Source organism: Chiloscyllium punctatum, chromosome 20 (assembly GCF_047496795.1).
Source record: "Chiloscyllium punctatum isolate Juve2018m chromosome 20, sChiPun1.3, whole genome shotgun sequence".
NCBI classification, from domain to species: Eukaryota; Metazoa; Chordata; class Chondrichthyes; order Orectolobiformes; family Hemiscylliidae; genus Chiloscyllium; species Chiloscyllium punctatum.
The window spans coordinates 89,090,723-89,159,220 of record NC_092758.1 but is presented as its reverse complement, the minus strand read 5'-3'; the positions used below and the strand labels follow the sequence as shown (position 1 = coordinate 89,159,220).

The 68,498-nt window shown below is 45.1% G+C and overlaps 1 protein-coding gene across 1 annotated transcript; it reads right to left on the bottom strand.

The window, feature by feature from the left end:
* Positions 1-22,008: 22,008 nt before the first annotated feature.
* Positions 22,009-36,353, bottom strand: LOC140491834 (cytochrome P450 26B1-like). The gene is made up of 6 exons (XM_072590228.1): positions 36,298-36,353; positions 32,454-32,678; positions 29,363-29,638; positions 28,510-28,659; positions 27,010-27,282; positions 22,009-22,383 (listed from the first exon to the last, which is right to left on the bottom strand). The coding sequence occupies exons 1-6, from the start codon at positions 36,340-36,342 to the stop codon at positions 22,009-22,011; spliced, it is 1,344 nt and encodes a 447-aa protein (XP_072446329.1). The 5' UTR covers positions 36,343-36,353.
* Between the last annotated feature and the right edge of the window lie 32,145 nt (positions 36,354-68,498).

The following is a 68,498-nucleotide window of genomic DNA, read 5'->3' as shown; positions in this document are numbered from 1 at the left end:
GCTGGTACAATTGCAACATTTAAAAGGCATCAGGATGGGTATATGAATAGGAAGGGTTCAGAAGAATATGGGCCAAGTGCTGGTAAATGGGATGAGATTAGGTTGGGATATCTGATCGGCATGGACGAGTTGGACCGTAGGGTCTGTTTCTGTGCTGTGCATCTCTATGACTCGGTGACGGTCTGAGAGATTGGATAAGATCAACACTTTTTTGACTCCAAAATTTTGTGTCAATTTGACGTTGGGTTCAAATGTAACCGTGTTGTCTCATTTCATCCTGAGTGTTTGGTGGAGGAACGAATGTGACCCACAGTCTTATAAATAGTATCAGGTGGGAACATAGAGAAACTTCTAAATTGCGCACTCTGTGATTTTTAGTGGGCAAATATTGGGAGGAATGCACTGTGTTTCTCTGGCTCCAGTATTCCACTTATCACAACACGTAATTAAATGAAAAATGTTTTTAACTTTTTATCAATGTGGCAATTATATACAGAGTCATAGAGACATAGAGCATGGAATCAGACCATTCAATCCAATCAGCAGAAAGTGAGGACTGCAGATGCTGGAGATCAGAGTCAGAACGTGTGGTGCTGGAAAAGCCCAGCAGGTCAGGCAGCGAACGAGAAGCAGGAAAATCGACGTGATGAAGATCTTATGCCTGAAATGTTGACTGTCTTGTTCCTTGGATGCTGCCTGACCTGCTGTGCTTTTCCAGCGCCACACTTTTCAACCATTCGTCCAATCACTCCATGTTGACCATAATCCCAAACTAAACTAGTCCCACCTGCCTGCTTCTGACCCCTATCCCTCCAAACCTTTCCTTGTCATGTACTTATCCAAATGTCTCTTAAATGTTGTAACTGTTCCCACACCCTCCACATCCTCAGGACATTCATTCCACACATAAGCCACCCTCCGTGTAAAAATGTTGCCCCTCATGCCTTTTTAAAATTTCTCTCCTCTGACCTTAAATATGTGCCCCCTGAACTTGAAATCCCCCATCCTAGGGAAAAGGCAACTACCATTAACTCTATCTATACCCCTCATTATTTTATAAACTTCTACCAGATCACCTCTCAACCTCCTGTGCTCCAGTAAAAGAAGTCCCAGCCTATTCAACCTTTCTTGATAACTCAAACCCTCCATACCCTGCACCATCCTGATAAATTTCTTCTGAACCCTCTCCAGCTTAATGATTTCCTTCCTATAATAGGGAGACCAGTACTGAACACAGTATTCCAGAAGAGGCCTCACCAATGTCCTGTACAAACTCAACAGGACTTCCCAACTCCTATACTCAAAGGACTGAGCAATAAAGGCAAGATTGCTAAACGCCTTTTTAACCACCCTGTGTATATGCTTTAAACAATTATGTACCTGCACCCCTAGGTATATATGTAATTTAGTGGTTTCAGAATACAGATCTACCAATCCAGTTGCTCTAACAAAATTTAAAAAGTTGATCTTATTTAAAATGGGATTTTTTAATAAAAGCTTATTCAGTCACAGCTTGGAAACATAAAGATAGATTAAAGAATTATTAATTGTTACTTCTTGAACAGAAAAGGGATGAGAAGTGAAAAGTTCCACCTGGCTTTCATACATTAAGATAGATCACCAGGCACAGACTGTTGTCACTAGACACATGTAGTTTTCTCTGGAATACCTTCAGATGCAGTTTATTCAGGGGATGTTAAAAGGAAGTCTTTCTAGACCTGTCCTGGGAGAATTTGGAGCTTCTATTTGCAGCCCTCATTCCAGATTCTCAGAAAACTTTGCAAGATAGGTGGAAGAGTAATTCTCTCAGTAATTAACTGAACGTTAAACCATTTCAAATATCCACAACGCCTGACAATTCCTGGATGGATACATAATTGGGAAGGGTTTTGAGGGATATGGGTCAAACACTGGCAAGTGAGGTTAGATTAATTTAGGATACCTGGTTCGTGTGGATGAGTGTGGACTGAAGGGTCTGTTTCCTGTGCTGTACAGCTCAATGACTCTATATTTACTTGGGCACAGTACAACTCGGACACAGTCCCTGAAGTTGGGAGATTTTGAATCTCCTGTTCATATTTTTTCACATCAGCATTGCCTTCATCGGCTTTGCTTGTCACTGGTTCCATTTGCAGCAATAGTGCAGAGTTAACAAAAAAAAATCTATGCGTCATCCAATAAACAAATTCATATGACTTCCAATAAAGAAGTCCAACCAGTTAATGCAAATCATTGAACCCCTATTACACATCTTCTCAATAAAGTACAAAGTGTTCTTTTTTGACCCTTTTTTCAAAAAGACCAACTCAGTACTTCCTCAGTTTTTTAAATGGGTCACTTATGACAATGCTTTAAACGTGACTCCTCTGAAATATTTATAATTAATTAAGGCTGTGCTGTATATTTCTGAGAAAGTCCCACTGTGAAGAAATTGCTTCCTTTTTGTAAGTTTTGTCGAGCAGCAAATTAAATATTTCCAAAATCTGGATTCCCGTTTCAGCCAAGGGAGAATAGTGGAAATGTGAGGAGCTGCAAGTTGAGAGGGTCTTTTCTCCTACTCTTTAATGCAACGTGTTATTCGGACTATAACCTAGATCTGTCACCAACCCTGTAATACTGGTAAATTCATTAGTAAATTTAACAGAACAAAATCACATTTTCACAAGATGATGACAGATGTGGAAGGACATAGTCACGTCTCATCTCATCCATCCAGAGAGTCCTGGAGTCATACAGCTGGAAACAGATCCTTTGGCCCAACTTAACCATACTGACCAAGTTTCCCAAATTAAACTAAACCCACTAGGCTACGTTTGGCCCATCTCCCTCTAAACCTTCCCTATTCATGTGCCTGTCCAGATATCCTCCAAATGTTTTAACTGTACCACTTCCACTGGCAGCTCACTCCATATACAAACCACCCTTGGCTGTGAAAAAGTTGCACCTCGGGTCTCTTTCAAATCTTTCTCCTCTCACCTTAAAAATATGCCGCTAGTTTTGAACTCCCCCACTCTAGGGAAAAGACCTTTGCTAGTCACAATCACCTGATGAAGGAGCGTCGCTCTGAAAGCTAGTGTGCTTCCAATTAAACCTGCTGGACCATAACCTGGTGTTGTGTGATTTTTAACTTTGCTAGTCACATTATCTATGCCCCTTAACCTCCTACGGTCCAGTGAAAAAGGTCACAGACAGTTCAGCCTCTCCTTTTAACTGGTGTCCTGGTAAATCTTTTCTGAACCATTTTCAATTTAATAATACCCTTTCTGCAGCAGGGTGACCAGAGTTGTACACAGCACTCAAAAAGCTGTCTCACCAATGTCCTGTGTAACTGCAGCATGACGTCCCAACTCCTACACTCAATGATCTGAGCAACGAAGGCAAGTGTGCTGAATGCTTTCTCAACCACCCTGTCTTTATGTGATGCAACTTTCAGAGGATAATGTACTCGTGTTCTGAGAGACTCTTGCAATCCTCACACCCAGCTACTTCATAAATTATTACAAGACCTTTGCCTCCATGATTCTATCTGGAAGTTTATTCTATGTGCTAATTTCCCAATTTCCCTCCTAATATTACCTTCACTAGTTTCAAGCAGCATTTCTTCATTCCACTCCCACAGTTTAATTTAATGTATTGTTCTTGGTTAATATTTTCTCCACCTAAATTGCTATCGGATAAACTCATAAGACCACCTTTCAATTGCACTGTTTGGAAAACCATTGATTCACGTCTTTCCGTATTCGTTATTTTCTTGATTCTAGGGATCGTCCATCAACCTATTCCCTGCACACATGGCTGCAGTGGTCAAAGTGCTTCAAGTTCTCCGGTTTCCTCCCACAGTCCTAAGTTGTGCAGGTTAGGGTGGATCGGCTATGCTAAATTACCCATAGTGTGCAGGCTAGGTGGATTGGCTATGGGAAATATAGAGTTACAGGGATAGGGTAGGGGACTGGGTCTAGGTGGAATGCTTTTCAGAGGGTCGGCATTGACTCCGTGGGCTGAATGGCCTGCTTCCCCACTATAGGGATTCTGTGCTGATTTGAGAACTAATATTGCTCCTTTAGGAGTGTCCCAGTCAATTTGAGAAAATGGCAATAAAGCTTCTTTGTCAGCACCCTTGATTATTTGAGGGTCATCAATCTATGACTTAGATTCATAGAGATGTACAGCACAGAAACAGACCTTTCGGTCCAACCCGTCCATGCTGATGAGATATCCCAACCCAATCTAGTCCCACCTGCCAGCACCCGGCCCGTATCCCTCCAAACCCTTCCTATTCATATACCCATCCAGATGCCTTTTAAATGCTGTAATTGTACCAGCCTCCGCCACTTCCTTTGGCAGCTCATTCCAAACATGCACCACCCTCTGTGTGAAAAAGTTGCCCCTTAGGTCTCTTTTATATCTTTCCCCTCTCACCCTAAACCGATGCCCTCTAGTTCTGGACTCCCTGACCCCAGGGAAACGACATTGTCGATTTACCCTATCCATACCCCTCATGAGTTTATAACATTTGTTCTTAGTATAGAATTGAATAGCCTTTATTGTCATGTGCTCCTGAGCGAGGACAGTGAAAAGTTTGTAATGACTCCTTTTGGTGCCATCTTAGGTAAAGGTATCTAAGTACAGATATTTTCAGGGTTTGTTACAGAATTTAAATAGCAAAAGAAAAGATTAGTTTGGGAATACAGAGCTCAAAGGCCCAGAATGAGAACAAAAGTACCTTTGAAGTAATTGGGCTACGGTCCTTACTCACTCGGGTTATAGTCCGTGCCCACCAGACCTCAGAACATGAGGCCTCATTGCCTCCACATGCTGCCCCCTGTCCCAGACTCACCTCCTGGACACAATCCTCCCAGCCAGCCCACACTCACTCTACTCCCCCCTCCAGGCTCCTGTTCCCCGCTCCGGGCTCCGGGCTCCTGTTCCCCACTCCGGGCTCCTGCTCCCCGTTCCAGGCTCCTGCTCCCTGCTCCGGGCTCCTGCTCCCTTGCTCCGGGCTCCTGTTCCCTTGCTCCGGGCTCCTGCTCCCTTGCTCCGGGCTCCTGCTCCCCGGTCCGGGCTCCTGTTCCCCACTCCGGGCTCCTGCTCCCCGCTCCGGGCTCCTGTTCCCCACTCCAGGCTCCTGCTCCCCGCTCCGGGCTCCTGCTCCCTTGCTCCGGGCTCCTGCTCCCTGCTCCAGGCTCCTGCTCCCTGCTCCGGGCTCCTGTTCCCCGCTCCGGGCTTCTGCTCCCCATTCCAGGCTCCTGCTCCCTGCTCCGGGCTCCTGCTCCCTTGCTCCGGGCTCCTGCTCCCTTGCTCCGCCTCCTGTTTCCTGCTCCCTGCTCCGGGCTCCTGTTCCCCACTCCGGGCTCCTGCTCCCCGCTCCGGGCTCCTGTTCCCCACTCCGGGCTCCTGCTCCCCGCTCCGGGCTCCTGCTCCCCGCTCCGGGCTCCTGCTCCCTGCTCCAGGCTCCTGATTCCCGCTCCGGGCTCCTGCTCCCTGCTCCGGGCTCTTGTTTCCCGTTCCGGGCTCCTGTTCCCCACTCCGGGCTCCTGTTCCCCACTCCGGGCTCCTGTTCCCCGCTCCGGGCTCCTGCTCTCTTGCTCCGGGCTCCTGCTCCCTGCTCCGGGCTCCTGTTCCCCGCTCCGGGCTCCTGTTCCACACTCCGGGCTCCTGCTCCCTGCTCCGGGCTCCTGTTCCCCACTCCGGGCTCCTGTTCCCCACTCCGGGCTCCTGCTCCCTTGCTCCGGGCTCCTGCTCCCTGCTCCGGGCTCCGGCTCCCTGCTCCGGGCTCCTGTTCCCCACTCCGGGCTCCTGTTCCCCACTCCGGGCTCCTGCTCCCTTGCTCCGTGCTCCTGCTCCCTGCTCCGGGCTCCTGTTCTCCACTCCGGGCTCCTGTTCCCCGCTCCGGGCTCCTGCTCCCTGCTCCGGGCTCCTGCTCCCCGCTTCGGGCTCCTGTTCCCCACTCCGGGCTCCTGCTTCCTTGCTCCGTGCTCCTGCTCCCCGCTCCGGGCTCCTGTTCCCCACTCCGGGCTCCTGTTCCCCACTCCGGGCTCCTGCTCCCTGCTCCGGGCTCCTGCTCCCTGCTCCGGGGTGCGTACTCCCTGCTCCAGGATCCTGCTGTCTGCTCTGGGCTCCCACTCCCTGCTCCACCTCCCCGCTCCGGGCTCCTGCTCCCCACTCCCTGCTCCAGGTTTATGTTCCCATCTCCAGGCTCCTGCTCCCTGCTCCAGGCTCCTGCTCCCTGCTCCCTGCTCCAGGCTCCTGCTCCCTGCTCCAGGCTCCTGCTCCCTGCTCCGGTCTCCAGGCCCTGTGCTCAAGCAGCAGTTCACTTCCGGGACTTGGCCCACACTCTCTGTGCTCCCTGCTGCAGCCACAACTCGCTCAGATGTTACTTAGACATTCAGTGAGGGCACCGACCACCAGGTTCCTCAGTTTGAAGGGGAATTGGTTCTTACGTTGTTGTTTTTTTTAAGCTACATGATGATCAATTGACAATCCAACGGTCCAACAAAAGCACTTAACTTTTGTTTAAGTGTAAAGCTGACTTCATATTGTAGTTCAATTAGCCCCAGGCATTCGTTGACATAGTTGTTATGGTTACTGGTCTAGGCATGTAAGGGCCTGCACAAATTCACTCTCTCAGGTGAATTGAACTGAATTGAATTGATTGTCACGTGTACTGAGGTACAGTGAAAAGCTTTGTCTTGTGAGCAATACAGACAGATCACAGAGTTAAGTAGCATTGATAAGTAATTATAGGTAAACAACGGCAAAAACAAAAACACAGGTACAGGCGAATGTTAAGAGTTTGTGAGTCCATTCAGTATTCTAACAACAGTGGGGTAAAAACTGTTTCGAATCCAGCTGGTGCATGTGTTCAGGTTTCTGTACCTTCTCCCCGATGGTAGAGGTTGTAGAAAAACATTGCCAGGGTGGGATGGATCTTTGAGAATGTTGGCGGCCTTTCCTTGACAGCGGGCCTGGTAGATGGATTCTATAGATGGGAGGTTGGCCTTTATGATTGTCTGGGCCGAGTTCACCACTCTCTGTAACCGACTCCGATCTTGAATGGTACAGTTGCCATACCAGGTAGTGATACATCCAGACAGAATGCTCTCGATGGTGCACCTATAAATGTTGGCGAGGGTATTCGCCGTCATGCCCAATTTCCTCAGCTGTGTGAGGAAGAAGAGACGCTGTTGGGCCTATGTATCCCAGTGCGTCCACATGAAGAGTCCAAGAAAGCTTGTTGGGGATGACTACTCCCAGGAGTTTGACACTCTCCACTCATCCCACCTCTGTGCTGTTAATGTGTGTGTGTGGGGTGGGGTGGGGTGGGGGGGGGCATGAGTAACATCCTGCTGAAAGTCAATAATGAGTTCCTTGGTTTTGCCAGCATTGGGAGCTAGGTTGTTCTCAGTGCACCATTTTTCCAGGTCTTCCACCTCCCATCTGTAGTCTGTTTCATTGCCATCTGAGATTGGACCAACTATGGTGGTGTCATCAGTGAACTTGTAAATGGCATTAGTCTGGTATTTGGTGATGCAGTCATGAGTATACAGCGGGTACAGTAGGGGGCTGAGTATGCATCCCTGGGGGGCTCTAGCGTTGAATGTTAGTGAGGATGAAATATTGTCCCTAATCTTTCCTGATTGTGAACTGAGGGTCAGGGAATTCAGGATCCAGTTGCAGAGAGTGGGGCTTAGTCTGAGATCATTAAGTTGAGTAATCAGTCTTGAGACAATAATAGTATTGAAGGCTGAACTGTAGTCAATGAGTAGGATTCTTACGTAGTTGTTCTTGGTGTCAAGATGTTCTAGGAGGAGTGAAGGGCAAGTGATATGGCATCTGACATGGATCTGTTGGTCCGATAGGCAAATTGGAGTGGTCAAGAGTAGTGGGGAGGCTGGAGTTGATTAATACCATGAACAGCCTTTCAAAGCACTTCATGACCGCTGGGCGGTAGTCACTGAGACATGGTGCATGAGCTTCTTAGGCACAGGGATGATGTTGGCCCTCGTGAAACAGGCAGAGACAGTAGCCTGCTGCAGGGAGAGGTTGAAGATGTCCGAGAAGACTTCTGCCAGTTGATCTGCGTATGCTCTGAGTGCACGGCCTGAGTGTACTCTGTCTGGTCCCATCACTTTCCTTGGATTCACATGAAGGAAAACTGACCTGACCTCTGATGCAGTGACTGTTGGGATAGGTTTGTCAGGACCTGTCGGAATAGGTGTTACCTCTCCGCTGAGATCCTGCTCAAAGCAACCATAGAAGGCTTTGAGATGATCTGGGAGGGATGTATCATCATTTGCTATCTTGCACTGTCGCTTTTTAGAACCTGTGATGTCATCCAGTCCTTGCCATAGTCGCCGGGTGTCTGTCTGGGTCTCTATCGGTATTGGTCCTTGGCTGTCTTAATGGCTCTGCGAAGGTCATACTTATAGTTGAGTGGGTCTCCTGATCTGAAGGCCTCACACCTGGTTCGGTATGTCCTGATTCATCTAGCGTTTCCTGTTGGGGAACAACCTGGTTGAATTCTACGGTATGCAGTCCTCCACACACGTGCTGATATCGGTGGATAGGAAGGACCTCATGGTGTATGAGGAACAGCCAATGTCCATTCCACAATTAGTACTAATGATGAGACCGTCTGGGGGTTGTTATCATATTGCTATTGGTGAGAAATTACTGTGACCATAAGACCATAAGAGGGAGGAACAGGAGTAGGCCTGCGAGATTGTTCTGCTATTCAGTCTGATCTAACATTCCTCACTATCACTTTCCTGCATTTCCCTGTAACCCTTGATTCTCCTAATGATCAAGAATCTATCTATCCCTGTGGTATGGAGTTTCAAAAGCTCACAACCCTCTGAGAAAGAAAAATCTTCCTTATCTCAGTTTTACATTGGTGTCCCTCTATACTGAGCCTGTCACCTCAGATCCATGACTCTCCCATGAGTGGGGAGCATTATCTCAGTATTTACCCTGTTAATTTACCCTCCATGATTTGTTGATTTTCATGGAGGGCTTCTCTCCATGAGGTATCTCAATATCGCTCACCCCCATCTTCCAAAAACCACCTCATTAATGGCTCACCGTGTCCATAAGGCCCCTCCCTCTAGTCTGGCTCTAGTCCCGTTCTCCCACTCACCATGTCCCAGCCAACTCACCCCTGCTGAGATATCTGGGAGGGGACCAAATTCCGCCTCATCCGGATCCTGACATGGCAGCCTAGGGAAAGCCCCCACCCTGGTTGGTGGGGATGGGACGGGGAGATTGTGCTGGTTGGAGCGGTGTTGCCCTTTCCCCTCAGAACCAGCAACGATGCCATGACAGCTAGCCTTGTGAGCCTGGCCAGTGGTTGCCAGCTGGGTCAGTGCACTCCCAGCTATCCGGACGCCTGCACACTCAATGACCATTGTCACTCTGCCAAGGTGACAACCACCATCTTCTCTCTGGGATCTCACACTCACTCCATCACTGCTGCTGCTTCATCCAGCTCCCACTCATGGTCTTCTCTCACCCACTCTCACCCAGCCCAACCCTTGACATTGCTAACCCTGCTTGCCCTCCATGCTGCCTGCTCACCCCTCGCCTGAACCAGCAGGAGGTGCTCTGCCTCCCATTTCTATCTCCTGCAATACCCACATCTCTCTCTCTCTCTCTCTCTCTCTCCGTCTCTCTCTCTCTCTCTCATTCCAGGACGATAATAGGATAATAGGGTATGGGAGGGTTGGTGTGGACTTGTTGGGCTGAAGGGCCTGTTTCCACAATGTAGGGATTCTATATTCTATGAACAGAGTCTACACTCGAGTGAAGGGTTGCCTGACATTCAGCTCCACTCAACTTATGTGGAGATGGTTTGGACACTGACTAACTGTGTCCCAGCCTCTGGACTGGGAGCTCGCAGCCTGCCCTGCTCTAATCGTGCTGCAACCCTCTGAGCAAAGGTGGTCTCTGTGGAGTTGACTGAGGCCCGCTGACAATGCAGACAAACTGTGCTAAACGGCCAGACAATGCTGCAGCACCATGAGCCTCAATATCTCTGGCTGAGGGGCAAGGAGCAAAAAGGGGTGAGGAGAGGCAGGAATACTGGGAGTATCCAGGCAGGCTCAGAGCGAGTGAGTGCTGGACGAGTGAGTAAACATCCATGTGCATTCCCTGAGCTGAAGTTGTGACCCTGAGCACATGGTGTCAGTGTTACAATGAGAGTTCCTGACTCTTGATTGATTATTGTCACATGTACCAGGATACAATGAAAAGTCTTGTTTTGCATGCTCCACAGGCAGATCGTACCTTACAGAGTGCATCAGGGTAGCAGAATAGAGTGCAGGATACAGTGTTACAGCCACAGAGAAGGTGCAGAGAGAGAGAGAGAGAGATACAGATTTGAGAGGTCCATTCAAAAGTCTGATAACAGTGGGGAAGAAACTATTCTTAAATCTGTTGGTAAGTGTTTTCAGACTTTTATATCTTGTGCTGGATGGAAGAGGGTGGAGGAGAGTTTACTGGGGTGGGAGGGGACTTTGATAATGTTGGTTGTTTTCCCAAGACAATGGGAAGTGTAGATGGAAGATTGGTTCATGATGGACTGCGCTGTGTTCACAGTTCACTGTAATTTCGTGCAGTGCAGCATTATAGAGTAGAAATATTCTGTCAGTGGATTGGCGATGTACCATGGGGGTTCTTACAGGTAGAGGTAGACCCATTCCTCTACCCTATTACCCTACATTTCCCCCTCACTCATGCACATAACCTACGCATCCATGAACACTATGGGTAATTTAGCACGGCCAATCTGTCCTAACCTGCACATCTTTGGATTGGGGGAGGAAACCAGATCTCCTAGAGAAAAGCTACTTAGTTAGAACGTGCAAGAGGAAAACCTGCAAACTCTGCACAGATAGTCACGCAAGGCCAGAACCAAACCTGGGACCCTGGCACTGTGAGGCAGCAGTGCTAACCACTGAGTCACTGTGTCACCCTGGTGACTGGCATCGAACATGGAGGTTTATGAGCTGGGATTTGCTGATCATAAGGTCATTAATAATCAACAATTTCCCTTAATAAGCAACTCACTGCAATTGAATAAGAATCTTAGTCGTCACATCCAGAACAATGCAAAAAGGTGAGCCCAATATTGAGAAAGGATTCTACTAGATTTTCTGCCATTGCGCATGTAATCAGGCCCCGCTCAGATTCAGCCCATACCTATCCGGCTCAGATTCAACTCATATCTACTCCCCTCAGATTCAGCCAATACCTACCCCCCTCAGATTCAGCCCATACCTACCCCCCTCAGATTCAGCCCATATCTACCCCCCTCAGATTCAGCCCATACCTACCCCCTTGGATTCAGCCCATATCTACCCCCACTCAGATTTAGCCCATATCTACCCCCACTCAGATTTAGCCCATATCTACCCCCCTCAGATTCAGCCCATACCTATCCCGCTCAGATTCAGCCCATACCTACCCCGTTCAGATTCAGCCTATACCCCCCCCCTCAGATTCAGCGCATACCTACCCCCCTCAGATTCAGCCCATACCTACCCCCTCGGATTCAGCCCATATCTACCCCCACTCAGATTCAGCGCATATCTACCCCCCTCTGATTCAGCCCATACCCACCCCTGCTGAGATTCAGCCCATACCGACCCTGTCAGATTCAGCCCACACCTACTCCCCTCAGATTCAGCCCATACCTACCCTGCTCAGATTCAGCCCATACCTACCCTGCTCAGATTCAGCCCATATCTACCCCCCTCAGATTCAGCCCATATCTACCCCCCTCAGATTCAGCCCATACCTACCCTGCTTAGATTAAGCCCGTACCTACCCCCCTCAGATTCAGCCCGAACCCATCCCGTTCAGATTCAGCCCATACCTACCCCCGTTCAGATTCAGCCCATACCTACCCCCGCTCAGATTCAGCCTATACGCCCCCCACTCAGATTCAGCCCATACCTACCCTCTCAGCTTCTGCCCATACCTATCCCCTCAGATTCAGCCCGTACCTACCGTGCCACTATGGAATGAAATACAATCTGAGTGGCTAAAACTTCGAATAAACTTCCAAGTAGAGGCATGGAGCTAGAAATCTTGGAATAATTTATGAGGTAGTTGGATATTGTAATGTAAGGGAAAGTTAGAACTTCTCAGGTACGTGAATAAGGATGTGACAAATGCCGTTGTATGTTTGCCATCATTAAGAATAGAATGGAATGCCTACAGTGTGGAAAGAGGCTATTCAGTCCATCAAGTCTGAACTAACTCCCTGAACATCACACCTAGGCCTAACTTATCCCTGTATTTACCACGGCTAACCCACCTAGCCTGCACATCCCTTAAAACTATGGGCAATTTCCCATGGCCAATCCACCTGAACCTGCACATCTTTGGACTGTGGGAGGAAACTGGAGCACCTGGAGGAAACTCACACATGGGGAGAATGTGCAAACTCTGCACAGACAGTTGCCCGAATCAAACCCAGGTCCCTGGTGCTGTGAAGCAGCAGTGCTAACCACTGAGCCACCATAACTTAAAACAAGGAACTAGTTATTTCAGTAGTATTTTCTCACAAATATTGCACACATATGGAAACACCTAAAAATATATCACAGTGTCCGCAATTTAGAATTAAGTTACCGACCTTCACATCCTATACTATTTATAAGACATTGCAGGAAGTGAATTAAAACTGTTAGAGAGGAACTCAGGACAAGATTTATTTTAATTTTTAGAGATAAAGGAATTGTTGACATTATATAGCACCTGTTACCACCGCAGGCCATTACAAGGTCCTTTGGAATAGATGAGGTTCTTTTGAAGCATTGTTGTTGTAATGTAGGAAACGCACCTGTCCCTGGCTTCATGGTAAGGAGCTCAAAAACAATGATGTGATCATGACTGGATTATCCGTGACTGGGGGTGTTCCACAGAGATTGTACTGGGCCCTGTGCTGTTGGCGATATATATAAGTGATTTGGATAAAAATGTACATGGGCAGGTTAGTAAACCTGCAGACGAAATAAAGGTCGGTGGAGTTTGGATCATGTAGAAGGTTGTCAAAGAATACAGTGGGATATAGGTCAGTTGCAAACATAGGGGCGGAGAAATGGCAGATAGGGTTTAATCCGGGTAAGTGTGGGGGTGCTGCACTTTGTGAGATCAAATGTTAAGGAAATGTAGACAGTTAATGGCAGGACCCTGAACAGCATTGATGTACAGAGAGATTTGGGGTTCACGTCTATAGCTCCCTGAAGGTTGCCCTGCAAGTAGATAGGGTGGTAAAGAAGGTGTATGACTCGCTGCCTTTATTGGTCAGAGCGTTAAGTGCAAGACTAGAGGCAGACCAGAACTGCCATTGTGTGATGGCTCAGTGGTTAGTCCTGCTGTCTCACACTGCAAAGGACCTGGATTCAATTCCAGCATTGGGTGGATTTGGAGTTTGCATATTCTGCCCGTGTCTGTGCTCCAGTTTTCTCCCACAGTTCAAAGATGCGCAGGGAGTGTGAATTGGCCAAGGAAAATGCAGAGATAGAATCATGGAATCCCTACAGTGTGAAAACAGGCTCTTCGGCCCAACAAGTCCACACCAAGCTGTCTAAAGAGAAACCCATTCCCTGTTATTGGCCCCTGACTAATGCATCTAATATACACATCCCTGAATACTATGAGCAATTTAGCATGGCCAATTCACCCCACAGACATGGGGAGAATGTACAAACTCCACACAGACAGTTACCTGAGGTTGGAATCAAACCCAGATCCTGGTGCTGTAAGGCAGCAGTGCTAACCACTGAGCCACTGTGTCACCCCAAAGTGGGGTCAGGGTACGATGCTCTTTGGAAGGTTGCTGCAGGTTGAATGTTTTTTTTCTACACTGCAGGAACACGATGGGATAGGCCCCTGGTCTGATGGTGTCTCTCTCTTTCTCTACAGATGGTGGTGAGTTTTTGCAGCATTTTCATCATCAGCAGTGTTTTGTCTTTGAATTTGATGAGTAAAAGTTAAATATTGGCCAGGAACTTCACTCTCCTATATATAGTGACATTGGTCTTTTCACCCAATTGGAGGGAACAATCAGGGCTTCTGTTCCAGACTTGGCACTTGTGCAGTGCTTTCTGAATACTGCATTGATATATCGCCTGGCTTAGGTGTCTCAGAACTGATGGTGATGTATGAGGTGAAGAAACTGGGGCGGAGGGACGGGGTGGTGGGGGGAGGGGGTGGGTGGAGGGAGGTGGCAATAAATTGGGGAACCCTTTTATGGATGTTGGTGATTAGGACCTGACAGAACAAAACCTATCTCAGTTAAAGCCAGAGGAGCAGGACAAAGTAATAAAGGAAATTCAATACATATTGGATAACCGATCGATTGAATAATTGGAACTCTCCTGTAGTATTGGTTACAAAACCAGATGGTTCAATTAGGTTATGTCTAGGCTACAGGAAAGTGAATGTGGCCACATAAACAGACTCATACCTATTCCTGGTCTAAAAAACTGTGTTGATAGCGTTGGTTATGGTGTTATTGTTGTCCAATATTGATTTCTTAAAAGGATACACCCAATGAATTGTACCAGTGTCAGGTTATACCATGTGATTTAAGAACATTACAGCTACATTTCAATGTTTCGTGAATAGAGGTAATGCTGAGTTATTGAATTGTGTAGCTTTCTTGGTTGACATTGTAGTATACAATATTGCATGGAGGGACCGTTTGATACAGTTAGAAAGCTTATTTTCACAATTATAATTAGCTGGATTGGTGTTAAATCGAGCAAAAGTGTGTCTATGAAAGTCAAAGTGATGTGTTTGGCACACGCTATAGGTCAACAATAGGTGTCACCCAGAATAGCAAACGTTTTAGCCATTTTCCACTCTGTAGGGTTTTTGCCAGTGCTGTCGTTTTACTGGAACAGCTTGGTTAATGGCTTGGCTAGTTCAGAGCACCAACCTTCAGTACTGTTGCTGGAATGTTGTCAGGGTCCATAGCCTTTGTAGTATCCAGTGCCTTCAGTTGTCTCTTGCTATCATGTGGAGTGAATCGAATTGGCTGAAGACTGGTATCTGGGATTATGGGGACCACTGGAAGAGGCCGAGATGGTTCAGCTCATTTGGCACTTCTGGTTGATCCGGTTTATCTCCGGATGCTCCGGTTTCCTCCCACAGTCCAAAGATGTGCAGGTCAGGTGAATTAGGTAAAAACAATGACTGCAGATGCTGGAAACCAGATTCTGGATTAGTGGTGGTGGAAGAGCACAGCAGTTCAGGCAGCTTCCAAGTAGCTTTGAAATTGACGTTTCGGGCAAAAATGCCTTCATCAGGAATAAAGGCAGTGAGCCTGAAGTGTGGAGAGATAAGCTAGAGGAGGGTGGGGGTGGGGAGAAAGTAGCATAGAGTACAGTGGGGGAGGGGATGAAGGTGATAGGCCAGGGATGAGAGGGTGGACTGGATAGGTGGAAAAGGAGATAGGCAGGTAGGACATGTCAGGGGGACAGTTACTGAGCTGGAAGTTTAGAACTAGGGTGAGGTGGGGGAAGGGGAAATGAGGAAACTGTTGAAGTCCACATTGATGCCCTGGGGTTGAAGTGTTCCGAGGCGGAAGATGAGGCGTTCTTCCTCCAGGCGTCTGGTGGTGAGGGAGCGGCGGTGAAGGAGGCCCAGAACCTCCATGTCCTCGGCAGAGTGGGAGGGGGAGTTGAAATGTTGGGCCACGGGGCGGTGTGGTTGATTGGTGCGGGTGTCCCGGAGATGTTCCCTAAAGCGCTCTGCTAGGAGGTGCCCAGTCTCCCCAATGTAGAGGAGACCACATCGGGAGCAATGGATACAATAAATGATATTAGTGGATGGCTCCTTTAGGGCCTTGGAGGGAGGAGGTGTGGGCGCAGGTTTTACTGTTCCTGCGGTGGCAGGGGAAAGTGCCAGGATTGGAGGGTGGGTTGTTTGGGGGCGTGGACCTGACCAGGTAGTCGCGGAGGGAACGGTCTTTGCGGAAGGCGGAAAGGGGTGGGGAGGGAAATATATCCCTGGTAGTGGGGTCTGTTTGGAGGTGGCGGAAATGTCGGCGGATGATTTGGTTTATGCGAAGGTTGGTAGGGTGGAAGGTGAGCACCAGGGGCGTTCTGTCCTTGTTACGGTTGGAGGGGTGGGGTCTGAGGGCGGAGGTGCGGGATGTAGACGAGATGCGTTGGAGGGCATCTTTAACCACGTGGGAAGGGAAATTGCCGTCTCTAAAGAAGGAGGCCATCTGGTGTGTTCTGTGGTGGAACTGGTCTTCCTGGGAGCAGATCCGGCGGAGGCGGAGGAATTGGGAATACGGGATGGCATTTTTGCTAGAGGTAGGGTGGGAAGAGGTGTAATCCAGGTAGCTGTGGGAGTCGGTGGGTTTGTAAAAAATGTCAGTGTCAAGTCGGTCGTCATTAATGAAGATGGAGAGGTCCAGGAAGGGGAGGGAGGTGTCAGAGATGGTCCAGGTAAATTTAAGGTCAGGGTGGAATGTGTTGGTGAAGTTGATGAATTGCTCAACCACCTCGCAGGAGCACGAGGTGGCACCAATGCAGTCAATCAATGTAGTGGAGGAAGAGGTGGGGAGTGGTGCCGGTGTAATTACTGAAGATCAACTGCTCTACGTAGCCAACAAAGAGACAGGCATAGCTGGAGCCCAAATGTGTGCCCATGGCTACCCCTTTGGTCTGGAGGAAGTGGGAGGATTCAAAGGAGAAATTGTTAAGGGTGAGGACCAGTTCAGCCAAACGAATGAGAGTGTCAGTGGAAGGGTACTGTTGGGGATGTCTGGAGAGGAAAAAACGGAGGGCTTGGAGGCCCTGGTCATGGCGGATGGAGGTGTAGAGGGATTGGCTATCCATGGTGAAGATAAGGCGTTGGGGGCCGGGGAAACGGAAGTCTTGGAGGAGGTGGAGGGCGTGGGTGGTGTCTCGAACGTATGTGGGGAGTTCCCGGACTAGGGGGGATAGGACAGTGTCAAGGTAGGTAGAGATGAGTTCAGTGGGGCAGGAGCATGCTGAGACAATGGGTCGGCCAGGGTGGTCAGGCTTGTGGATCTTGGGAAGGAGGTAGAACCGGGCAGTGCGGGGTTCCAGGACTATGAGGTTGGAAGCTGTGGGTGGGAGATCTCCTGAGGTGATGAGGTTCTGTATGGTCTGGGAGATGATGGTTTGGTGATTGGGGGTGGGGCCATGGTCGAGGGGGCAGTAGGAAGAGGTTGCCATTGTTTGGCTTCAGCGGTGTCGAGGTTAGTGCGCCAGACTACCACTGCGCCCCCTTTATCCGCTGGCTTGATGGTGAGGTTGGGATTGGAGCAGAGGGATTGGAGGTGAATTGGCCATGCTAAATTGCCCGTAGTGTTAGGTAAGGGGTAAATGTAGGGGTAGGGGTATGGGTGGGTTGTGGGTCAGCGTGGACTTGTTGGGCCGAAGGGCCTGTTTCCACACTCTAAGTAATCTAATCTAAGAACAACAAGCAAACCTGCCAAGCACGCCTTAGACAATCGTTCTCATTATTATAGAGGATCTCCTTTCTTTTTACCAGGGTGCCTGATGCTGTATTTAGTCAAATGCTATGTTGATATTAAGGGCATTCACTCTCACCTTATCTTCAGCTATTGTGTGCATTGGACCAATGCTATAATAAGTTTTGGAACTTAGTGAACCTGATGGATCCCAACTCCAATAGGTGCTGCTTGATAGCATTGGTGGTGACCTGGGCTATTTTCCACACTGTAAGCGAGTAATCCAGTCGACTAGATACACCAGAATAACTTAGTTTGGGATGTGACTTGTTCTGGAGTCTCCATCTTTAGGGCTACAAATGTACAAGCATCAATAAAAACTCCACAGGTTTTACAGCATCAGTGAAGAGAGAAACAGAGTTAATGTTTCAAATCCAGTGTGACTCTTCCGAACTGAGAGGAGTTGGAAAATGATAGTTTTTACTCTGTAGACAGAAGGAGAGGAGGAGCAAGTGGAACAGATTGTGATGGCGTCCTGATCATAAGATAAAGGCAGTGCTAATGGCGGTAAGGAGAGATAGTGATGTAAAATAGGTGTAAATGATGGGTGTGAAAAGGAGGAAATGGAGTTTCTCTGTGAGAGCAAAGCCAACAGGGCAGAGATGGGGGATATAAGAAAAATGGAGGACAAAGGTTGTATGGTGGATTCGTGGAATTCAATATTGAGTCCGAGAAGCTGTAAAGTGCTTAACTGTTGCTTCCCCAGCTCGTGTTGTGATTCATTGAAGCACTTCACAGGCCAAGGACAGAAATGTTCTCATGATGGCAAGTGGGTTCATTGAAATGGCAAGCAACTGAGAGCTCGGGGTCATTTCAATGGAGGGAACAGAAGTGACACCAACATTAGGACTGGGCACGTCACAATCTGTCCCTCCCTCTGCCCCTCTGTGATCAGCATAAAAATGAGCATTTTGTGAGCTCCTGTTGGGTCTGAAGAGTTGTAAACTCAAATCCTTAACTTTGTGGGGTGTAGGTTTGCTCACTGAGCTGTAGGTTTAAGACCATAAGACCATAAGACATAGGAGTGGAAGTAAGGCCATTCGGCCCATCGAGTCCACTCCGTCATTCAATCATGGCTGATGCGCTTTTCAGCTCCACTTGCCAGCACTCTCCCCGTAGCCCTTAATTCCTCTAGACAACAAGAACCTATCAATCTCGGCCTTGAAGACATTTAGCATCCCGGCTTCCACTGCACTCCGTGGCAATGAATTCCACAGGCCCACCATTCTCTGGCTGAAGAAATGTCTCCGCATTTCCGTTCTGAAATGACCCCCTCTAATTCTAAGGCTGTGTCCACGGGACCTAGTCTCCTCGCCTAACAGAAACAATTTTCTAGCATCCACCTTTTCAAAGCCATGTATTATTTTGTACGTCTCTATTAGATCTCCCCTTAATCTTCTAAACTCCAACGAATACAATCCCAGTATCCTCAGCCGTTCCTCATATGCTAGACCTGTCATTCCAGGGATCATCCATGAGAATCTCCGCTGGACACGTTCCAGTGCCAGTATGTCCTTCCTGAGGTGTGGGGACAAAAACTGGACACAGTACTCCAAATGGGGCCTAACCAGAGCTTTATAAAGTCTTAGTAGTAGTTTGATATCCAGATGTTTCATTACCTGGCTTGGTAACATCATCAGTGGTGACCTCCAAGTGAAGTGAAGCTGTTGTCTCCTGCTTTCTATTTATATGTTTGTCTGACATGCAAAGACATGCCAGAGAATTCCTAGAGGCCTGGCACTCCAATCACAACGCCATAAACAAACACATAGATCTAGATACCATCTATCAACCCCTCAGAAAACAAACAGGAAATGACATCACCACAAGCCCCAGGAACTCCATCCAGGACAAACATATAAATAGAAAGCAGGAGACAACAGCTTCGCTTCACTTGGAGGTCGCCAATGATGATGTTACCGAGTTAGGTAATGAAACATCTGGATATCAAACCTACAGCTCAGCGAGCAAACCTACACCCTAAACCTCAACATGAGCTACAAACCTTCACAAACCTTAATGTTGTTTTCTCTCCACAGACACTGCCAGACCTGCTGAGTTTCTCTAGTAATTTCTGTTCGTTAGATTTCCAGCATCTGTAGTGTGATGCTTTTATTTGACAGTCTGTGTAGCAATATGTTAAGTGAATGGAGGTTATAAGAGTATGTTGGATATGGGTAGAGGACATAGAATGTAAAGGGGAGCTTGGGAGTCGTACAAGTGAATAGATGGGTTAGAGAGAATATACAAGGGCCAAGGAACCTATAAACTGGATGTACTGAGTGATAGAAGTGTGTCTGAGTAGATGAGGCATGTGATGTAATATAATAATCACTTAAATATGGAACCATTGTGTGGAAGTTCTGGGTGTATGGCCTACATGAGGGTATTTGGGTTCCAAGATGCAAAAGGCTTATGTGGATATGTGATTGACTGCTGCAAGGTGCATGGAGGACATACAAGAGTTTATGAAGTGAAAGGAATGACTGTGGGATGTGTTGAAAGTACAGAGATTGTGTAAGGATTGACTGAGTGCATAGACGGAAAATAATATAGATAAAATCAGGCTATACTCACCTGTATAAACCAGGAAACATAATAATGACAGTGCTTTTCTATTGATTAATTTAGAAACAATCTCCTTCCTGTATAGAAAAGAGAGATTTGCAGCATCAGGACCACTTTTTCACATAATTGTCTTGACTGAACTGCACTGCTATCCCTTGTAAGGGTCTCCTTGCTTTGCACTCTGCTAATTAATATGGATGAGGAAGACTATTGATCTTTAATTCCAGCAGATGACGCTAAACCAGGCAGTGATATAGTTCATCCATGTGAATTTCAGTAACATAGAACTGGTGAAGAATTGAGCAACAGTGGTGGAAATAGACATTTCTCTTGTTTATTTTGCCTTTCTCTACGAAGATGTGGTGGCTCAGTGGTGAGTACTGCTGACTCACAGCACCATGGACCTGGGTTTGATTCCAGCCTCAGGTGACTGTCTGTGTGGAGTTTACATATTCTCTCCAGGTGCTTTGGTTGTCTCCCACAGTCCAAAGAAGTGCAGGTTAGGTGAACTGGCCATGCTAAATTTCCCATGTGGCGATTAGGTGCATTAGTTAGGGGAATGGGTCTCAGTTGGTTACATTCTGGAGGGTCGGTGTGGACTTGTTGGGCCAAAGGGCCTGTTTCTACACTGTAAGGATTCTATTCTACGTTGTTCAGTTACTTTCAATTTGACATTGTTAAGTGTTCTATACTCAAGCAATGAGACGAGAATCATGCATGTAAAAATCCTTTAATCTTCTTAAATAAATTAGCATCACGAAAACATAAATGTAGAAAATCTATTCAAGATGGGCCAACAGGCAACATGTGTCTGCTACAGGCAGCATGGGTACCCAGTGTAATCTAATATCAATACCTATCAATTCACTTTGCTCTGCAGTGCCAAAGGAAATACCTATCTCCAGTTCTGTAGGTTTCTTGTATGTAACACACCTACCGTTCGTGTGATAGATGGAGACACACAGTATAATGTCAAATGGAATGCGAGGTTTCAAGAACTTTTAATTCTTCCTGTACCCTGGCTAACTTCACAGATTGAGACACGGAGTACATTGCTGTCAGTGGGGGTATTAACCAACTCGCAGAAAAGGATGAACAAAACCGATTCTGTAGAATGAAGGCGGTGCAATGGCTCAGAGGTTAGTACTGCTGCCTCACAGCACCAGGGACCTGGGTTCAACTCCCACCTCAGGTCACTGTCTGTGTAGAGTTTGCACATTCACCCCGGGTCTGGGTGCTCTGGTTTCTTCCCACTGTCCAAAGATGTACATGTCAGCTAGATTGGTCATGATATAGTATCCAGGGACATGTGGGTTAGCCATGGGAAATGCAGGGTTAGTGTTGGAATGGAGTGGTTTTCAGAGGGTTAGTGTGGACTCAATGTGTCAAATGGCCTACTTTTGCACTGTGGGGATTCTATGACCTAATCTAGCCACGTGGGGCTCAGAACTCTACATAATTTTGCACAAAGTTCACATTATCAATTTCTGAGACTGGCTGATGTCTGAAATTCAAAGGTCACTTTGTTCAATGGGGTACTATATGGAATGTGTAAACACAAGTACATGAGAAAGGGCTGGGCACCTATACTCTGCATTTACCTTGGCATCTTTCTGACCTGGGAGTGCTCCATATTGACCCTGGATCTATAGGAAAAGCTTTTCTCCCCACAGGAAAAGATTCATGTCTTTATCATATAAATTCCATGGCCATGGTGTGATTTGCTGCAGTGAGCTAACATGAATGATATATTATCCAAAATGTGCTCTGAATAAATCACTCAACATCTGTGAATCTGACTGAAATTTAAATGCTGCCAACAAATTGAACTATTAACTCAAAAGTAGCTGTCACGTTATTGGATATAAATGATAAATAACTATAAGATAAATATATTGCAGCTTCGATTGTGAGGTGACCTATTCCAAATGAACCTCGGCAGCTGGAGTGTTGTTAGAGAACTGAGCTGAAAACTGCACTTTCAGCCCATCGCTCGGGTGAGCCACTGGCACCATCAGCATCTTGGGGAGTGTTCGAGTGGCCAGCTGCCAGTGGCTGCCAGTGGCTAACTCAATGGCAAAGACTTTGAGGATGAGTTTGGCAAGCTCTTTCCCAAGACAACGCCGAACACCTCCACCAAACGGCAAATAGTGAAAGCGCGCCTCCTTGCCCTTTGTTAGATCATTAGCAAATCTGTCCGGATCGAATATGTCGGGCTGTTGAAATATAGGGGCGGTGTTATGTGTGTCTTGAATGCTGTACATGACACTCCATCCTTTGGGAATCTGCCAGCCCTAATGGATAGAACACATTGATATAGTTATATAGCAGAGCAATTCTTTATATCTCTCTCTCTCACACCCACAAAATTGTCATCATTGCCTCCTTTGTTCATTGAATCCTTTTGTGAGAAATCCATTGACATATTTTGAAAAGGACACCATGTGATTGTGCATTACATAATAACTCTGAAACCAGTGGTGACTGCAGACTCCAATCCCTGATGATGGATATGGGTCTGAGTACTGGATAAAAGGTCCAATCTCTCCATGTTTCATACGCTGGGATAAGAGGTTCAGAAGAGATTTATCAGGATGTTGCCGGGTGTGGAAGGTTTGAGTTGTAAAGAAAGACTGGACAGGCTGGGATGTTTTTTGACTGGAGCGTGGAAGGTTGAGAGGTGACCTTATGGAAGTTTATAAACTCATGAGAGGCATAGATATGCAACAGGAGTAGAAACACTAACTTTAAGGACATTTAAATGGTCATTGGATAAACATATGGATGATAATGGAATCGTGTAGATTAGATGGGCTTCAGATTGGTTCCATAGGTTGGTGCAACATCGAGGGCTGAAGGGCCTGTACTATGTTCTACATGTGACTTCGGCCCCACAAAAATAGGGTTGACTCTTAACTGCCCTCTGGCCAAATAGGGATGGGTAATAAGTTAGGCCGAGCCATAGACACCCTCATCCCATGAATGACTTCATAAAAAGTCACACTATGATGAAAAATTATGAAGGAGGATATTGGAGACACTGGGTGGAGTTAATAGAATGATATCATTTTGGTTTACTAGGACGGCACAGTGGCTCAGTGGTTAGCACTCCTGCCTCACAGCACCAGGATCCCAGGTTCGATTCCAGCCTTGGGTAACTGTCTGTGTGGAGTTTGCACATTCTCCCCAGGTCAGTGTGGGTTTCCTCCAGGTGCTCCGGTTTTCTCCCACAGTCCAAAGATGTGTAGGTCACATGAATCGGCCATGGTAAATTGCCAGTAGTGTTTGGTGCAGCAGTCAGAGGGAATGGGTCTGGGTGGGTTACTCTTGGGAGGGTCGGAGTGGACTGGTTGGGCCGAAGGGCTGTTTCCACACTGTAGGGAATCTAAACTGCCATGTACTTCATGACGTTACTGAGGCAACCAAACAAAGATGGTGAATGAAGGAAAAGTCAACCTGGCCACGTTTTCTCAGACTGCCTCAAACATGGATAGCCTCTCATGTACTGCCTCTGAGAGGGTGATGGCACAGGGATAACTCTGGATGTCTATTTCCAGTGGGGTTTCACAGGGCTCCGTTCTGGGTCCCTGACTGCTTGTGGGGTACATTAATGATTTGGAATGAAATGTAGGAGGTATGATCAAGAAGTTCACGGATGACACAAAAATTGCTGTGGAGCAAACAGTGAGGAAGATAGCGATAGTCTGCAGGAGGACATCAACAAAATAGGCAAGGAACGAGGTAGATTGAACACAAATTAAAGCTCCAGTTTTTCTAAATAACCAAATTGTGCCTAAACCCCAGCTTCAGTCACCTGTGTAACACAATAACAACAACTTGCATTTGATAGTGCCTTTAACATCCAGGGGTATTGCTGAAAATTAACACACTTTGGTGAACCTTTCCATCTTGCACTCATCAGAACAATTCACAAGAAATCCCATAGGAAGCAACATTTCTATGCAGGGAAAGAGATCACTGATTGGATGGCAAGTGGACTTTGATTGGTAGAGAAGGTACCGTGTGAGATGTACCCTTCCCTCCCCAGGCTGGTTTGGTGAGGTGGGGACAATGTATCAGTGCTGTGACTGTAATTTTCAAATCCTCACTGGCCACTAGTGAGATGCCAGAGGACCAGAGGATTGCTAACACTGTCCCATCGCTACAAAATTGAGGATGGGATATACTAGGAAGTTACAGGCCAGTCAGTGCAAGCCTCTGTGGTGCTGGCTCAGCTAGATATTCCACATTGTCATGAACTTTTTTTATTTGAAATATATTCTATTCAAAAAAAATATTTATGTACTCACATATTCACTAGAGCAGTTTGATTCTGTACAGTCTTTATATTTGGAAAATATACACAAGGCATCTCTTTCTTAGACAAGACTATTTATATGCATTGGAGGCACTGGGAGAGTCCAATAACTGAACAGACCCCCATACACCTTCAGCAGGAAGCCCTCAGACGTTGGTCTTTCCCCCTTGTGCCTTGGCGGTTGCTACTCCAAGCTTTAGTGTGCCCCACAGTTTGTAATTCTGGACCTTGGAATGTGCCAGTCTGCAACACTCAGTCAGGGCCAACTCCTTGTTCTGGAAGACCTACAGGTTTCGGGCAGATCAAAGAGCGTCTCTCATTGAGCTGATGGTCCTTCAGGTGCAGTTGATGTTTGTCGCGGCATATGTCCGGGGGAATGGACTGTGGAGCACAGAGTCCCATGTCACGTGCTGCTCAGGACGAACCTCAACACAACCCACTGCATCTCTCTCTCCAGACTTCCTTTACAAAGGCACATTCCAGAAGGAGATGTGTAACGGTCTCAATGCCCCCACACACAGCTGCTTTGAGGGCAGCCTGCAGTGGCGCAGCCTGACGGGGTGTACATGAAGGATCTTACAGACAGTGCCTTTCACACCACCAGCCAAGCGATGCCTTGGTGCTTGTTGGAAAGTTCTGGTGATGAGGCGTTCTGCCAAGTGACTTTGACAGTCTGCTCAGGGAACAACACAACAGGATCTGCCCTCTCCTTTTCCCGAAGGGTCTCAAGGACACTGCGTGCTGACCACTTCCTGATGGACTAGTGGTCAAAGGTGTATGCTTTCACAAATTTCTCCAGGAGGGACAGCTGATACAGAACAGTTCAACCACTTGGTGCATTCCACAGTAGCGAGGCCAGGCCAATCCTTCATAATGCTGGGGTCAGTATGTAGTGACACTTAGTGGTTGTGTCAATGCACAGCTTGATGTAGCCACACACAAAGATGGCGATCAGAATGAGAGCAGAATTAAGTACACTCTTCCTCCCTTTATCTAGAGCTTTATACAGAGAGCACCTTTTTCGGTTACGGCCCATCTTCGAACTGGAAGATGGTTTGGGTGATTGCAGCAGTGCAGACTCAGGGCATAGGCCAGACCTTTGCCACATATTGCCAGGAATGAATGCATATGAACTCTAAAGTAACTATGTGGTTACGTTATTGTACAGGCCTAATCGATCAGATCACATTTGCATATCCCTGGTTTTGTTTGATTGGTTCTTGAGTCTGAATTAGTTACTCCAATATTGGAAATCTGTATGTTTCAATTACATGAAACAATTAATCTAATATTCCATTTCTAGAAAATTGTTGTTATTAAATTTACCTGGTTATGACTTGTTAATTTATTCAAAACATAGCTAAATGCAGCTTATAAATACAGATTTGAATAGGATTTAATATTGTTATGGGCCAGACCAGACAGCGTCAAAATATTTTAAGAAGGTAGCCTAGATCCCACCTTTTTCTTATTTTAAAGGCAAAGGCACTGTGTCCCAGATAGAATCTGACTGGTTAATCCACTCGACATTGAATGAAACACAATTTCTTCAAACACTACAGTTAAAATACAACAAATGAAAGAAGTTAGAGTAACACCTCTATTGGAAAACTTAACAGAATAATGGATACAGTAACTATTACTAATTAACTGTTCTTATACAATAACATCCATGAACTCAGCTCTTGGCAAAAAGGCAAATTCAGAAAAACAGATTTTCTCATTTGCAATGCCTACAGTACAAAGAGAAACCCCAGCTTCTAACCAAGAGAGATGCAATCAATAGCTTTTACTTCTTCAAGACTCCAGCTGCTTCTATTGAATTGAAAAGCTAAAATAAACTCAAAATCCTGGTCTGCGAGAGCAAGCCACACCCAGCCAGGCTGCCTCTATTGTTCCAACTGTAAAACAACCCCCAATGCCACAGGCAGCTCAGTACCTTTTGTGCAACCTCTTTAAAAAAGGACAAAATACACCTCTTATAGACACAGCATCATCATAATGTATCACTCCCAACTTTCTTCCAAGGCCTTTTGCACACCCTCTTTCTATACATGGTCTATCTTTGATATTGATCAAAATGTAAGTCTTGAAGAGAGTGAGTCCAATTGAATTTGTAATTTTACTAAATTTTGAAAATGACCAGCAAACATGAATGGTGACATCTATTGGTAATAAACAGTGTTGCAACTGTACATATTACAAGCTGTTTAAGATCTGTAACCTACAGACCTTAGCTATACTTAGGGCCAATGGTGCAATATTGTATGTCAGTAGCATTAGACAGAATCAATCTCCAAACTTTGGTGGAGCCAGAAATATAGTACATATCAACCACTGGGGAAGTAATTGCGAAAGTAAGTCTCTGTTCATCACATGTCCAATTCCTGTCAATGTCCTGGTGAGTACCAGATTAAAAAAACACTTCGAGAAATTATGCTTTCCTTTAGCAGTTAAATCTGCGTGACCAAAGCACAAAAAATGGAACACTCTAAGCCATTTCACAGGGGAATTATCAGATAAAAATCGGCATAATTTCCCCAACAGATGACACTTGTAATTAAACAAGAAATGTAGTGGAATTTAAAACAAATCAACTTACTCCCAGCTCAAAGGTCTGCAGTGCCACCCGATATCCCCCTGACACAGGGGGCTGTAGCCTCAGCACTTCCTTGATGACATTGTCCAGGTACCGTAGATGACAGAAGTCACTAAGACGCAGTGGTGTTGCACTTCCAGACTGGAATCCTTTGATCTGCAGATCCGTCCTCAACTTGGTAAGGACCTCTGGATTCTTCAGTAGCTGCAGGACAAGGGAGGTACACGCACTGGCTGTTGTAGCACACGCCGCAAACATTAGTTCCACCATTGCCTCCTGTAAGGAAATAATCCACTCTGTCTGTCAGCGCAAAGAGGGCAGCTCGAGAAACTGTGAGGCATCAGCAGACTAGCCTGGTAAATAAAGCAAAACTGCGGATTCTGAAGACCTGAAAACGAGAACAGCAACTGCTGGAGAATTCAGCAGGTATCTGTGGAGAGAGAAAGCACAGTTAACTGAGTCCGGCGACCCTTTTTCAGATTTCTAAGTCATACTGGACTCAAAACATGTGTCTTTCTCTCTCCATAGATACCTGCTGAGTTTCTCCTGCAATTGGTGTTTTTTTCTTATCACTCGGCTGCTACTATTAAAACAGTTAGTTCAGGAAGACTTGTATAAATTCCCATTCCCTTTACAGTATGGGGAACAAACCAGAGCTCCAGACAGGATTAAATTAACTCTTAAGTGCTTCTCATATTCACAGATAATTTAAACAGAGGTAAATCTGAATTGGACAGTTCTGAAGAGGAGTCACTGGACCCAAAACCAAAACGTTAACTCTAGGGTTTGAGCTATAGGGAGAGGTTAAATAGGCTGGGGCTGTTTTCCCTGGAGCGTCAGAGGCTGAGGGGGGACCTTATAGAGGTTGATAAAATTATGAAGGGCATGGATAGGGTAAACAGCCAAGATCTTTTCCCCAGGATGGGGGAGTCCAAAGTTAGAAGGCATATGTTTAAGGTGAGAGGAGAAAGATTTAATAGAGACCACCTTCATGGTGGTGTGTGTATGGAAGGAGCTGCCTGACGAAGTGGTAGAGGCTGGTACAATTGCAGCATTTAAAAGGTGTCTGGATGGGTATATGAATAGGAAGGGTTTAGAGGGAGATGGGCCAAATGCTGGCAAATGGGGACTAGATTAATTTAGGATATTTGGTTGGACCAAAGGGTCTGTTTCCATGCTGCACAACTCTGTGATGCTATGATTCTCCACAGATGCTGCCAGACCTGCTGAGTATCTCCAGCATGTTTTATTTTTATTTCACACATGAAGTGTTGTTGTTTTGAATTTCAGTTACGTTTAAAAGTGTGACAGAGCTGAAAGGGCCAGGTGGAGGTTAGGTGGGAATGCTATATTTCCGCTTGATCTGGGAATTCTTAACTCTGACCTGGCTCTGTTTCTGCGCTCTGAAACGCTGACCTTGATGATCTCTATTTCTCCACAACCCCTCACAAAACAAAAATGACCAGAACCTGATCTTTGGATTGTACGTTCACTGATCTTTACCTTCAGTTCCTGCATGCTCATACCCATCCCATGGTCTTTGCTGCTCTGTATCAGAATGCCAAGTGCTGTTGAATATTCAGCATCAGACTGGAGCATATCTTCAATGACCTTCCCAAAATATTCATGCAACCTGTCCCGAGCTTGTATACCCTGGAGGAAGAGAAGGATTCATCAATTTATATATTTTATTGACTCTTTGCCTCCTGTATTCTGTGGTTAGGTGGCCATTGATGATCTTAGTTACTGACTCCTGAAGCTAACATTGGAATGTTTTATCAGTTAGAGGGTTTATTATCATTTTTAACTTGTTCAATTAACTATCTACAGGATGTAGACATTGATGGCTGGGCCAACATTTATTGTTCACCTCTTGAGGAGGTGGTGGTGAGCTCCGTTTTTGAACCTCTGTAATCTGTGTGGGGTAAGTACACCTAAGGAGTCAATAAGAAGGGAGATAAAAATCACACAACACCAGGTTATAGTCCAACAGGTTTACTTGGAAGCACTGGCTTTCAGAGTGCTGCTCCTTCATCAGGCATTTGTGGAGAATAAGATTGTAAGACACAGAATTTATAGCAAAAGTGTACAGTGTGATGTAACTGGAATTATATATTGAAAAAGACCTGGATTATTTGTTAAATTTCTCATCTTTTAGAATGACCTTGTTGGTTTCAGTTCTTTCATATGTAAATCTCAAAACTTTTTTTAAAAACTTAAACATTCTCAAGTGAGAAAAGTTTTGACTGAGATTATTAACATGACAGGAAGAACATTATGAATTTGCACAGTATTTAAGACGTCCCTCAGCAACACCGCCCGACTCATGGGAGAGTGCAGTTAGAATAAAGTGTACCTTTCTGTAACCAGACCCCGGGATATCCAGGGGCAAGGAGAACATGTTTTTCGTGAGTTGCTCGAAGGTGGTGAGTAGATCAATCATCTTCTCCTCACCCGGTGAGGATCCCAGCAGAACAGACACAGCTATCCTGAAGGTGAGCTTCCTGCTTTCTGCATAAACACTGATAGGTCCTTCCCTGGCACACCACTCTCTCACTGTCTCCATCACCACCTGCCTGATTCGTGGCACGTAACTCTCTAAAGCAGAATGGCTGAAAAGCTGTGCATAGACCTGCCAACAAAAAAGAAACGATGTTGAAGGGGCATGGCTTGTTAAATAACTTCACAAAGGCCGGTATCCTGTCACCAAGTCCCCCTTTGTTTACACGTGCACAGTACATGACACTGATCCAATTCCCTCAGAGCCAGCTCTCAGAGTGAGCAGAACCCCTTACGCTACTGTTTCTATCTGTCAGCTGGGGCTCCCTGGTTGGACCAGGTTAACAGCCCCAGTCAGGGAACTCAGATTCTATGAGATCCACCTGGCTGACCTCATGACAGTTTGGATTGAGGAATATTCAGCAGATTAGGAGCTAGCAATTCATAGAAAATCTGTTGTATAAATCACTGATATTGTATAAACCACTAGATTACATGGTATTTAAGTAAACTACTGTCTTATGACCATACAAAAAAATTCAAGGATATGGGAAGGTGTATCTTATAGATCAGGTTTTCAAACAATAATTATCATTGAACAATACTCTCACTTTTATAATTACTTATCCAGAGTCTGAAATCCCACTATTCCTATGAATAGCCGCTACTAGACAGGAGGTGAAAACTACATGCAAACCTGTGGTAAATGCACCATTCTCATACACTGCAAAATATGTTTTATAATGGTCCCATCTAAATGAACATAGTGGGAGTTAACTCACCTTGGATAATATCTGCAGTCAGAGCTGAAAATGTGTTGCTGGAAAAGCGCAGCAGGTCAGGCAGCATCCAAGGAACAGGAGAATATCACAAACCCCAGTTCTAACTATTTGTCATCAACCCATTTGGACATATAATATCACACCCTCTGGGGCTATGTGGGATTTGAACATAGCTCTTTTAGGCTTGGAGAAAGGAACGCATCCACAATATCATAAGAGTCCCCTGACACCATTGCTGTTCAAACAAGTCAGTCATGCTAACTAACAGCACAAATGAAGCATCATTGTTTAATTCTCCAGGTGGTGAGTATTAGAGTAGACTGTATAGTCTTACTGCTACATTGACAATAAAGACAGGCAAATTCCTTCAGTTCCAGCCACAAAATTTCATCTCGATATTAAAAGAAATGTAACTTCCATCTGTCAAAGATCAGATTGACAGCAAGGTTTAAGAAGTGGAGAGAAAATCATATCCAATCTTTCAGGACAATTGCTTTAAATCAACCCTCACTTTTCACACATCCTGTCTGGACTATTGAGTATTTGCATATTTTCCATTTGGTTTCTGTATCCCAGAATCTGCAATAGTCCCCTTCTGCATAAAAAGCAAGTCATTTCTGACAACTGAATGTTTACAAACTGTAGGGAAATCAAATTGGACAGGCAGAAAGCTCAACAGATTAGTTCAAGTGAGATACACAAGATATTCTAGATATTATTATGCCAGTTAGAATCCTTGTCTACAGGTGCCTTGGATCACAGAACGTGGGAAGGTGTGGGGTCATGGTGGTATCACTAGACTGGTAATCCAGAACCCCAGACCAGCATACCGGGGGGGGGGGGGGGGGGGGGGGGGATTCCAGGGTTTACAATGCAACCAAGCAATATGTCAAAGTTTGCTTTGAACAAGATATGTCCAATAATGTCCCTGAGGGAAAGATATGTGACTTGCATGTGATTCCAAGGCTATAGCAATGCCTGTGCCTACAAATCCAGTGAAGCTGGAGCAAACAGCTACTAAACCTCAAGTAATGAATGAGACCTGATAGACCATCCATCTCTGACCTCAATGATAGAAACAACAAATAAGTTGAAAAATAGCTCGTAGCAAAGATCCATATGTTTATTCAGTCTGAGGCATGGGTTGGAGGTGTGTGTGTGTGTATGTGTGTGTGTCTGTATGAGAGTGTGTGAGAGTATAAAGGAGGAGAAAGTGAGGACTGCAGATGCTGGAGATCAGAGCTGAAAATGTGTTGCTGGAAAAGCGCAACAGGTTAGGCAGCATCCGAGGAACAGGAGAATCGACGTTTCGGGCATGAGCCCTTCTTCAAGAAAGGTGTGAGAGTATGCCTGGGTGAGTGTGTGAATGCGTGAGTGTGAGAGAATGTGTGCGAGTATGTGTGTGCGGTGAGTGTGTGTGCGTTGAGGAGAGTGTGTGAGCCACACAGTCCCCCTTTACCCACCCCCTAAAACCCAGAGCCCTAACTCTCACAGAGTATCCAGCCTCCATCTACTGTCTGAATGGTTCTTGACTCTTGGCCAGGGACTGGAGTACTCCCAAGGGGAAGACTGTCCACCTCCTTCCACATCACATGCCCAATGCTCAGGAACGTGGGCCTGAAATGCAACAAGAAATTGAAGACCAGAAAATGTAAGAGGGGGAGTAAGACAAATTTACACTTATAATGGTCATAGAGCCAAAGAGATGTGCAACATGGAAACAGACTCTTCCGTCCAACTCGTCCATGCCAATCAGATATCCTAAATTAATTTAGTCTCATTTGCCAGCATTTGGCCCATATCCTTCTGAACCCTTCTTATTTATATACCCATCCAGAGGCCTTTTAAATGTTGTAATTGTACCAGCCTCCACCATTTCCTCTGGCAACTCATTCCATACTCACATCACCCTCTGCGTGAAAAAGTTGCCCCAAACATCCTTTTAAATCTCATTTCGATTGGAAAAAGTATAAGCACACATTTAGAAAAGGTCAGACAACAAATCATTTGACTCAAGAGTCTGAAGTAAATGGGTTTTGATTAATTTGGTCTTTAAATGGCATTGTTTTCAAAATTAAATCCTTGCTTGCATGTTTCACTTGACAACTCCTGCCGCTTCTGAGAGATACATGTTAGACCTTTGGAAGGTTTCTATGCTACCAGTACCTTTCTCTTGTGTTGGTGGATGTCTCCAATGGCGTTTGCCAGGCTGCTGGAGCCCAGGATCATTTGGACACTCTGTGGCCAACTGACACCAACCAAATTGTGTTCTTCCAACAGCAATCGACGTAGATGTTCTGCACCAGTGACACGTACCACTGGGCGACCAAGCAAGTGGGTCTTGAACACATTCCCATGCCGTTTCCTTCTAGAGGCATGGAAACTGGAGCCCTGGAAAGAATAGGGAAATGTTTTAATGACATTTTTAATGTTTTCTTAACTGCTTAGTAACAATCATTGCAATGCAGATAACTTTTTGCTTCTTTCTAACTGAAAATTTTGAATTTTATTTATTCAACATTGTCGTAGAATCTCTATAGTGTGGAAAGAGGCTATTTAGCCCATTGTGTCTGCACCGAACCTCTGAACAGCAGTCCACTGAGACCCACCTCTCCATCCTGTTCCTGTGACCTCACATTTACCAAGACTAATCCACTTAATCTGCACATCCCAGGCCTCTGTGTGGAATTACTGCATGGCCAAACCACCTAACCTGTGCATCGTTGGACTGTAACCAATACATGTTTTTTTAATCAGTTGTTTACAGGATCTGAACATTGTTGGATTATACAATCCCTTGAGAAGGTGGGAGTGAGCCACTGCAAGTCTGTGCAATATAGGTGCGCACATGGTGGGAGTTTTAGTGAACTTAGGTCAATGAAAATCAAGGGGAGATTGTTACATTCTCTTGGGGATTGGAGACAATCATTGCTGGGCACTTTTGTGGCACAAGTGTTAATTGCCACACTTTCCCCTTTCTCAGACCAAGTGTGAGAACAGGCGAATATTCTCATCCAGAAATCACAAAGTACGGGTCTAAACCTTGGTCAAGATTCACTTTCCTTGAGGGGTTTCCCTCTGCTCACTGAGCCGAGATGGTCTTTTACACTCAGTGTAATAACAGCAAGAGCGTTTTGATCTGAAGAGTGCTGTTTACGTATTAGGAGCAGATTACTGGAGTAAATGGGTTTTGATTAATTTGGTCTTTAAATGGCATTGTTCACAAAATTAAATCCTTGCTTGCATGTTTCACTTGACAACTCCTGCCGCTTCTGAGAGATACATGTCAGACCTTTGGAAGGTTTCTATGCTACCAGTACCTTTCTCTTGTGTTGGTGGATGTCTCCAATGGCGTTTGCCAGGCTGCTGGAGCCCAGGATCATTTGGACACTCTGTGGCCAATTGATACCAACCAAATTGTGTTCTGTACTGAAAACGATAAATGCTGCAGATCCCAGTGGTTCAGGCAGCATCCATGGAGAGAGAGCAAGCTAACGTTTCCGGTCCAGATAACTCTTCATCAGAGCTGACTTCACTGCTTGCCTGACTCGCTATTTAACCACTTGCTCCCTGGGGATATTGGTGTATTTGATATTTGATATGCTCAAATTATTGTTATTTTAACATGGATGTTAATCCATTTGTTTTCAATTTGCTATGGTGTTTTTGAAAACAATTGTTGGCAAACTGACACAAGGAACACTTAAGAAATTGAAGTAGGTTTTTACATAAAGCTTTTGGCGAAGCTAAAATATTGCATAACAAGCTCCAGTTGAAACCACATTGTGTTCTTTAAAGATGTCTCATTCTTTTCCTCATTGCAAGTTTTGTGTGTAACTCTTGGTTCTGATGTTGACATTTGCTAGAGAACGTTAAACCCAATCACTGAGGTTGACTAATGCCGTTCATCCTTACCCCTCTCCCCTGTCACGATGTGGAGGTGCCAGTGTTGGACAGGAATCACCTGACAAGGGAGCAGCGCTCCGAAACCTTGTGATATCAACTAAACCTGCTGGACTATAACCTGCAATTTCTTTTAGTTGTGATCAGTCAAGTATTAATCAATGATTATCAGATAACATTTGATCGAATGCACCTTTCTTGCGACTTGATTTTATTTATGTGCACATCCTGATGCATGCAGCCTTGTAGCAAGCATCCTGAGAAATGGTGTTTATAAGTAGTACTTAGCAGTCGTATCTAATCTGACAAACATGCCACTCTGAAAACTCTGAAACAATGTGTGACTAAACAACTCCGTCGTGTTGCACCAGATGAACAGGATTACTGTCCTTTAAACCACGTGTGCTTCATTTTTGCCAGAGTTGATATGGGAAGAATGTGATGCTGGTCTTGACTCTGGTCAACTACTGCTCACTGTTGGTAGCCTCTCACGTTTTGAGACAGAAGGCTGTGGGTTTAAGTCTTGGTGCAGTAGCTCAGTGGTTAGCAGTGCTGCCTCACCCCTCCAAGGACCCGGGTTCGATTCCAGCCTCGGGGGATTGTCTGTTTGGAGTTTGCACATTCTTCCTGTGTCCATGTGGGTTTCCTCCGGGTGCTCCGGTTTCTTCCCACTGTCCAATATAGGTCATGCTGAATTGCCCATCGTGTTCAGGGATATGTGGGTTAGCCTACATGGGAAATGCAGGATTTCAAGGATAGATGCTCTTCGGAGGGTGAGTGTGGACTCAATGGACATAACAGTCTGTTTCCACACTGTAAGGATATTATGATTCTAAATCTCACTCTAGAGACACTGAGCTTAAATGCAGCTCTATGGGAGCGCTGTATTCAGAAGGATAGGCTTACAGATGTGCAATTAAAACTAAACTAAGGACTGTGGGTGCTGTAAATCGGAAACAAAACAGAAGTTGCTGGAAAATTTCAGCAGGTCTGGCAGCATCTGCAGAGAGAAGTCAGAGTTCTGGGAATGGGTCCCTGGACCGGAAACATTAACTCTGATTTCTCTGCACAGACACTGCCAGACCTGCTGAGCTTTTCCAGCAACTTCTGTTTTTGTTTGCAATTAAGGTAAGAATCCCTTTTGTCAAACGTTAAAAGAAAAGACATGACATTAACCGAAGAGGAGTTAGCGAGTTTTCCCAAGAGCTCTGTGCATATTTATTTATCAATCTGCATCACTAATTATTTGTCATTGTCTCAGTGCTATTTGTTGTGAAGTTGCTACGTGGAAATTGACAGTTGTACACTCTATGTTCACAAACGTATAAATGTTTCAAAAGGTCTTAACAGCTCCTATAAGTGTTTTGGGATGCCCCGGGGTTGTGTTAAATGCAATACAAATGCAAGTCTTTTTTTCAATGCCTGTATAATACCTGACACTGAGATATGTAAATACTGTAAATCAGTTGCTTGTAACTGTTCATTATGGGCCTTTAGTAACAGGGAAGAATCACAGAGTCATAGAGATGTACAGCACAGAGACAGACCCTTCGGTCCAATTTGTCCATGCCGACCAGATATCCCAACCCAATCTAGTCCCACCTGCCAGCACCCAGCCCATGTCCCTCTAAGATTAGTGTGGTGCTGGAGAAGCACAGCAGATCAGGCAGCATCCGAGGAGCAGGAAAAATTTACGTTTTGGGCAAAAGCCCTTCATCAGCCCTTTTTGCTTGAAATGTCAATTTTTCCTGCTCCTCGGATGTTGCCTGACCTGCTGTGCTTCTCCAGCACCACTCTAATCTTGACTCTGATCCCCAGCATCTGCAGTACTCACTTCCGCCCACATCCCTCCAAACCCTTCCTATTCATCTACCCATCCAGTTGCCTTTTAAATGTTGCAATTGTACCAGCCTCCACCACTTCCTCTGGCAGCTCATAGAGTGAAGATAGAATAATCAGACATCCAGAGCTGCCTGCCATCAGTAACATTCGTCCGAACACAGACTGAACTAAATTAAAAAAACAGGACAATCATAATATAACAGTTACTTCAACCAACAAACAAATCGTTCAAATAAAGTTGAATAAAATGAGAAACCTGGCTTACCTGCAGGAGCCAATGAAATGTTTCACCAACAATTGGAAACCCCATAGATCCTGGCGGGAGAGGGAGCTGACAGTTCTTGTCTCTCTTTCCATTCCATCGAAGTTGCCAGAGATAGATGCAAGCACTCATAAGGATGGCTACGGGGGCCAGAACAATGCAAAGACTGATCAGCAATGTCAAGAGCACTGCTAAGGCCATGCTCAAATGTTTCAGTGAAAAATGTTCAATGAATGCAGCAGATCTACAGTCTATGTGGAGCGAACAAAACTGGGCAAAAGTACGTCAATTTGTGGATTTCAGGGTGTTCCGATGCTGAATCACCAACTGTAGTTTGAATTAAAATGAACTACTAATCGGAATATATAGCGGCATCAAAGTATACTCAGAGGTTTGGTATTTCACATGAGTATGACCAACTGCCATTTCTTCCCCTCCCCCACTAAGCCACCCTCCCCACCCCACGTTCGCGTTCTCCCACTGCCCACCCACTCCGGGAGCCGGGGTGGGGGTGGGGAGCTTCGTCTGTCCTCATGGTGTGTGATCCTCTTATAGAGAGATTGAGAGACCCGGAATTCGATCATATTCCCTGCAACGATCTCGAGATGGCATTCCATTCTCACAAATCAGTTACAAAACAACACTGTCATGTGGGAGACGCGACATATTTCTGACGCTTCAGACAGATGGAAGTTCAAAAGTTGAAGAAATATTTGTTGCAAAGAGTCAATAAATAAATATGAGGAAAACAGGGAAGGATAGAAAATAAATTGAAACAACTTGACAGATAATTAATCTGGCATCAGAGCTGCCAAAACATTAGTTACTCATCTTCATTTTGTTCAGCAACTGGAAATACTCAGAAAAATGTTATTAAATCATCAGATCTTCTTGAAATGACACTCTAAACATCAAAACGATGTCGATTTCAATCATTTAGGTACAGCTAGAGACCATGACTTCGAGTATAGCCCTCCTCAAAGTACCACTGCGTGTTTCTATTTTATTTTTTCATCGATTGCAACAGTGCTTAACAAGAAATAGTTCCGTATTTACCAGAATCCATGACCCCACTGAACAATGTATAGTTTTTCTGTGAGTCAGCATCCGGTTCCATATGGAAGATGTGTCACAATGTTAATTCTTATTGAGAAAGGTTTTGCATTTACCTAGCACCTTATTATGTCCCCCACATCTTTCCTAATGTGCTGAACGCATATAACGATTGAAGACCCCATTTGTAGGAAAGGGGTAACCATGCATGGAGCAAACTAAATAAAGTACAGTGCATCTGGGGACTGGTGATTTTCATGATTGGACAATTTTAGAATTCAAAGTCGTAAGTTTTATTGATTGGAAGTCTTCTTGTTGTACCGCTAAAGGTTTTAAAACATTTTGGATTAGGCTCAAACATTGTACTGCCAATAGATGTGAAGATAACAAAAATGTTCTTCATCTGGAATGAATTAGTTTGTAAAGCAATTGCAATGTCTGTTGGCAAAATTAAACACAATTCTGATTATTTAAAACGTCAGAAATATCAACGTATACAAATCAAGTAAGAGGGCAACTTTAAACATTCAGATTGCTGAAGCACATGGATTATAGGAAGACCATTATAGCTACATATTATCAACATTAACATTACTACAGAATGTAATTCAACCATTCATGGTAGGTAATGCAATAGGGGCCAATTTTATGATGTAAGGTCTGCCCATGCAGTTCAAACTTGTAGTGAGGAGCTCACTTTAATGAATTTATCATTCAATATGTTCCCAGTTATTCTGTTGTCTTTAAAAAATAACTTCCATGGCATGGAGGCACAGTGGCTCAATGGTTAGCACTGCTGCCTCACAGTGTCAGGGACCTGGGTTCGATTCCACCCTTGGGTGACCCTCTGTGTGGAGTTTGCACATTCTGCCCGTGTGGGTGTGCTTTGGTTTCCTTCCTCTGTCCAAAGATGTGCAGGCTATGTGAATTGGCCATAGGAAATTGCACATAATGTTCAGGGATGGGTAGTGGGTTACTCTATGGAGGGGACAGGGGGTCAGCGTGGTCTTATTGGGCTGAATGGCCTGTTTCCACACTGTTGGGATTCTATGAGGTGGTTTATATTTGATCTGCACTCGAAGATTATCTTTGAGAAGCCAATTACAATCCAGATAATTATTTATCAGAAGGAGCAATAAAAAACTGTTTTCTTCTGTAAAATCTATCAGTTATCAAGACCACAAAATGCTATTTCTGTGGATTAATATATTGTTTTCAAGCATCTTGCAGTATGTTGTTATGCCATAACAAACTGCCAGGTTTATACAATCTGCCCAGGGAGTAATAACTTATTATTTTTAAAGTAAATAAGGTGTGAGATCCAGACAATGTATTCAGACAACAAGGCTTCGAGAATGCTCAGTTTTGAACAAGCAACAATAAACATTACCAGATGACAGTACAGCAATCCAACCTTTAATGCAAGTGCAATTTATACTCTAAACCCCAGAATTAACATGTGGCAGGTACAGGTTGAGTCAAATATGACTTCGATCAAACATTTCCCAGCACAAAAGCAGAAATTGCTGGAAAAGCCCAGCAGGTCTGGCAGCACTTGTGAAGAGAAATCAGAGTTAACGTTTCAGGTCTGGGGACTCTTCCTCAGAACTGATGGTAGCTGAGAAATTGTTGGATTATGTGCAGAATTTGGAGGGGAAGGAGAAGAGGTAAACTATCAGTGGAAATAGAGTCAAAGAGAGAGAAAAACAGTTGGAAAGACAAAGGAGTGGGTAACGATCTGGCTGGAAAGGTGACTAGCTCCTAATGGGGACTGTTAGTGGTGAACAATAGTGGTGTATAATAGTGATAACAAGACTTGGTGTGTGGAGGTTGGGGTAAAGACACAGGGCAAGGTGCCTCAAGTCTTAAGATTGTTGAACTTGTTATTGAGTCCAGAAGGTCAAAACCAAAAGCTCTGTAATCTCCTCCCTAGATTCTCTGGGAAGCCAGGGAGGAGATTGCAGAGCCTTTGGCTTTGATCTTTATGTCATCATTGTCTACAGGAATAGTGCCAGAAGACTGGAGGATAGCAAATGTTGTCCCTTTGTTCAAGATGGGGAATAGAGACAACCCTGGTAATTATAAACCAGTGAGTCTTACTTCGGTTGTGGGGTAAGTGTTGGAAAGGATTAGAAGAGATAGGATTTATAATCATCTAGAGAGGAATAAGTTGATTAGGGATAATCAACACAGTTTTGTGAAGGGTATGTCATGCCTCACAAACCTTATTGAGTTCTTTGAGATGGTGACCAAACAGGTGGATGAGGGTACAGCGGTTGATGTGGTGTATATGGATTTCAGTAAGATGTTTGATAAGGTTCCCCACGGTAGGCAATTGCAGAAAATACGGAGGCATGGGGTTGAGGGTGATTAGTGCTTTGGATCGGAAATTGGCTAGCTGTAAGAAGACAAGGGTGGTGGTTGATGGGAAATGTTCATCCTGGAGTGTCCTGCAAGGATCTGTTTTGGGGCCACTGCTGTTTGTCATTTTTATAAATGACCTGGATGAGGGTTTAGTAAATTTGCGAATGACACTAAGGTTGGTGGAGTTGTAGATAGTGCTGAAGGATGTAGATAAGCTGCAGAGCTGGGCTGAGAGGTGGCAAATGGAGTTTAATGCAGAAAAGTGTGGGGTGATTCACTTTGAAAGGCGCAACAGGAATAAAGAGTACTGGGCGAATGGTAAGTTCTTGATAGTATAGATGAGCAGAGAGATCTCAGTGTCCATGTGCATAGACCCCCTGAAAGTTGCCATCCAGATTGATAGGATTTGTAAGAAGACATATGGTGTGTTAGCTTTTATTGGTAGAGGGATTGAGTTTCGGAGCCATGAGGTCATGCTGCAGCTGTACAAAACTCTGGTGCGGTTGCACTTGGAGTATTGCGTACAGTTCTGATCACCACATCATTGGAAGGATGTGGAAGCTTTGGAAAGGGTTCAGAGGAGATATACCAGGATGTTGCCTGGAATGGAGGGGGGGTCTTGTGAGGAAAGGTTGAGGGATTTGAGACTGTTTTCGTTAGAGAGAAGGTTGAGAGGTGACTTACGAGTGGTATACAAGATGATCAGAGGATTAGATAGGGTGGACAGTGAGAGCCTTTTTCCTCAGATGGTGCTGGCTAACATGAGGGACCATAGCTTTAAATTGAGGGGTGATAGATATAGGACAGATGTCAGTGGTAGTTTCTTTACTCAGAGTAGTAGGGGTGTGGAATGCCCTGCCTGCAACAGTAGTAGACTTGCCGACATTAAGGGCATTTAAATGGTCACTGGATAAATATTAGGATGATAATGGAATAGTGTTGGTTAGATGGGCTTCAGATTGGTTCCACAGGTCGGTACAACTTCGAGGGACAAAGGACCTGTACTGCGCAGTAATGTTCTATGCTCTAAGTTCTTTGTTCTAAAAGTTCCCAAGAGGAATTTGAGATGCTGTTCTTCCAGCTTGCACTGAGCTTCACTGGAGCACCACAGCAAGCCTGAGACAGAGATGTTGGCCAGGGAACAGGGTGGGGTGTTAAACCTCCCAACACAAATCAAATAGCAACTGTAAACAAAACAGATCTACTGGATTTCTCAGCAATTTCCCGCAGACTTTAATAACCCATTGCATCATTAAATCTCATTACATCTCACAAAGGGATCATAATTCTTCACTTCTGCTGACCTGGCCCTGAAACCCCCTCTCAAGGCCAACCACATCATGGAATGCCTCAGTGACCTCTCCTGTTCAGCTCAGTCATCCCCCTTTCACGGACAGCCTTGCACTCCAGTACTCACTCATAAACACAACTGAATGCTAGTTTCACCAAAGTAAAGCTGCCGCTGGGGCATTTTGTTCCTGGGCTCACAGATTGATCACTTGTTTTCAGCAGATACTGATTGTGGCCTTTACACTGGCCCTCTTAACCATAGCTCATAACATCACCCAGGATTTTCCTTCAGCTCTCACTAGCCTAGTGATTTAACTCGAATCCCTACAGCATGGATACAGGCAATTTGGCCCATTGAGTCCACACTGACCCTCAAAGCTCATCCCACCCATCCCTGTAACCCTGCATTTCCCACGGATGACCCGTCTAGCCTTCACATCCATGGACACTGTAACATGGCCAATCCACTGAACCTGCACATCTTTAGACTGTAGGAGGAAACCCACACAGACACGGGGAAAATGTGCAAACTCCACACAGACAGTCGCCCGAGGCGGGAATCGAACCTGGATCCCTGGCACTGTGAGGCAGCAGTGCTAACCACTGAACCACTGTGCCACTTACTCTAAGTCCTGAGCCCTCCCTAAATGAAGTCCTGTCGCTCAGCTGAGTAAAACACAGTCAACAGCAACACTGCCTCTTTCTTTATCTCCTTCTCCCATACTCTACTGCTTAGCCACGAGCACTTTACAAACATGGGTACAATAAAAGGTCCAGTAATGTCTTATGGCTATAGCTGTCTAGGATAATGTCAACTAATCATGAAGTAGAGTTCCTGAATTACCTTCATATCTAAGTCACAGATCTCAAACTCACATAAATCACAATAGTTCCTGCATCATGACTGTGGTCTGGGTAGTTTCTAAGACCAAAGCTGCCCTGAATCCACTGGGAAGACAGATGCACCACCACCAGAGCCCTCGACCAGGCCAACACCCCCAGCATCGAGGCACTGACCCCGCCCCCCCCCCGATCAGCGGTGATGGGCTGGGTATGTTGTCCCCATGACCGACACGAGGCTCCCAAAGCGGGTGGTCTACTCCCAGCTCCGAAATGGCAGGCCAGCCCCAGGTGGGACAGAAGAAGTGCCTCAGGGATCCCCTCAAGGCCTCACTGGGGAAGTGCAGCATTCCCTCAGAAACCTGGGAATCACTGGTTCAAGACTGTCCAATGTGGAGGAGGAGCATCTGGGAAGGCATCGAGTACCTTGAGACTTGCCGTTGGGAAAAAGTGGAAGCCTGGGGAAGACAGTGTAAGGAGTGTGCTGCCTCACCAACATGTGTCGTGGAGAAAATGTAGAGAATCACCAGGAGATGCAGAGAGTTCTTCAAGAAGTAGGTCTTTTATTTGTAAACAAAAAACCGTGACACTGAGAAAGCAGATTCTCGAATGTCCATGAACCTCAGGGTCTGTGGTTTTTAAAAATTTTTTTAATCATGTTTCTGTTAGCTTATCAGCATGTCCAACTATATTAATCAAAGTAACTCACTCTAGCTACACAATAAACAGGTGATATTAGTTCCCATTATCTCTTTAGTTGAACATTCTACTTAATGTTATTCTAATGTCATAGTTAGATATTTATTATCACCTCTGCTACAGTGTTCTTCCATTCCAGACTAACCCGCCACGATAGATATTTAGCTATTCTTCTGTCTCAAGCTGACTCTACTAACTATTAATTAGATATTTAATGTCATGTCCCAAATATTTATAGTCCCAATCTTGTCCTAATGACACTTAACATGGAGACTACCGTTACTAACTCTGGTTAGGCCCCATTTGGAGTACTGTGTCCAGTTTTGTTCCCCACACCTCAGGAAGGACATACTGGCACTGGAGCGTGTCCAGCGGAGATTCACACGGATGATCCCTGGAATGGCAGGTCTAACATACGAGGAACGGCTGAGGATCCTGGGATTGTATTCATTGGAGTTTAGAAGATTAAGGGGAGAACTAATAGAAACTTACAAGATAATACATGGCTTGGAAAGGGTGGACACTAGGAAATTGTTTCCGTTAGGTGAGGAGACTAGGACCCGTGGACCCAGCCTTAGGATTAGAGGGGGTAAATTCAGAACAGAAATGCGGAGACATTTCTTCAGCCAGAGAGTGGTGGGCCTGTGGAATTCATTGCCGCAGAGTGCAGTGGAAGCCGGGACGCTAAATGTCTTCAAGGCCGAGATTGATAAATTCTTGATGTCACAAGGAATTAAGGGCTACGGGGAGAATGCTGGTAAGTGGAGTTGAAATGCCCATCAGCCATGATTGAATGGCAGAGTGGACTCGATGGGCCGAATGGCCTTACTTCCTCTCCTATGTCTTATGGTCTCATGATCTTATGGTCTTATCTCATCTCGCCATAGTGACCTTTTAGCTTCAACCTTACTCTGCTCATTGGTGTAATTTTTATCCCATCCGGCATACTACAAACCCCTTGCAACAAATCACCAGTGGTCTTCATGCTTTAACCCTTCCCATGCTTTCATGCTCTTTATTTTGCATACACCCCACCCACCCCCTTCCCATGACCACCTGCCAGAGATTTCCCAGGATTTCCTGGTCTCCATGGGATACTTTGGATTGTGGGAAATGACGTATTCAATGTGAGTGATAGATTCTTCTCATATATGAACACCATGTCAACTGTGCTTGTGGAAATTACTTTCTCTGCCCTTGCATAAGGTGAGTTCTCCCTGAAAATAGGTCTTTGGAAGGCAGAGCTCCCTTGGTCCAGGGGAGAGAGTGATTCTTTACCTGCTGGCTATGGACAATAGTCATAATTTGGAGGAGCCGGTGTTGGACTGGGGTGGACAAAGTTAGAAATCGCACAACACCAGGTTATAGTCCAACGGGTTTATTTAGAGGTAGCAGCCTTTGGGGTGCTGCTCCTTCATCGGGTTGTTGTGGAGTGTAAGACCGTAGGACACAGAATTTACAGTGTGATGTAACTGAAATTATATATTGATAAGGACCTGGATTGTTTGTTAAGAAAGAACTGAAACAAACATGCCCATTCTAACAAACAATCCAGGTGTGTTTCTGGGAGGCAAGGTGGTTTGGTGGCTGGGGGCAGTTAGCACTGTTGACCTAATTAAAGCTCTATGAATACCTATTGTTGGAGAACAGGGGAACAGTTTGGAGATGGACTCACAGCAGCCAATGACAGATACCCAGTGCTGCATAAAGTGTCAGAAATCCTTCCTACTCACCCAACTTTGGCTACACATTAACCTGCGGACACATCTCTACCCCCAGCACCGGTGTCCTGGCCGCTAAGGAAGTGTTATTTATTTGAAAATTCAGAACATTGGAGAGAGGGTGCCTCCATCCCGGAGTGCCACCTTCCCCACTCACCGTGATTCCCCACTCACCGCGATTCCCCACTCACCGCGATTCCCCACTCACCGCGATTCCTCACTCACCGCGATTCCCCACTTACCATGACTCTCCACTCACCATGATTGCTCACCTCACTGTGATTCCCCACTCACCGTGATTCCTCAGTCACCACGATTCCTCACTCACCACAATTCCTCACTCACCGCGATTCCCCACTCACCTCGATTCCCCACTTACCTCAATTCCCCATTTACCATGATTCCCCACTCACCATGATTCCGCACTCACCGTGATTCTCCACTCACTGTGATTCCCCACTCACCGCGATTTCTCACTCACCGCGATTCCCCACTCACCATGATTCTCCACTCACTGTGATTCCCCACTAACTGTGATTCCCCACTCACCGTGATTCCCCACTCACCGCGATTCCCCACTCACCGCGATTCTCCACTCACTGTGATTCCCCACTCACCGTGATTCCCCACTAACTGTGATTCCCCACTCATCGTGATTCCCCACTCACCGCGATTCTCCACTCACCCTGAGTCCCCACTCACCGTGATTCCCCACTCACCGCGATTCCCCACTCACCGCGATTCCCCACTCACCCTGATTCCCCACTCACCGCGATTCCCCACTCACCGTGATTCCAAACTCACTGCGATTCCCCACTCACCGTGATTCCCCACTCACCGTGATTCCCCACTCACCGCGATTCTCCACTCACCCTGAGTCCCCACTCACCGCGATTCCCCACTCACCGCGATTCCCCACTCACCGCGATTCCCCACTCACCCTGATTCCCCACTCACCGTGATTCCCCACTAACTGTGATTCCCCACTCATCGTGATTCCCCACTCACCGCGATTCTCCACTCACCCTGAGTCCCCACTCACCGTGATTCCCCACTCACCGCGATTCCCCACTCACCGTGATTCCCCACTCACCCTGATTCCCCACTCACCGCGATTCCCCACTCACCGTGATTCCCCACTCACCGCGATTCTCCACTCACCCTGAGTCCCCACTCACCGCGATTCCCCACTCACCGCGATTCCCCACTCACCGCGATTCCCCACTCACCCTGATTCCCCACTCACCGCGATTCCCCACTCACCGTGATTCCAAACTCACCGCGATTCCCCACTCACCGTGATTCCCCACTCACCGCGATTCCCCACTCACCCTGATTCCCCACTCACCGCGATTCCCCACTCACCGTGATTCCCCACTCACCGCGATTCCCCACTCACCGCGATTCCCCACTCACCCTGATTCCCCACTCACCGCGATTCTCCACTCACCGTGATTCCCCACTCACCGCGATTCCCCACTCACCGTGATTCCCCACTCACCGCGATTCCCCACTCACCGCGATTCCCCACTCACCCTGATTCCCCACTCACCGCGATTCCCCACTCACCGTGATTCCCCACTCACCGTGATTCCCCACTCACCGTGATTCCCCACTCACCGCGATTCCCCACTCACCGCGATTCCCCACTCACCCTGATTCCCCACTCACCGCGATTCCCCACTCACCGTGATTCCCCACTCACCGTGATTCCCCACTCACCGAGATTCCCCACTCACCACGATTTGCTACTCACCACGATTCCCCACTTACCGCAATTCCCCACTCATCATGATTTCCCACTCACTGTGATTCCCCATTCACCGCGATTCCCCACTCACCACGATTCCCCATTCACCGTGATTCCCCTCTTACCGTGATCTTCCCCACTTACCGCGATCTCCCACTCACCTCAATTCCTCACTCACTGCAATTTCTCTCTTACCGTGATTCCCCATTCACTGCAATTTCCCACTTAACGTGATTCCCCATTCACTCAATTCCTCACTTACTGTGACTCCCCACTCACTACAATTCCTTACTTACCTCAATTCCTCACTCACCGCGATTCCCCATTCACCGTGATCTTCCTCACTTACTGTGATTCCAAACTTACCACAATTTCCCACTTAGAGCAATTTCCCGCTCACTATCATTCCCCACTCACTGTGATCTTCCCCACTTATCGTGATTCCCCACTTATCATGATCCCCAACTCACCGTGAGTCCCCACTCACCGCGAAACCTCACTCACCGTGATTCCCCACTCACAGTGATACATCACTGTGATTCCCCACTCACCGCGCTACCTCACTCACTGTGATTCCCCACTCACCGCTTTACCTGACTCACCGTGATTCCCCACTTTCCCCGATTCCCCACTCACCGTGATTCCCCACTCACCGTGATTCTGCTTTCCTCATGGGTCTTCCACTGGCTCTTCTGCTTTGAGTGACTGGCGATCACCTTGGGTTAGGTAGTAAACAAATCCCTGCGTCTGGTCATGAATTGTCAAATTTTGGGAAAAGCACCTTTGATTGACTGTTTCCCACAGCGTGCAGTGCTCTGACCTCCATGTGAAGAAAGTGAGAACTGCAGATGCTGGAGATCACAGTCGAAAGCCAGGAATGATGAAGGGCTTATGCCTGAAACATTGACTCTCCTGCTCCTCGGATGCTGCCTGACCTGCTGTGCTTTTCCATTTAGGAGAAAGTGAGGACTGCAGATGGTGGGGATCACAATCAAGAGTGTGGTGCTGGAAAAGCACAGCCGATCAGGCAGCATCCGAGGAGCAGGAGAATTGACGTTTCAGGCATAAACCCTTCACCAGGAATTCTCCTGCTCCTCGGATGCTGCCTGACTGCTGTGCTTTTCCAGCAATACACTTTTCGATTCTGACCTCCCCTTGAACCTGACAATGACTTTCGGAAGCCCTTGGGGAAAATCCTGCCCTTAATGTTTAACCCAATGACTGAGTTTGAATCAGTAGCTCCTTCTACTGTTGCTTGTGATTCTAAAGTGTGCTGATGCAGTTAGTGAGGAAGTGAGAACAGTCCAAACTGCGGTCCTGGCTATGTTGCCCCAGTGGAAGTGCCTCATCATTGTGGTTAACCTCTTCCTGCAAAGCACTCCCTATAATGTGAACCACATCCAAGTTTGTTCTGCCGTTCCCTGGGACATTTTGCTCTTGCAGAAATAATTGCTGAGTTGTGGCAGTTTCACAATAGGTTGAGAAAGTCCATTAGACTGAAACTGCGTTCAGTGGGAGTTGTTTGGGTTTTAATTGATTCTTTTCCATTCTCACCCCACCTGGAATCTTCTGTTTGTTTGCACAGGTTATACAGTCCCTCCTTTTAGTCTGCACTCCAACTTTTCAATATTAAATGGTCCTTTACCATTCTATTATTTTGTTTTTACAAAGAATGACACAGACTGTACAGCACAGCAATAGCTTCTCTGCTCAGCAAGTCCATTCTGTTTCCCACTACACCTAACCAAATTAAATTGAATTGAATTTATTGTCATGTGTACAGTGAAAAGCTCTGTCTTGTGAGCAATACAGGCAGATTACAGAGTTAAGTAGCATCGATAAGTAATGATAGGTAAACAGCGGCAAAAACAAAAACACAGGTACAGGTGAATGTTAAGAGTTTGTGAGTCCATTCAGTATTCTAACAACAGTTGGATAGAAATTGTTTTGAATCTGGCTGGTGCATATGTTCAGGTTTCTGTACCTTCTCCCCGATAGTAAAGGCTGTAGAAAAACATTGCCAGGGTGGGATGGATCTTTGAGAATGTTGGCGGCCTTTCCTTGACAGCGGGCCTGGTAGATGGATTCTATAGATGGGAGGTTGGCCTTTGTGATTGTCTGGGCCGAGTTCACCTCTCTCTGTAATCGATTCCAATCTTGAATGGTGCAGTTGCCATACCAGGTAGTGATACATCCAGACAGAGTGCTCTCGATGGCGCAACTATAAAAGTTGGCAAGGGTATTCACCGACATGCCAAATTTCCTCAGCTGTGTGAGGAAGAGGAGATGTTGTTGGGCCTTTGTAACCAGTGTGTCCATATGAAGAGTCCAAGAAAGCTTGTTGTGGATGACCACTCCCAGGAGCTTGACACTCTCCACTTGTTCCACCTCTGTGCTGTTGATGTGTAGAGGCACATGAGTAACATGTTGCCAAAAGTTCCTTGGTTTTGCTGGATTGAGAGCTAAACCTTCAATCCCTCCTCATCGAATCCTCCCAGAATAACCCTCCAATCTTTCTTCCTCATATGGTTATGTACCCTCCTCCTGAATGCATCTTTTCTGCCAGTCTTGACTACTTCTTGTGGTAACAACGTCCACATTTTAACCCATTTCACATAAAGATGTTTCACCTGAATTGTCTTCTGAATTTATTAGTGATAAGTTATGGCTAATTATGGCGTAGGGATAAGACAATTAGAGAAGTAAACATGTAGCTGAGGAAGGGATGTGGGAAAGAGGGGTTCCATTTCATGGGGCATTGGCATCAGTTTTGGAACTGGGGGGGGGGGATCTGTACCAGTGGGATGGTTTCCACCTGAACTGATGTGGAACCAGTGTTTTAGCGTAAAAGAGAAATAGAGGGTCAGTAGGACTTTAAACTAGCGAGTTGGGGGGAGGGAAAGGGAAAACGACAGGAAGATTGATGATAAATGAATAGGTAAGCAGCAGGTTGGCATATGTGCAGGAGGATTTAACTACAAGGCAGACTATGAAAGAAGTCAAAAGGAAGGAGAACTCAGGAGATATTATTATTGGAGATTCATACCGAGGGTACAAAAGCTAGCATAAGGGTACTTTACCTGAAATCATCGTGCATGAATATGGTTTAGTAGCCATTATGGAGACATGATTACAGGATGATCATAATTGGGAGGTAAATATCCAGAAGTATCAGACTATTCGAAAGGACAGACAAGAAGGTAAGGGAGGTGGTGTAGCTCTGATATTTAAGGATGACAGCAGGGCAGTGCTGAGAGATGATATAGGTCCTATGGAGAATAAGGTTGAATCCATTTGAGTGCAAATTAGAAATTTTAAGAAGAAAACGTTACTGATAGGTGTAGTCTATAGGCCACCAAATAATAACATCACATTGGGGCGGGCAATAAACAAGGAAATAACTAATGCCTGTAAAAATGGTGTGGCAATTATCATGGGGGAATTTAATCTACAGAGCGATTGGTTGAACCAGATCAGGCAGGGTAGCCTTGAGGAAGAGTTCATTGAGCAGGGGGATGGAAACCAAAATTGTAGTTCGAATATACAGGAGGATGAGAGTAGTGAAGTCAGAACTAAGATTTCAAGATTGCAAGAAGGCATCGGCAAGCAAGAAGATGGCTTGACGTGTGTCTACTTCAACACCAGGAGCATCTGGAATAAGGTGGTGAACTTGCAGCATGGGTTGATACCTGGGACTTCGATGTTGTGGCCATTTCAGGGACATGGGTAGAGCAGGGGCAGGAATGGTTATTGTAGGTTCCAGGATTTAGATGTTTCAGTAAGAACAAAGAAGATGGTAAAAGAGGGGGAGGTGTGGCATTGTTAGTCAAGGATATTATTATTGTTGCAGAAGGGATGTTTGAGGACTCATCTACTGAGGTCGTATGGGCTGAGATTAGAAACAGGAAAGGAGAGGTCACCCTGTTGGGAGTTTTCTATCGGCCTCCAACTAGTTACAGAGATGTAGAGGATAGGATGGCAAAGATGATCTTCAATAGGAGTGAGAGTGACAGGGTAGTTGTTATGGGAGACTTTAACTTTCCAAATATTGACTGAGAATACTATAGTTCAAGTACTTTAGATGGGTCAGTTTTTGTCCAATGTGTGCAGGAGGGTTTCCTGACGCAGTATGTAGACAGGCCAACAAGGGGCAGGGCCACATTAGATTGGTACTGGGTAACAAACCCAGCCAGGTGTTAGATTTGGAGTTGGTGAGCATTTTGGTGATCATGACCACAATTCAGTTATGTTTACTTTAGCGGATAGGTAAAGGGATAGGTATATACTGCAGGGCAAGAGTTGTAGCTGGGAAAAAGGCAATTATGAGGCAATTAGGCAAGATTTAGGATGCATAGGATGGGGAAGGAAACTGCAGGGGATGGACACAATTCAAATGTGGAGCTTATTCAAGGAACAGCTACCAGTCAGGCAGGGAGGATGTTGTCAAGCGTGGGAGCCATGGTTTACTGAGGAAGGTGAATCTCTTGTCAAGAGAAAGAAGAAGGTTTATGTTAGGATGAGACGTGAAGGCTCAGTTAGGGTGCTTGAGAGTTACAGGTTAGCCAGGAAAGACCTAAAGACAGAGCTAAGGAGAGCCAGGAGGCGACATGAGAAGTCATTGGTGGATAGGATTAAGGAAAACCCTAAGGCTTTCTATAGGCATATCAAGAATAAAAGAATGACTAGAGTAAGATTAGGGCCAATCAAGCAAAGTAGTGGGAAAGTGTTCAGGGTTTCAGTAGAAAGGATTCAAAGGAGATTTACTAGGATGTTGCCCAGTATGGAGGGAAGGTCTTACGAGGAAAGGCTGATGGAGTCAGAGGAGATAGGGGAAGCATTAAATGAATATTTTTCGTCAGTATTCACACTCGAAAAGACAATGTGGTTGAGGAGAATACTGAGATACAGGCTACTAGACTAGACGGAATTGACATTAGCAAGGAGGAGGTGTTAGTAATTTTGGAAAGTACAAAAATTGATAAGTCCCCTGCACCAGATGTGATTTATCCTAGGATTCTCTAGGAAGCCAGGGTGGATATTGCAGAGTCTTTGGCTTTGATCTTTATGTTATCATTGTCTATAGGAATAGTGCTAGAAGACTGGAGGATAGCAAATGTTGTTTCATTGTTCAAGAAGGGGAGTGGAGACAACCCTGGTAATTATAGACCAGTGTGCTTACTTTAGTTGTGGGTAAAGTGTTGGAAAGAGTTGTAAGAGATAGGATTTATAATCAGCTAGAGAAGAATAAGTTGTTTAGGGATAGTCAACACCATTTTGTGAAGAGTAGGTTGTGCCTCATAAAACTTATTGAGTTCTTTGAGAAGGTGATCAAACAGGTGGATGAGGGTAAAGGGGTTGATGTGGTGTATATGGATTTCAGTAAGGTGTTTCATAAGGTTCTCCATGGTAGGCTATTGCACAAAATCAGAGACATGGGATTGAGGGTGATTTAATGGTTTGGATCAGAAGTTGGCCAGCTGTAAGAAGACAGAGGATGGTGTTTGATGGGAAATATTCATCCTGGAGTTCAGTTACGAATGGTATACTGCAAGGATCTGTTTTGGGGCCATTGCTGTATGTCATTTTTATAAATGACCTGGATGAGGGCATAGAAGAGGGGTTAGTAAATTTGTGGATGACACTAAGGTCCGTGCAGTTGTGCACAGTGCCGAAGGATGTTTTAGGTTACAGAGGGACATAGATAAGCTGCAGAGCTGAGAGGTGGCAAATGGAGTTTGATGCACGAAAGTGTGAAGTGATTCACTTAGGAAGGAGTAGCCGGAATGCAGAGTACTGGGCTCTTGGTAGATTCTTGGTAGTTTAGATGAGCAGACGGATCTTGGTGTCCAGGTACATTGATCCTTGAAACTTGCCACCCAGGTTGATAGGGTAGTTAAGAAGGCAAATGGTGTGTTAGCTTTTATTGGTAGAGGGATTGAGTTTCAGAGCCACAAGGTCATGCTGCAGCTGTACAAAACTCTGGTGCGGCCGCACTTGGAGTATTGCATACAGCTCTGGTCATCGCATTATAGGAATGATGTGGAAGCTTTGGAAAGGGTTCAGAAGAGATTAACTAGGATGTTGCCTGGTATGGAGGGAAGGTCTTATGTGGAAAGTCAGAGGGACTTGAGGCTGTTTTCAAGAGAGAGAAGAAGGTTGAGAGGTGACTTAATTGAGACATATAAGATAATCAAAGAGTTAGAGAGGGTGGACAGTGAGAACCTTTTTCCTCAGATGGCAATGGCTAGCACTAGCTGACGTAGCTTTAAATTGGTACATATAGGACAGATGTCAGAGGTAGTTTCTTTATTCAGAGAGTAGTAAGGGCGTGGAACGCACTGACTGCAACAGTAGTAAACTCACCAACTTTAAGGGCATTTAAATGGTCATTGGAAAGACATATGGACAAGAATGAAATAGTGTAGGTTAGATGGGCTCCAGATTGGTTCCACAGGTCGGTGCAACATCGAGGGCTGAAGGACCTGTATTACGCTGTAATGTTCTATGTTCTATAAGTTTATCTGTGATAGTTTTCTTGAACAGTATGTAATGGAACTGATGAGGAGCTAGCTATCCTAGATCTGGTCCTGTGTAATGAGACAGAAATAATTAATGACCTCACAGTTAGAGATCCTCTTGGAAGGAGCGATCACAGTATGGTTGAATTTCGGAAATTGATGGAGAATGTGAAGACAAAATCCAATACTGGGGGCCTGTGTTTAAATAAGGGAGGCTACAATAGAATGAGGGAGAACCTGGCTAAAATAGACTGGAAACAAAAGACTTTATGGTGGGACAATTGAGAAACAGTGGAGGACTTTCAAAGTGGTTTTTCAAAGTACTCAGCAAAAGTATATTCCAGTGAGAAGGAAAGACTGTAAGAGGAGGGGTAATCTGCCATGGGGGTCTAAGGAAATAAGGGGCTATCAAATTGAAAGAGAAGGCTTACAAGGTGGCCATGATCCGCAGGAAACTAAAAGATTGGAAAAGACTTTAAAGGTCAACAGGAAGAGCTATAATGAAAAGTAAGATAGAGTATGAGAAAACACTAGCTCAGAATATAAGACAAGATAGCAAAAGTTTCTATAAACATATAAAATGAAAAAGTGGCTAAAGTAAACGTTGGTCCTTTAGAGGATGAGAAGGGGCATTTAGTCATGGGGTATGATGAAATGGCAGAGGCATTGAACAGGTATTTTGTATCGGTCTTCACAGTGGAGGACAATAATAAGTGACAAAGAGATGAGGGTAGGTGAGGACTTGGAAACAATCATTATTACCGAAGAGCTAGTGTTGGGCAAGCTAATGGAGCTAAAGGTAGATGCGTCTCCTGGCCCTGGTGGAATGCCCTGGTGTACTAAAAGAGATGTTGGGAGAAATAGCAAATGCATTTGTGGTAATTTTCCAAAATTCATTGAACTCTGGAGCAGTCCCAGCAGATTGGAAAACAGCAAATGTGACCTCACTGTTTAAAAAGGGAGGTAGACAAAAGATGGGGAATTATAGACCAGTTAGTTTAACTTCTGTTGTGGGGAAAATGCTTGAGTCTATTATCAAGGAAGAAATAGCAGGGCATATTGGTAGAAATTGCCCCATTGTGCAGATGTAGTCTGGGTTCATGAAGGGCAGGTCATGCTTAACTAATCTTTTGGAATTCTGTGGAATTATGAGCATGGTGTACCATGGGGATGCAGTGGATACAGTGTACCTAGATTTCCAAAAGGCATTTGACAAGGTACCGCACAAAAGGCTGCTGCGTAAGATAAAGATGTTGGCCTCAATATGATTTGGAGATGCCGGTGTTGGACTGGGGTGGACAAAGTTAAAAATCACACAACACCAGGTTATAGTCCAACAGGTTTAATTGGAAGCACTGGCTTTCGGAGGGCCACCTGATGTCAACCACCTGATGAAGGAGCAGTGCTCTGAAAGCCAGTGTTTCCAATTTAACCTGTTGCAGTGTAACCTGGTGTGGTATGATTTTTAACTTTGGCCTCAATATTTAGACTTGTGTTGGTGTGCCTTGTGAGATCACTGAAGTGATTCTGGAGCAGTGTAAGTTGCTGAGAGTGGAATTGACCATCCTGCTATCTGTCCCTAAGCAACTTGCACCACCCTCTTGTGAACCCACGCCCTCAGTACCTACAGTTTTTTGACAATTATAATCCTGATGACTATCGATATGGAGCTCATATGATCTCATATTCCCAGAAAAGAGCAGCAAGGAGGGGACATGAAAAGTCCTTAGTTGGTAGGATTAGGGAAAACCCTAAGGCTTTCTATAGGTATGTCAGGGTAGGAATAGGTCCAGTCAAGGATAGTAGTGGGAAGTTGCGTGTGGAGGCTGAAGAGATTGGGGAGATACTGAATGAATACTTTTTGTCAGTATTCACTCAGGAACAGGACATTGTTGCCGATGTGAATACTAAGTCACAATTAATTAGAGTGGATGGCTTTGAGGTATGTAGGGAAGAGGTGTTGGAAATTCTGGAAAGGGTGAAAATAGATAAGTCCCCTGGGCCTGATGGCATTTATCCTAGGATTCTATGGGAAGCAAGGGAGGAGATTGCTGAGCCATTGACCTTAATTTTTATGTCCTCGTTGTCTACAGGAAAAGTGCCAGAAGACTGGAGGATAGCAAATGTGGTTCCCTTGTTCAAGAAGGGGAGTAGGGATAACCCGAGTAACTATAGGCCGGTGAGCCTCACTTCTGTTGTGGGCAAAGTCTTAGAGAGAATTGTAAGGGATAGGATTTATGAACATCTGGATAGGAATAATGTGATCAAGGATAGTCAGCATGGTTTTGTGAAGGGCAGGTCGTGCCTCACAAACCTTATTGAATTCTTCGAGAAAATGACTAAGGAGGTGGACGAGGGTAAAGCGGTAGATGTGGTGTATATGGATTTTAGTAAGGCGTTTGATAAGGTTCCCCATGGTAAGCTACTGCAAAAAATACGGAGGTATGGCATTGAGGATGAGTTGGAGGTTTGGATTAGGAATTGGCTGGCTGGAAGAAGACAGAGGGTAGTAGTTGATGGTAAAGGTTTATCTTGGAGTGCAGTTACTCGCGGTGTTCCGCAAGGATCTGTTTTGGGACCATTGCTGTTTGTCATTTTTATAAATGACCTGGAGGAGGGGCTAGAAGGTTGGGTGAGCAAGTTTGCGGATGATACGAAAGTCGGTGGAGTTGTTGACAGTGAGGAAGGATGTGTCAGGTTACAGCGGGATATAGATAAGCTGCAGAGCTGGGCAGAAAGGTGGCAAATGGACTTCAATGTAGCTAAGTGTGAGGTGATTCACTTTGGTAAGAGTAACAAAAAGATGGGGTACTGGGATAATGGTCAGATACTTGGTAGTGTGGATGAGCAGAGAGATCTTGGTGTCCATGTACACAGATCTCTGAAAGTTGCCACCCAGGTAAATAGTGCGGTGAAGAAGGCATATGGCGTACTGACTTTTATTGGTAGAGGAATTGAGTTCCGGAGTCCTGAGGTCATGTTACAGTTGTATAAGACTCTGGTGCGGCCACATCTGGAGTATTGTGTGCAGTTTTGGTCGCCATACTATAGGAAGGATGTGGAGGCACTGGAATGGGTGCAGAGGAGGTTTACCAGGATGTTGCCTGGTATGGTAGGAAGATCGTATGAGGAAAGGCTGAGGCACTTGGGGCTGTTTTCATTGGAGAAAAGAAGGGTTAGGGGTGACTTGATAGAGGTGTACAAGATGATTAGGGGTTTAGATAGGGTTGACTATGAGAACCATTTTCCACGTATGGAGTCAGCTATTACGAGGGCGCATAGCTTTAAATTAAGGGGTGGTAGGTATAGAACAGATGTTAGGGGTAGATTCTTTACTCAGCGAGTCGTGAGTTCATGGAATGCCCTGCCAGTAGCAGTGGTGGACTCTCCCTCTTTATGGGCATTTAAACGGGCATTGGATAGGCACATGGAGGTTAGTGGGCTAGTGTAGGTTAGGTGGGCTTGGATCAGCGCAACATCGAGGGCCAAAGGGCCTGTACTGCGCTGTATTCTTCTATGTTCTATGTTCTGTGAAAACTAATCCACAATATAGATTCAAAACTGAAAGAACTGCGGATGCTGGAAATCAGAAACAGAAACAGAAATTGCTGGAAAAGCTCAGCAGGTCTGGCAGCATCTGTGGAGAAAAGTCAGAGTTAATGTTTTGGGTCTAAATAGACTAATGAAGCCATGCTACCAAAAGCCCTCTTCACTATCCCATCTATCTGCAACTCCACCTTCAAGGACCTCTGTAACTACACCCCTAGTTCCTTTCGTTTGACGACACTGCCCAGGGCTCTACTATTTAGTGTATAGGTCCTGCCCTGATTTGCCTTTTCAAAATGCAATACTTCACCTTTATCTAAATTAATCTCCATCTGCCACTCATCAATCTGTTGCCCCATCTGATCAATGTCCCATTGTGCTCTGAGGTGACATTCTTCACTGGCCACTACACCGCCTATTTTGGTCTCACCTGCAAGCTTACTAACTATACCTCCTGTGCTCACATTCAAATCATTTATATAAATGATGAAAAGCAGTGGACCAATCCTTGTGGCAGACTGCTGGTCACAGGCCTCCAGTCTGAATAGCAGCCCTCCACTACCATCCTCTGTGTCCTTCTTTCAAGCTAATTTTGTGTCAAATTGGCTGGCTCCCCCTGGATTCCAGATGACCAAACCTTACTAACCAGTTTACCATGCGGAACCTTGTTGAACATCTTGCTAAAGTCCATGTAGACAATTTCCACAGTTCTGCTTTCATAAATCTTCATTGTCACCTCTTCTAAAAGCTCAATCAAGTTTGTGAAACATGATTTCCCAAGCACAAAGCCACATTGACTGTCTCTAATCTGTCCTTGTCTTCCCCAATGCATGTAAATCCTGTCCCTTGGAATCCCTCCAACTACTTACCCATCACTGACACAAGGCTCACCAATCTATAGATCCCCAGCTTTTCCTGACCACCTTTCTTCAATGATGGCACCACATTAACCCCCCTTCAGTCTTCCAACACCTTACCTGTGGCTGTTGATGATACAAATATCTCAGCAAAGGGCTCAGCAATCTCTTCCCCAGCTTCCCACAATGTTCGAGGAAATATCTTATCAGGTCCTGAGGATTTATCTACCATCATGTATTTTAAGACCTCCAGCCTCCCCTGTTCTGTAATATGAACTCTTTTCAAGATAGCAGTATTTATTTCCCCAAATTCACTAGCTTCCACGTCCTTCTCCAGAGTAAATACTGATATGAAATCTTCGTTTAGTATCTCACCCATCTCTTTGTGGTTCCACGTAAAGACAGCCTCATTGATCTTTAAAGGACCCGATTCTCTCCTTAGTCACTCTTTTGCCCTTAACCGTTTTGCAGCAGATCCCTGGGGAATTGCCCACATTCCCACCGAGATGTATGGCTCAGGAAAGCCGATTGGTTTTGAACATACATCTTGAGTTGTACTTCTCTCTCCACTAATCCAGAGAGCAGATGCTTTGGGGCTTTGTGATGATCAAGCAGTAAACCAATTCCCAATCTCATCAATAATCAGGCTAAAATCATTTACAGTACCACAAGCTATACCAAATAGATGATTAAAAGCAGGATTGTTTTGACTAGCGATGTGTACAAGTCACTTACATATTGGAAACTGAGGAAAGCGTAAGACTATAACGAACAGGAACAGGAGGAGGCTATTCAACCCATTGAGCTTGCTCCCCCATTCAATAAGACCATGGTTGATCAGACATTCCTCACTTCCACTGTCCTCCCCTTTCCTCATATCTCTTGATCCCCAGTCTGATCCAGAATCTATCTACCTCAGCCTTAAATATACACAAGGACTCAGCCCCCACAGCTCTCTGAGGCCAGGAGTTCCAAAGACACCCAACTCTGAGAGAGAAGAAATTCCTCCTCAGCTCGGTCTTAACTTGGTGTCCCTTTACTCTGAGACTATACCCTCTGGTCCTAGACTCTCCCATGAAGGGAAACATCTTTTCAGCATTGACCCTGTCAAGCCCCTTAACAATCTGATATGTTTCAATGAGATCGCCTCGCAGTCTTCTCAACTCCAGTGAGTAGAGTTCCAGCCTGCTTAGCCTTTGCTCGTAAGACAATCCCTCCATACCAGGATCATCCCAGTGAAGCTTCTCTGAACTGCCTCCAATGAAATGATCTCTCCCCTTAAGTGAGGAGACCAAAACTGCTCACAGTAGTCTCGGTCAAACGTGGGTAAGAAAACCTCCTGGTTAAAAAGGGACAACGAAACATCCTGATCAAACATGGACAAGGTTACTCTTGGCTTTGACCAGGTAATTTCCCAGAACACCACACCAGTTCCAGAAAGCCCACTGACAGAACTCCTACCAGTCAAGGGCCATCACTGATAGATTTCCATGGAAGCTATACCATTCCTGGTGAGACAACTATAACCCCTAAGTATACTTTAAGCACGTTGCCTTCGTGAGAAAAGGGACATACCCTCAGATACTTGGTACATGAACTTCCCAATGAGGAAGGAGCTGTTAAACTACGAGAACATGCGACTTATGCATTAGGTGCTATCTAATCTTCCAGTAAAGGAGCGATTTCCCCCAGTCTATCAGTGCTGGCACTTCGAGATATTGAACCAATTACTTCCAGCACTCTGCCCTGTCACGGTGACTCTGAATTATTTTCTTCCTGAACATATGTCATGTTTATAAAAGGTCAGTGTTAAAAAATATTAACTGTGTTTGTTGACAGTCAAGGATAACACTCCACCAGCAGCAAGTTGAAGCCAAACACATAATGTTTCTGTAAACCAGCTGGAAGTGGTCAGACAGGAATGCGGGACTCCAGTTAGCTGGTAATGAAACAAAATTAGACACAGGCACATCATAATCTGTCCAAATCCAAGAGTATTGGGCTCTATTCCACTGAGAACTCAGTTTTAACAAGGTTTACTCATGCTTTCATCTGTGACCTCTTACAAAGCAAAAGTCCCTCACATGCTGCGGTCTGTGTTATTTCTCGTCTGAGTCTGGGCCTTTGGTCAAGTCCATTAGGCCTGTGGATTCAGTATTTATTGTAAATATTTTGAGTCAGTCCCAGATGGTTTCCATGAATCAGTTTGTGAGGATCAAGGCATCCAGAGGGGTGACTAAAAGTTCACAAACAATGAAGGGTTGCAACAAGAAGTGCCTTTATGAGCTTATTTGATTAGTTGACTAATGCTTTGAGGACCTTAGAGCTACTGGACATCTCCTGCTGAATGGTAGGTTATGTGGGTTTGGAAGGGAGGTTGATGAAGTCTGGATGTACTGCTGCAGAACATCAGACCACACCAGGATCTTGTTGTTGCACATGGACATGGCCGGTGTTAGTGTCTGTATTGTGAATGAACATTGTACGATCATTGGTGCAGAGAAAGTCATTGATGAAGCAGTTGAAGATGGTTGGGCTTTGGACACCACTGTAAGAAAACCTACTGTTGTCCTGGGCTGAGATGATTCATCTCCAATAGCCACAAACACCTTCCTTTCTACCAGGTATGACTCTAAGCTGGAATGGTATACCCCTGGTCTCCGCTGTCCATTGATGCTGATGGTCAAAGCAGTCAGACAGGTGATTATTAGCTGGGTTGGATTTCACTTCTTGAACAGGAAGTCAATGCATCTACACATTGATCGGCATGCATAGATCCTCTGAGGGGCTACACAATCCTATCTATTACATTGATATGAACTGGAGACACATGTGGGGCATACAGGTTGGAGCAGGCTGAGCATCTGAGTAACCTGCTCCTGTTCTGTGGTCAAATTGGCAACATTGCTGCTTAGTGAGCATGTGGTTCTTGACTTTGGATGCCAGGTGACATTAAGATTCGAGCATTGTGGAGAACAGATGAATGTTCATTCAGAATCATTGAATTGGTACACTGCAGAAGGAGACCATTTGGCCCATTTTGCTTGTGCCAACGCTCCAAATGAACAATTCCCTTAATGCCATTCTCCTGCATTCTCACTGTAACATCCCTCCTTTTCAGATGTTTTGAATTCTTTGATTGAATCTGCTTCTATTACATTCCCAGACATTGACTGTTCCATGAATCGACATTAGGCCTTTCCAAATTTGAGGGCCTTACTTCTGTTCTCTAATTACAGGCCGAACCTATGCCTTTGAGTGGGAAATTGAGACTATCTTATAGGGTCATAGAGTCATAGGGGAGTATTTAATGGAAACAGACCCTTCCTTTCAACTCATCCATGCCAACCAATATCCTAAATTTATCTAGTCCCATGTCCCTCTAAACCCTTTCTATTCAAATACCCATCCAGGTGCCTTTTAAGTGCTGCAATTGTACCATCCTCCACCACTTCCTCTGGCAGGTCACTCCAAACACACATCACCTTCTGTATGAAAACGTTGCCCTTAGGTCCCTTTTATTACTTTCCCCTCTCACCCTAAACCTATGATCTCTAGTTCTGGACTCCCCAACCCCAGGGGAAAAACTTTGTCTATTTACCCTATCCATGACCCTCATAATATTGTAAACCTCTAAGGTCACCCCTCAGCCTCCGACACTCCAGGAAAAACAGCCTCAGCCTGTTCAGCCTCTCCCTGTGGCTCAAACCCTCCAACCCTGGCAACATCCTTGTAAATCTTTTCTGAACCCTTTCAAGTTTCACAACATCTTTCTGATAGGAAGGAGACCAGAATTGCATGCAATATTCCCACAGTGGCCTAACCAGTGTCCTGTACAGCCACAACATGACCTCCCAACTCCTGTACTCAATAAATGAAAGCGTACCAAATGCCTTCATCACTATCCTATCTACCTGTGACTCTACTTTCAAGGAGCTATGAACCTGTACCCCAAGGTTTCTTTGTTCAGCAACACTCCCCAGGACCTTACCATTAAGTGTATCAGCCCTGCCCTGATTATGCTTGATGTTCGATGCTGCTTTCTCTCATCTTCAATGTTTCCTTGGTCTTCATCCAGTGTTCAGCTTCCAGACTTTGATTATGTGAAATGTTAAAGGGATATGGGTTGGGTTACAGTGAGGAGAGAGGAGAGATTATAAATCTGTCAGCAAGAACTGACCAAGGGACAACAGACAAATTGGCTGCAAGAATTGAGTGCCCAAACATTCCATCTTCAAGGACGTTAACCCCACCAGCCTCAGCAATGGCCCTTCTGATAAAGACTAGCACAATCTCCTGCACAGGGTTTAGAGAATGTGGCTGCTTCCATCCCGACACCAGCTCACTCGTGTCGCCCACTGGTGGCGTGGTGCTTTATCCTGTAAAACAAAGAGGGGTGTATGTCAGTGAGAGGATTGTGCTCTGAGTGCTGCGGCTTTCATTGTGAATGCTAACATTGGACATCACGGTCCCTGACACCTTCTCAAGATTTGGAGGAGCCAGAGTTGGACTGCGGTGTACGAAGTTAAAAATCACACAACACCAGGTTGTAGTCCAACAGGTTTATTTGGAAGCACCAGCCTTCGGAGCACTGCTCCTTCATCAGGTGGTTGTAGAGATTATAGGGCACAGAATTTTTGGCAAATGTTTACAGTGTGATGTAACTGAAATGACATGTTGAAAAAAGACCTGGATTGTTTGTTAAGTCTCTCAGTGCTAACCTCTGAGCTGCTGTGCCTCAAGCAGGTCTAGGGCTAATATTGACATGCTGTTAAAGGAAATGAAAGTAGCATGCTCTCTGCAGGGAGTCTGGGATGTATGTTAACTGGGTAAGCAATAGTCTGTCCCTGTAATTAATCAAATTGAAGAATTCTTACTGGAACAGGCGTCGGTTATTTTTTAGATAATCGTTGAGAAGGTTAAAAATCACACAAAACCAGGTTATAGTCCAATAGATTTATTTGGAAGCACCATCCTTCGGAGCACTGCTTCTTCATCAGGTGGTTGTGGAGTATAAGATCATAGGACACAGAATTTACAGCAGATGTTTACAGTGTGATGTAACTAACATTACATATTGAAAAAGACCTGGATTGTTTGTTAAGTCTCTCATCTTTTAGAATGACCATGTTGGTTTCAGTTCTTTCATTTGTAAATCCCAGAACTTTCCTAAAGTTACATTCTCAAGTGAACTTTAACAATAGGTGCCATGTCAGCCCAGATAGTGCATTGAAGGTGTGAGGTGTCCTGTGTGAGGCTGCCTGTGCCCCAATGTTCAGACTGATTCTAATCTAAAAAAGGGATTTACAGAGTCTTACATGGATTCATGCAGTTTCTAAGCAAAATAAAATGTAATTCTGCAAGTAAAAATTCACCCCACAAACGTATGTGTGTGTGCGTGTGTGTCTGTATGTCTATGAACGCATGTCTGTGTGTATGTACAGTGTTGTGGGGTCACCTGTAGTGTGACATGAACCCAAGGTCCTGGTTGAGGCCATCCCCATGGGGACCAAACTTGGCTATCAGCCTCTGCTTGGCCACTCTGCGTTGATGTCTGCCCGGAAGTTCGCCTTGGAGGATGGTCACCCAAAGGTCCGAGGTCGAATGTCCTGGACCGGGGACAGGGACGCAAAGTGGCTGAGCAGAGGCTGATTTGGTCCCCATGGGGATGGCCTCAAATGGGACCTTGGGTTCATTTCACACGACAGGTGACTCCACTGTAACACACACACACACACACACACACACTCTCTCATATGCTCACGCATACACTCTCTCACATAGCCCTCCCCCAGCACATACACACCCACATGCACACACACATACGTTTGTGGGGTGAATTTTTACTTGCAGAATTACATTTTATTTTGCTTAGAAACTGCATGAATCCATGTAAGACTCTGTAAATCCCTTTTTTAGATTAGAATCAGTCTGAACATTGGGGCACAGGCAGCCTCACACAGGACACCTCACACCTTCAATGCACTATCTGGGCTGACATGGCACCTATTGTTAAAGTTCACTTGAGAATGTAACTTTAGGAAAGTTCTGGGATTTACAAATGAAAGAACTGAAACCAACATGGTCATTCTAAAAGATGAGAGACTTAACAAACAATCCAGGTCTTTTTCAATATGTAATGTTAGTTACATCACACTGTAAACATCTGCTGTAAATTCTGTGTCCTATGATCTTATACTCCACAACCACCTGATGAAGAAGCAGTGCTCCGAAGGATGGTGCTTCCAAATAAATCTATTGGACTATAACCTGGTTTTGTGTGATTTTTAACCTTCTCAACGATTATCTAAAAAATAACCGACGCCTGTTCCAGTAAGAATTCTTCAATTTGATTAATTACAGGGACAGACTATTGCTTACCCAGTTAACATACATCCCAGACTCCCTGCAGAGAGCATGCTACTTTCATTTCCTTTAACAGCATGTCAATATTAGCCCTAGACCTGCTTGAGGCACAGCAGCTCAGAGGTTAGCACTGCTGCCTCATAGCGCCAGGGACCTGGGTTCAATTCCAGCCTCAAGCGACTGCCTGTGTGGGGTTTGCATGTTCTACCCATGTCTGTATGGGTTTCCTCCCACAGTCCAAAGGTATGGTGGCTAGGTTAATTGGCTGTGTTCAATTGCCCATCAGGGATGTGTAGGTTAGTTGCATTAGTTAGGGGAATGGGTCTGGGTAGGTGACTCTTTGGAGAGTTGTTGGATTCTTGATGGGCCAAATGGCCTGTTTCCATGCTGTGGGGATTCTATTCTGTGGATCACACCATGAGGGATTCCAGCAGCTGAAGTATAGCAGTGACCTACCAGTTTTGAATATGTCTGTTGACGCAGCATTCACAGTATTTTTGGATACAAGGGCGTCAGGTCTATGCAGGAAAAGAAAGTCTCTTGTTTTCATTCCTGGATGGTGTAATGTTACTGAATACCTTCTTGTTTTGGACTTCTTCTGCAGAAACAAAAAAAAATCACTCCTCTCTCTGGATATGCTTTAATTCAGGGATGGACAATATCCTTGTGGAGTAAATACCCTGGTGGAGGGCTCCTGTCCAAAGCATCAACTCTCCTGCTCCTCGGATACTGCCTGACCTGTTGTGCTTTTCCAGCGCCACACTCTCGACTCAGATCTCCAGTATCCGCAGACCTCAGGTTCTCCAAGCAAATACGCTGCAGGCTGCACTAAACTAGAGCCTGCATGTCCTCAGTACAGGGCAGCATGGTTAGGTTGGGCCGAAGGGCCTGTTTCTATGTGTAAACCTCTATGACTCCAAATGGATCTGACTGAAGGCTGTATTCAACAGAAGCACAACTTCAGAAGGTGCTGGAAATGTTCAGTTCTGTGGCAGTTTCCGTGCAATGAGCATTCCAAGTCCAATATTCCCATCTCTCGAGTATTTTGCTTTTATTGAACTTACTTCATTTTATTTTCCACCACCCCCATCCCCACCTTCATATAAAGACTAACTTTTCACTAGTATTTGTGATTGAACACATTTGTAGACAATACAATGCAAGATTCCTAGCAGTCAATCCATTTATGCAGATATTTCATTTATGATTTGTGGACCTAGACAGCTATATCCCATTTCTCCTCCACAATGCGTGGTTTCTCTCCATTTAGAATATATTTTACTTTTATACTCGGAATGGATGACTCCAGATCCCTAAACATTGCTTGTCACACCTAGCTAGTCACAGAACGTTCCCTTTACTCTTGCTGTCTATACGCTGACTCCCAAAGGATTTCCAATCCATGTCTTTAAGTTCTTCCTAGTTCTGTGCACTTTGATCTTTTTCAACGATTCTTAAATTTCTTTTGTGAGTTTGTGTAGATGCAACAAGTCACTCCCTAGTCACAAGATGAGTGACTTCCTCAAAGAATTTTACTGGATTAGTCAGACACGACCTATTCTTCCCAAAACCATACTGTCTGTCTTTAATGAGCTCATTACGTGTTCAAATCCTCAATTTATCTGTCCCTAATAAAGGATTCCAGTAACTTCCCCAACAAAAGACATGAAACTGACAACTCTGTAGTTCCCCAATAATTCAATCCAAATGCATAATTCCCAGCTTTGAAGTGTCTGTAATTCCCTATTGAATTAGGTTAATAGCCAAAGATTGAATCCATCACTTAGAGTCATTCAGTCACAGAGCAGTAATGCACGGAAACAGATCCTTCAGACCATGCCGACCAGATATCCTAAATTAATCTAGTCCCATTTGCCAGCACTTGGCCCACATCCCTCTAAACCCTTCCCATTCACAGACCCATCCAGATGCCTCTTGGAAGATAGAATATAGAATAGTACAGCACAGGAACAGATTCTTCAGCCCACAATGTTGTGTCAAACATGACTCCAAATTAAACTAATCCCTTCTGCCTGCCCTTGGTCCTTATCCCTCCATTCCTTGCATATTCATGTGCTTATCTAAAAGTCTCTTAAAAGCCACTATCGTATCTGCCTCCACCATCACCTCTGGCAGTGCGTTCCATATTCCTGGGCCCTAGAAATGTGATCCTTAAAGTTCTATTATTTTCAGTACTATCATTCTTATATTGAATCAGTTTCTATCCATGAATCATTCTTAAACTCCTACATAGCCGTTGTATTTTTTGGTCCTCTCTCTGCTGTGAATGCTGATTCAGCATATTCTTTTGCCAGGCTTCCATTTCCACATCATCCATTTAAGTCTAACCCCTTATGCTGCTGTGACCCTATGCTTTATACAGGAATGATCTTTAGATTTACTTTTGAAAAAATGATTTTAAGCCATCATTCTGCTACTTAGTGCTTACAGTCAAAGAAGGCTTCACAATTGAATCACTGAGTCTTCTACATCGAAACCCCATTTAAACTGCAAACAAAGCCACCCCAAATAAAAAACACCCTGCAGGAGGCTGGATGGGGACCATCTCCTGTACCATTAGCAAAACATCAGGACTATCACCCAGAAACTCAACTGGGTAGATACAAACCATTAGACTAGAGCTACTGCACAATGGCACTTTGACTATGAAGAAATGTAGCTTAAAAATGTGTTGCTGGAAAAGCGCAGCAGGTCAGGCAGCATCAAAGGAGAAGGAGAATCGACTTTTCGGGCATAAGCCCTTCTTCAGGTCATTTGACAAGCCAACCAGCTCTTTCTATGTTAAAGCTACTGTCATTTCTGTTCCGTTCTGAGCAAGGGTCCCCAGACCTTTAACGTTAACTCTGATTTCTCTCCACAGATGCTGCCAGATCTGCTGAGCTTTTCCAGCAACTTCTTTATTTGTTCTTTCTGCAGATTATAACAAGCAATGGAGATGCTGAAGGCACAACACCCTGAGCTCTCTCTCTCTCTCTCTCTTCCCCCCACCAACCTCCCCATCCCACCCCAACCAACTCTGCCATTTTACTGGACTCTACATTTCTGCCTTCTCTTCGATAGCACCAAGCTTCTTTGGTGTTTTTGAGTCTTCCCACATCTAGACAAGTGGGGAGTATTGTATCACAGTTCTAACTTGTGTCTATGGATGGTAAACATGGTCTGCCTGAGGACCCCCTTCTAAAAGTTGCTCCTCTTTTAGAACAGTGTCTTTGCTTGCAGTATCACACCAGGAGATGTGAGAGATTCTGAGAACCGAGAGGCTGACCACGTATAATGGAGAATGTAGACAAGAAGATCCAGCAACTGTGAAGAGAAAATGCAAAACATGAGCAGTACTTTCTGTTGGGTTCCTGGCCCTGGGGGAAGTTTCAAATGCCATTCCAATTCCGTTTGGAACGAAAGTCTAATCTCAGTCATGAACCAGTAAGGGTTCAATTCTCAGAAAACCTATCTGGTGTCTTAATATTCCTAAGGGTCTGCCATCCTGACAAGTGAAACAACAATCCAGCAGTCAGACAGACTCACTGCACCATACCCTACAGCTTTCTCAAACCTCTCTCTCTATCCCTCAGTATGTCATATCCTGTTGCAACGAGTAAACTTAAAAATGTCACTTGAAAGTAATAACACGTTGAAATAAAAAAAAGAAACCAGTGAGAGAAAGCCCCCACACAGTAGTTAAGAAAAGATACCTTAAACAATGGAATAAACATACAATTAATATTCTTCTTGCAGGACTCTTTGTATTTGAGAGCTACCTGTACCTCCGGGGTATTCAGTGTCTGAGGTAATTCATGGGCCTAACTCTCATTGTTCTGAACAAAGGAGATGGGAACAAAGGAGATTTGTCCTTGGCCCCCTCTCTCTCCCCTCACAGGGCACATTGTCTTCTCTACCTCCTGTGCTATGTCTCCCTGAGATGCTCATTGGGACCTGAAAGTGTAGCTCCAAGACTGAGAGCAAATTATTTAATTCGAGGTCTTTCAAAAGCTCACCACTGCTTATGTTATTATGTTATCAACACACCGACATAATCACTGAGTCATCCAGCAGGGAAACAGACCCTTCAGCCCAACCAGTCCATGCCAACCATGTTCCCAAACTAAACTAGTCCCATCTGCCTGCGCTTGGCCCATATCCCTTCAAACCTTTCCTATTCATGTCTTTATCCAAATGTCTTTTCAACATTGTAACTGTACCGTCATCCAAGACTTCCTCTGGAAGTTCATTCCACACGCGAACAACCCTCTGTGTAAACAATCTGCCCCTCATGTCTTTTTAAAATCTCTCCCCTCTCACCTTAAAAATGTACCCCCTAGTCTTCAAATTCCCCATCCTAGGGAAAAGAATCTGACTATTAACTCAATTTATACCCCTCATTATTTTATAAACTTCTATCAGGTCACCTCTCAACCTCCTACCCTCCAGTGAAAGAATTTATATAAATGATTTGGATGTGAACATAAGAGGTATAGTTAATAAGTTTGCAGATGACACTAAAATTGGAGGTATAGTGGACAGTGAAGAAGATTACCATAGATTACAACAGGATCTTGATCAGATGGGCCAATGGGCTGAGGAGTGACAGATGAAGTTTTATTGAGATAAATGTGAGGTGCTGCATTTTGGAAAAGCAAATCTTAGCAGGACTTGTACACTCAATGGGGAGTGTTGCTGAACAAAGAGACCTTGAGTGCAGGTTCATAGTTCCTTGAAAGTGGAGTCTCAGTTAGATAGGATAGTGAAGAAGGTGTTTGATATACTTTCCTTTATTGGACAGAGCGTGGAATACAAGAGTTCGGAGATGATGTTGGAGCAGCTGGTACAATTGAGAGAGGGCGTTAACTAGAATGATAAAATCCAAAACGTTGGGGGTGGCATTGGATCCGTGTTAGAAGCTGTTATGTCACTGTCTATTCTGCATGGTTCTGGTACAGTTGGTTCTAATATAATGCAATGGTTCCGTTCTCGTGTGATCTCACGTTATAAGAAAATTTCACTACAGCCATGCCATTTAAACTAATGTGGCTGGAATCTCCTTATAGTCAACAGAGGTAAGGAAAGTTCGTGTTCTACAAATAATGGTCTAAATTCTTCAATCGCATTAAAGCCATTCTTAAACACCAAACCTTAAACAGATCATTGTTCGCAGCAAACTGCCCAGCTTTCAGAACAACAC

Bases quoted from the DNA above. Each gene is read 5' to 3' on its own strand.
- LOC140491834 (XM_072590228.1), bottom strand. From the start codon at position 36,342: ATGGGGTTTCCAATTGTTGGTGAAACATTTCATTGGCTCCTGCAG. The intron at 32,679-36,297 runs GTAAGCCAGGTT...TATTCTTTCCAG, and splicing joins CATTTCATTGGCTCCTGCAG to GGCTCCAGTTTCCATGCCTC. The intron at 27,283-28,509 runs GTAAAGATCAGT...ATTTCCTTACAG, and splicing joins TGAGCATGCAGGAACTGAAG to GAGGCAATGGTGGAACTAAT.